At 42.5% G+C, this 72089-nt stretch overlaps 2 protein-coding genes across 2 annotated transcripts; both read right to left on the bottom strand.

Annotated features, from left to right (window-relative positions):
- Positions 1-15686: 15686 nt before the first annotated feature.
- On the bottom strand, positions 15687-19562 carry mafaa (MAF bZIP transcription factor Aa). Its single transcript, XM_079654449.1, has one exon. The coding sequence runs from the start codon at positions 18528-18530 to the stop codon at positions 17598-17600; it is 933 nt and encodes a 310-aa protein (XP_079510575.1). The 5' UTR covers positions 18531-19562; the 3' UTR covers positions 15687-17597.
- A 7337-nt stretch (positions 19563-26899) lies between these two features.
- zc3h3 (zinc finger CCCH-type containing 3) lies at positions 26900-57347 on the bottom strand. Its single transcript, XM_079666500.1, has 9 exons — positions 57158-57347; positions 47684-47847; positions 44628-44706; positions 44077-44232; positions 43019-43088; positions 39247-39378; positions 31245-31408; positions 30273-30430; positions 26900-27171 (listed from the first exon to the last, which is right to left on the bottom strand). Exons 1-9 carry the CDS (start codon positions 57247-57249, stop codon positions 27140-27142), a joined length of 1047 nt encoding a protein of 348 aa, XP_079522626.1. The 5' UTR covers positions 57250-57347; the 3' UTR covers positions 26900-27139.
- Between the last annotated feature and the right edge of the window lie 14742 nt (positions 57348-72089).

Here is a 72089-nt window from a genome sequence, read left to right as displayed (position 1 = left end):
GGCTGCAGATGGGACTTGTCCTTCTGCTCTTTGGACAAAGTCAACTGAATCCAGTAGAGGAAGTATTCAGATCTTTTACTTTGAAATACCAACACACCACAGTGAGGAAATACCACAAATGCTTGAAATAATTTGTATACTTGCCGCCTTCAAAGTATGTGTTGAAATTAAAAGGACTTCAAAGAAAAAATATCAAAAATATCATACAGTTTGTTGGAACCAGATTTGAAAGTCATAGTCATTTGTTATATTTCTATTGCTTTTTTTTGTATATTCATACACTTTTTGTATTTAAAACCTTTTTTTTTTTTTTTACAGTATTTCTTTAACATTACTGTTTTCTCGACAATTACCTCGTACTTTTCCATCAAATGTCTTTTACTGGGTTAATGTATACACCAATTCCGCAAAGCAATTTACTTGTATGTTCAAGTCTACTTTTTGACCAATTCTGATTCTATATTTCAAATTCTAACCATATCACGCCAGGCAAATCTCTGTGTGATGTGAACGTTTTCGTCAAACAGAAATCCGAAATGTTTATTTAAGTAGGTAAATAAAGTTGTTGGATGATCGCCAAAGTTCAAAACAACAAGGGTGGCTTAAATCGATGTTGGCAAGGATGTGAAACTTTGTCGGTGTCAATAACAACTAGATAGTTCACAGGGTCACTGCTTTAAGGGAACTAATGTTTTCTGTTTGAGTAAATGATGATTGATTACTTCCTCTTATGGCAGAATCCAAGAACTGAGAGTGTACAAGATAATGGACATTCAGATAAAACCCATACAAATCAGGGTTTTGAGTTTGGTTCAGAAGGTGAACATTTGTTTGGATGCTGTCCTTAAATCTTAATAAAGGCCATGCAATTTTAATCCATGTAAACAGGGGCAGGTGAGTGGACTGTGGAAGATGACTTATTCATGGTGGCCTATCTGACCGAGACCTGCTGGCGGACGGAGGGGTGGGGGGGGGGTGTGTGTGTGTGTGTGTGTGTGTGTGTGTGTGTGTGTGTGTGTGTGTGTGTGTGTGTGTGTGTGGTGGTGGTGGGGGGGATAATGTGTGTCCAATCGCTCATCAGGCTCATTGCGTGTGAATGTCACCATGCTCGGTTGCTGATTTACACCACAGAGAATTACAGGTGTTGCAGTCAATATAAAGACATACTGTATAGGAGGTACAGATGAGGGGAAGGATGTACAGTGAGTCTCACATACCACGAGAGACGATGATGCAGGTCAACCATCTGGACCGATCTGAAAAAAGTCACAAACAGCATCCTAAGGAGACAAAACCTCAATGTTACCACTGTTGGCCAATATCCAAATATTTCTGCCAGCAGACTTAAATGTTCTGAGCTAGTATAAGATTATTGATCAACACAATAGCAATCCATAATATCTTGCATCGTTATCAAATAAAATACATAGTTAAGCTAGGCCATTCAGGGCATGCAGATCTCTGCCAAGGCTGTTGCCATCAGAGAAAAATTAATTTGTGTATCTGCCCCGTGATTCGAATCCGCTGTAAACTTTTATGGGATCTTCCTTGGACCATGGTACACCCTTCCAAAGACTTTAATTATATCTGGGTTAAATCGTTTCTCCATTATCCTGCTGACATACAACGGTGGTCGGCAGGGGCAAATGCACTACAATGGACCAAAACACTTCCATTAGGAGAAACGGGCTGCACCTACAAAAACTATGCAAATATAAAAACACAAATGTGCCAAAACACATGCAAAAAGAAAGAAACATCTTAAACAACTTGGCAACGCCTGCACAGTGTTTAGGAAACTTTAAACGAAAAATGCGAAAGGTTTACTTTATAAATGTTGTAATCCCAGAACGTCAACAAGCACTCCAGTACAAGCTGTGTGCATCACTTTTCAGTGTCCCCGTTTTGGTTGTGTTTTGAATTTCTTGCAGCAATTTATGTTTGAAAGTGCAGCGTGTTTTTCCAATGTTTTGGCCCATTGAAGCACGTTTTACCCCTGTGAGCCACCGTAGACATCTGAAAACCTCCTTCAAGTTTTCAAAGGTTTAATGTCATATAAAATGAAATGAAACCTTGAACAACTATGGTCAGAGGTTTCCTCAACAATACAATATAAATATAAACAAGACCTCTTATGACCTGTGGGATAAAACTGTCCCTGAGTCTAGTGGTCTTTTTCCTGATGCTGCGTGCGGTATCACTTGCCAGACGGCAGCAGACAGAACAGTTGGTTGCTGGGGTGATGGGGATCTTTGATAACCCGGAGGGCTTTCTTCCTGAGCCGCTGGGAGTAAAGGTCTTCCATGGATGGCAGCTCTGTCCTGGTGATGTTCTCTGCAGTTTTCACCACCCTCTGTAAAGTGTCACGATTGAGGGCGGTGCAACTGCCATACCAGGCCGTGATGCAGCCAGTCAGGATACTCTCTATGGTGCACCTGTAGAAAGTCAGGATCCTCTCTATGGTGCACCTGTAGAAGGTCAGGATCCTCTCTATGGTGCACCTGTAGAAGGTCAGGATACTCTCTATGGTGCACCTGTAGAAGTTGCAGAGTATCCTGGAGTCCATGTTGAACCTCCTCAGCCTGCGGAGGAAGAAGATCCACTGTCGAGCTGTTTTGGTGATGGTGTTTGTGTGAAGAGTCCATGTCAGGTCCTCAGTGATGCTGAGGTTTAGATGAAGGTTGTAATCCTTGCACCAATATGTCAGGGCTCTGACCTCCTCTCTGTACACCATCTTGTCGCCGTTGGTGATCAGGCCGATGACGGTCGTGCCGTCAGCAAAATTGATGATGGTAGTGGAGCTGTGTTTGTCAACACAGTCGTGTGTGAAAAGCGAGGAGAGGAGAGGGCTGAGCACGCAGCCTTGAGTGGCTCCGGTGTTGAGGATCAGGGTAGAGGATGTGATGTTTCCCACCCACACAGCCTGGGGTCTGAAGATAATTAAGTGAGGTTCGATTCAGGTTTCCTAAACAACGGAATATATCTTCAAACTTAATATGAGGAGCAGGGGCGTATACATCTTATATCTTTTTAATTATCTTAAAATATTGATTTGCTGATACGAACCCAGCCTCGTAAATCTGTTCTAAATGTACCTTAGAGGAATATTTTTCAAGTTTTTAATACTCTTATCAACATATGAGTGGACAAATATGCTTTATGCAAATTTTAGTTTATTATCATTGGAACAATGACAAATATTCTCCTGAATATTTTCAATACAACAACCTGGAACCTCTTTATCTCTCTCTTATGGCTCATTTCCACCATAGTGCGGAGCGCGGTTTGAGCATGCCGTGTCGGGCCCGTTTTTGGTTGCATTTCCACTAGGCCTAGTTCTGGCCCGGGCTACTTTTTCACCTTTTTTCTGGTCCGACAAAATCATGGTTCTATCGGGGCCAACAAGCGGGCCAACAACCGGGCTGAATATGCTAAACTAGTGACGACTGCTGATTGGTCAGAGAGAATCGTCACAATTCTCGCGCGAGTTCATCCCTAGCGTCGCATATATTAAGGGCAGCATTTTTGAAAACAGAGAAGCTAAAAGAAGAAATGGCAAAGAAAAGCACACCGTGGTCGATTGACGAAGATACAACGTTCCTCCATCTGATTGCAGATGATAAAATCAGGAGGCAAACACATTCCAGAAATGTCCCTTTCCATCTACAACTCCTTGAAGGGTGATGGAGTGCCAGCCTTTACGGTTGAAATAGTCGCAGTGGTATTCCTCTGGTGCCAAGATGGGTATGTGTGATCCATCAATAGCACCTACACACTGTGGGAGCCCCCACCTGTTCTCAGTGTAGTCGGCAATTTCTGCAAACTTCTCCCGGGCTGGTGAACGAATTACTTCCGGTACTAACAACTTCTCTGCAGCAGCACAGAAGTCTTGCACACACCGGCACACAGTTGTGTTGCTCACTCCGAAAAGATGTCCAATGCTTCTGTACTCTGAGCCGGTCGCAAGCTTCCACAGTGCGATGGCCACTCTCTTCTTTAGAGGTGTACACTCGCGGAATGCTGTGTCCTGTTTCTCCATCGCTGGCCGCAGTTTGTTGCACAGGTAGACGTAGGTTTCCTCAGACATCCTGAAGTTCTCCACCCACTGAGTATCTGTGAAAGATGGAATAATCACATCCCACCAATCGGTAGCTTGGTCGAGCATCCGAACACATGGTCTGCGGCGGCGACTTAACTTCTGAAATACACAAACAAAAGCATACATATTTTAATACGTAAAAGTGGTAGCTACAATTAATTAAATACTTGAAACACTTTGGTCGTATAGTGAACGTGAAACACATTGCTAGTTAGCGAACGTTAGCTTACTGAGTATCGTTGTCGTTGAGTAGTGATTAGAGTCGTCCTGGAGTAATCTCTGCCGCGTTGTATGATTCCCATAAGTCTCTCGTCAGCTTCTTCTGTATTACGTCTTGCTATAAGCAGCCTTTTCTGAAACAAAGTTTGCCTTCTTGCTGTGATAAAAAACCACATACCAAGAAGCAAGGAAACGATGGCTTCCACATCCTCCATTGTTGTGTGTTTTGTGAGTTGTGTCGCATTGAAGATGACGTCACGGCAGTTTTATGCAGCGTTGCTCCGCCCGCCAAAAAGTCGATCGCCCCGCCTACACTGCGTTACTATAGTAACTACCCCAGTTCCTAAACTGTAATGGAAGCGCAGCATTAAAGTGAGCCGGGCCTAACAAGGCCTAACAAAACCGTACTAAGTCGAGCGAGGCCTGTGGTGGAATTGCGCCATTACACTCTCTCCCAACCCTGTCTACTTCTATACACTGAGCCAGTTGCTCAAACAGACAAGCCTGTTTACAGTTGTCGGCGAAATGCCGCTCCTCTGTCTTCATCTTCAGTCAAAGCATGAGACTGTCAAAATAATGCGCTGTGATGTGCAGTCGACACGTTGGATGCGATCCGAATTATCTAACGCAGCCCCTCTTCCTCCACAATGTTAAGCTGTAGCCACCCATTTAGCGCTGTTGTTGTCCAAGCGTCTCCCCGGCAAACTTTCAAGCGTGGTCTGCCGCAAGCGAGCGGCAGGAGCGGGGCTGTCAGCATCAGCTGTGTGCTTGGCTTGCTGTTTAAAAAAACTTTTTTTGTATCCATATCTCTCGCTAGAATCTCCCACCATCCAGCTAACAACAACAACGACGACGTCAAGCCTTTGGGCTCTGAAACTACGGGGCGGGCCGAGGACAAATACACATGCGTAATCGCATGTTAAAATAATTAGTGACTTTTAAAAAAATTGCGTTGACACGTTAACTTGACAGCCCTAATATATATATATATAAATATATATATATATATATATATATATATATATATATATATATATATATATATACACATATGCATATTTATATATATACAGTATAGATCACATATTTTGTATTCCAAAGCTTGTATACACCACCTGTGTTAGTTATTAGGCCTATGGAAACTTTGGAATAGAGGGAGAAATAGAAGGGAAAATATTAAGTGAAAATAGGAGTTTGACATTAAAGTCTGAAGTCTAAATTTGACCAAAGACTGACAAAGAGCCTGAACTAACTTCAACACCAGAGCGAATAAATTCAACAGAAAAACAGTGAACCAAAACAGAACAATAAAGCCGGATATAACAGCAAAGGCTACCACAACAGCAGCACTGTGAAAGAAGAGAACATTATCAGTTAGAGACCGAAAGAATAGAAGAGCTGGCCCCAAACTGCCAACATCTCTCACCACAAAAAATACCTCTAAATGAAAAGGCAACATGTCAGACAAGTAGCTCCTCTCTTTAGTTTCTCTCTGTTTCTACCTCCTCCTCGCACCTCTCTGTCACCGAGCGAGGGCTGCCATGACAGTTTCAGCACCACGTCTTCTCCGCATGCCAGCGGCGGCAGCGCTGAGTCTGCACTCCATCGCCACAAATACTTCTTCATGCTGTTTATTTCTCCTCGTCTTTCCCTTCCTGCAGAACAATTCCTCTGCTCGGTATTAAAAAGGCTAAATGAGGGCATGCTTTTATAAGGCATGAGCTTTGAGTGTACCGCAGTTTAAGTTACAACGCAGAAGAAAGAGGACATTGTAGCGACGCTTTCTGTTACTCCGACAGTCTGTCAGATACTTGCTTTCTCTGTGATACTTTTATACATTTAATTGATAAAAACTTTTAGGAGATACGCACGCCAAACTTCTACCAACCCAGGTAGAACTTTAATATTCTGAGCCTGTTTTTACTAGAGAACTGGTGGCATTAAATATTTGTTCAAAGGACATCCCATGTTTTCTTGACAAGGGAAATAGTCGATCATTCTTTTCCATATTGATGGAAACCGATAACAGTTTGTTGGAGCTATTAACAATGAAAGCATCATTCCCCTGTACAGAAGCCAGAACAATGGCGTCAGACACAAACATATCGACAAACAAGAATGAGGTTGATTTAGTGGTTTCAACCCAAAATACAGAAATGGTCATTTGTTTCTACATATGTACAGTATTTGATTCACATGACAAATGTTAACTCCCAATTAACTGTAGCACAGCTACGTCGATGAGACATATGTGTCATTTCCCTCTGAACAAGCTATAAGATCCTAGTAAAGGTATATATCATCTGAGGTTGCTATATACAGAAAAATTGGAGAGCTCCACTGTAACGACAGAGACCTTAGTCGGCTTTTCTACCTGGAAAAACTTAACCAAATGTTGAACTAACTTGGAGCCAAAGCTAAATTGGGACAAACTGAGAAAAAGATTATAAAATTAGGAAAAACTTAGCTGAAATGTAGCTAGCTAGTCAAATACCAATCCAACATCCAAACACCTTTCAGTATAGAAAGCTCTGAATGTACATTGTAATGTTGTCAGTGAAATTCAGAAAGAAATGTTGGTTTAGCATCAACATAAAAAAACATAAAACCACTTATATTATTATTATTGTATATTTAAACCCTTATTTAGGCCAGATTTCACATGAATGTCTGCTAGTTCCCAATCCACTGACTGGGTCAGTTAGCTGGGTGCTTACTGGAAATGTAATATTTTATTGAATGTAGAGGACATGAGTTGTGGAGGACAAGCATCATCAGACTTCATTCTAAAAGGATATCTTGTGGAAGGAGGAATGTTGTCTATTGCCCCTTTAGATTCTGCATAAAAAAATGTCGTCCTCCATGACAAATAAGACAAACAGTTATCCGACATAACACATACACGCAATCAATGTCACTCTATGTGTGTGTGTATGTGTGTGTGTGTGTGTGTGTGTGTGCGCGTGTGCGTGTGCGTGTGCGTGTGTGTGTGTGTATGTGTATGTGTGTGTGTGGGGGGGGGTGGGTACCTTTTAGATTTGCATCAGTCTGGACAGTGTGTGTCTGCCTCTGGGTCCAGGTCCTGAATGTGTGAGTCAGGCTCAGTGACACCTCAGTCACTTCAACTCTGCAGCTGCACCGTCGTCCCCACCATGAGTGCCTGCGCGGCATTTTGCGGGTGCAGAGGGTGACAGGGTGAATGACAGCGGGCTGCGTGGTACTGGCACTCCCATGTGAGCTGGGAGAGTCTGTTAAGCAAACATAGATCCACCCTCAGGACTGAAGAGGGGTCCCTCAGAGAGAAAAAACTGATCCTGTGGCAAATGTCAAAAAACTGTGTTTAAAACCTGTTCAGGTTCTCATGTACTATGACACTTATACAGCCACGGGGAAAGAAGAGGATGTAAGTGAACACAATAGACCAGTCCAGAGAGTGTTTTATGTTAAGGACCAATGCAGAGGAACAGCTAATCACAGCATCAGCTTTACAGTAGCAGATTTGGTCCCATTGCATTAGCCATGAAGACATATGTACAATGAAAAAGCGTTTTCATGAACAGTGTGATGTCTACAATTGTAGCTGTAATCTGCCAAAGAACCCCCTACGTTAGCAGATCCAACTAAATAAGGCCCTATATCGGAAAATTCTGCACCTTACATTTTATTTTGCTACCAGTCTTGCTCACTTTTACAACTACGATAAAAATAAAGGGTCAACTTTTATCTAACCTCCATGTCTTCAGACTGTGGGACCCGTTGGTTTGCCTAACTACCTACCATGGTTTAATAAAACAATATATTATTTAGACTGTAACTTATCAAGTAAGGAAAGGAAAGTAAGGCTAAGCTGCACATCACTTGTACTTACCCTAATGACTTTTTTAATATTAGCTAACGCTGGTTAGTTAATGTCTGTATCATCCAGCAAAGCACAACAACAGGTAAACAATGAAAAAAGCTTAATGTTAGGCTTTCAGTCGAAGTTAGCAAAAGATTAAGGATGAATCTTATTTTACCTTGGTTTAATATTCAAGATTTTACTTCAAATTAATAACAATATGCTTTAGTATGCCTCTGGTGAACACAATTTGACATGTGAAAAAGGAGTAGGGTCAAAGCCTTGAGCTCCGCAACTAGGCCCGTTCAACGAAGCTGGAGACCCCAAAGAAAACATGCAAACTCCAAGAATAAGGAGCTTTTTGCTTGGAGTTTGATCAGGCCCAATGGCTTTCCAGTGGGTTCAAACTAGGGACTCATATTCATATTTTATTTTAAAAAATGTTTCTTTCCAGGGAACTGTGTGGATTTTGGTTACTTTACATCAAATGAAACACTTCACATTGTAGGATTTAACGGGGTTAAGATGTGGGCTTTTAGGTATATGTGACGTGTACACTAGAGACTGAAGGAATGTAAGTGTACAGTGTCTTTCAACGTGTGTGTGTGTGTGTGTGTGTGTGTGTGTGTGTGTGTGTGTGTGTGTGTGTGTGTGTGTGTGTGTGTGTGTGTGTGTGTGTGTGTGTGTGTGTGGTGCAGGAAGTGAGTCTGTGGTATGGCTGCTGGCCAGGCTGAGTGGAATAATTGATTGCTGATTGACCCTCCACTGCCACTGAGGACAGTCCTCTCCTGCATTACTGCACACACTCATCTGGTCAACAGCGTGTGCACCTTCACAGCCGTGTGTGTGTATGCATGTGTGTGTTATCCCTCTGCCTACAAACCACAGCCACAAACTGTTATGAAAACGGAAAGACCTGAGGCCTGTACTACGAAGCCGGTTCAACATAACCTGGATATGTTTGAGTTACCCGGTTTACCTAATCCAAAACAAACGCGCTCTCGCTAAACGGTCCTACGACGCTGGTTATGAACTTGTTAACTCAAGCCAGCTTTGCCCTATCTAGTTATGTGCGCGTTCACATAAAAGGCTGTCACAGCTATCATACTGAATAAATATTTACTGTGAATACATGCAAAAATGTATGACATATGGCTGTCTAACAGAAGTAAAATCCATTTCTCACTTATTCTGACAATGTACTTGACCCCAAATAAAAGAACCCAATAAAAAGAGTTGTTAAATAAAAGTGAAGTCACGTTGTAATAACAATAACTCATCTCTCTCGAGTTTTCTTTTTCTGCTTTGCCAAAAGCCACTGTGTCAAGTGTCCTACTTGGGTTGCCGTACGGAGTTGTCCAATATGGCGGACCATCTCGCACATGCTCACTGCAGATAGGGCAGGGCGGCAGATCGGGTAGTGACATAGGTAAACCGGGTAACTCAAACATATTCAATTCATGTTTATTTATATAGCCCAAAATCACAAATCCTATTTGTCTCAGAGGGCTTTACAAGTCAACAAACACAATTGGCAATGTAAAAACAACAAAATTATCTTACAAGATCAATGTGAACATATCCAGATTTTGTTGAACCGGCTTCGTCGTACAGGCCTCTGGCTGTGACACAACAACAATAATCGTTGGAAAATGAATGACTGGTCGATTCAGACAAAATGCACCCCCCCCCCCCCCCCCCCCCACACACACACACACACACACACACACACACACACACACACACACACACACACACACACACACACACACACACACACACACACACACACACACACACACACACACACACACACACACACACACACACACACACACACACACACACACACACACACACACACACACACACACACACACACACACACACACACACACACACACACACACACACACACACACACACACACACACACACACAGAAGTGAAACATGAATGGAAGTGATAGTGGTGGTTTGAGGGATTCAGCAGGAACTCGACCCCTTGTTAAAAGGTTGACTCAGTAAATCGCCTTGTGACCACCGTCAACAGGAAATAAAATAAAACAGGAAAGGAAATTCTCTTTAAGTGAATCCCTGGCAGCTAATAATGACCTCAAACCACCACGGAGCAAGGAGGGAAAAGGCACAGAAACAATCTAAGCACACACAATATGGAATTATAGCGACACTTTACCATTGTTTGTGATATTGCAAATTACCTCGATAACAGTAATGTGTGCTTACTTTAATAGCATTTTTACAAAAAAAGCCCAGTCAAGCCTAACATGAAAACAGGGCTTAGAGCTCAGATAGTTAAAGGGAATATCTGGAGCTAATTTCCACATTATGGCACATTTTACCTTCTTTCAGGGGAAATGTAGCCCATTTTCTGTGATCCACCTCCCCCTCCTTGTTTAGAGATCAGCATATCATCCCGCCGCTCTCATTTATTTGTTTGTTGCCGGTTAGGTTTGTTTATAACTGTATTTTCAAAGCACGGGACAAGGTTAGATTTGCTGTTTGGGCATATTTTCTCCTGTGATAGCATGTTTGAATTTGTCTACTCAGCATGCGGCGTGTCAGATAATGTGTGTGTGTGTGTGTGTGTGTGTGTGTGTGTGTGTGTGTGTGTGTGTGTGTGTGTGTGTGTGTGTGTGTGTTAGTCTCAGTTGTGTGTGACAGTATGGAGCGGGTGGAGGCAGGACATGCGTTCAGGGGTCGCAGCAGCAGTACGGCGTCACCGGTGCCAAATTGCTTTCCTGGGTGCGTTGGGTAGGGCCGGCAGTGTGGAGCCCCCCCCCCCTCCCAGCTCTCTGCTCCAGGGGGGAGGGCTCCTGGCCCCCGGGTCACTAACTCAATCACCAGATCAGGAGTAATAATTATTAATACCCCGTGAGCGTTACCAGCACGTAGGTGATTTATCAAAAATGTCGATTACATTTTGCGCAGGTTGACAACTTTTTGAAGCTGAACTCCTCCCTGGGGAGCGGGCCTAAATGGAGCACCAAAAAAAACACATCCACTGTATGAAGCAGTTTCTGCTTAATACAAAGGCCTGGCAGGGAGATGTTGTTTATGACTAATTATTCAAAATAAGAGCATCTATCACTTTCATTTCCTGGTTCTTAATGGGACCGTTTTGATCATCGGAATTTTGGATCAAACATTTCTCGAGATGCAGACTGGGAGAGGAAAACAACAGATCAGGGCCCCTGATGATCACCTTTACCTATAGTTGGTATTCACTGAACGGGCAGGTCATAGGCAGAGCACCTTGTGACCTCCATTGGCTCATAGAATAAGCATATTTGAGCCATTGTAACACCTAGATTAAGATCTGACAGTCATGCAATATTGTACTTTACACTCTCATTTAATGTTTGTACTGGTAACATGTTTGCTGTACATTTGCCCCCACTTTGTAACATTGAAACTATTGCTGGGTCTTTACTAGGCCTACTACTACTACTACTACTACTACTACTACTACTACTTTCAATGTACTGAGTCTCTTAAAGGTCCCATGACATGCCCATCTCTACTGATCATAATTCTATTGTTGAGGTCTGCTAGAATACATGTACATTGTTCCAAACTCACATTGGTTTCTCATACAGCATCTCTGTATAGTATGTGTATTCGCTCTCTGTCCTAAACGGCTTGTTGGAGCTCCTGACCCCCCCCCCCCACCCTCCCTGTGAGCCCACTGTGCTCTGATTGGTCAGCTCGGCCACTCTGTTCTGATGAGTCCACCACCGTTACAGCGGAACATCAGTGATTATGTGTTACAATGGCGTTTGTTAGCAACCAGAAAATGACACCAGTAATGACAAACGCTGCTCCGCCCTTTGAGGCTCGAGGAGCGGACAGTGTGAGCTGTATTACTGGTGTCGTTTCCTGGTTGCTGCATGGGGTCTGCGAGACAGCGAGACACCGCGGAACTCAGCCTGAGCGCACGCACGCACACACACTCACAGCCAGGAGATCCACGGAGCCGCGGCTGAGAAAAGATAAGGCTGAGTGTGTGTGCCGGCGAAGCTCCGCGGAGTACCGCGGATGAGAAAAGACAAGGCTGAGTGAGTGAGTGTGTGTGTGAGGAGCTCCACGGATTGGTCCATTTGGACCTGGTATCGTTACGTCACTATGACCAGGAAGAAAAAAATGGAAAAAGAGAAATCTCCAACGAGGCGTTCTGGGGCAGCATAGACAGGTCTTTTCTGTGTTAGAACTTTACTCGCTACAGGCTGTACTTTGAGGGTTTGTGACTTTGCAGACCGTTTACATGCAGAAAAAGCTACATAACACACAAGGGGACGGGTAATAACCAGAAAAGGATGACATGGGACCTTTAACATTTCAGTTCCAAACAAATGAATATATGTTAAAGGTAGGTGGACATTAACCTGTTTTGCAATGTTCTTCTAAGTAGTGGACAAGTAAGATGCTACATCATAGATTTACAAGGCAACACCAAACAGATTTTCTTTTTTGGTCTGCAGAATTGTATTGCTGGATTTACTGTATATAAAGACAAATACCTTTTGTTTGAGTGAACCCTACAGACTGGAACTAGAGCCAATCAAGAAAACAACAAAGTGGCTCTAATTTACCAACTCATCCACGGGGGGAAGGCCCAGGGGCACTAGGGGTCAAAGGGCCTATATGACAACGAGTTGCTGAATTGAGAACACAAATTGATCACAAACAGACCACCATCCAACCAAAAGGTCAGTACAATTTACCACAACGAGAACCAAAGCTAAAGAGACACAAAATGACTTTAAAAAGATGCAAAACCAGCACGTAACGATCACAGACAATCACACTACGATCACACAAAACGACTAGAAACAGATGGAAAACAGTATCACAGTAATGAAAGAAAGAAAAAAAACTAAAATAAATGCAAAGCGACACATTTGACAAAAATGAAATTACTTCTTCAGTTTGGCTATTACCGAGGGTGGGGGCCTTCCTTCTAGTTTGTGCCCAAGAAACCAATTCTCTCATAATCTGTCTATGACCACAACTTCATATGGGACCTGAATGAATTGCACGTAGGTGGTACAAATTCCCTAATTTTCAAATAGTGAACCTAATGTGTTTGGGGATGTAACCTCAGAGGGAGTTGCCTGCTTTGCCCTGTCCGTTATAATAAAAACAACAACAACAACAACAACAACAACAGGTAGAGGAGGAGGCTGAGGTTATTATCACTCTTATTAAAAGGACGTGAGTCTATATCAGCAGTGAGCTGCTTCCACAGTGTTTGTCTGGACTGTGTGTGTGTCTCTATGTGTGTGTGTGCATGTATACTGTAAGCTGAGCCGAAGAGACGCTGACTGTGTTGAATCTCAGCAGCTGCAGCTCCAGACGCCAGAGACACACTGCACCGCTCTCTCTGAACGTTATCCCACCCCCACTCACTCTCTCCATCCTTTTCGCATCTTCACTTGTTTTGTCTCTCGGATGGACTCTGCCCTGATTTATGGATAGAAAAGCACACAGCGTAGTCACGGTGATCTCTTTCTCTCTGTCTCACACACAGCACATGCCTGGTCCTTCATTCCCCTACATGCTATCTCAATCCCTCTCTCTATGTGTGTGTTATATGCACACACACACCCTGACTCCCAGTGAGGTGATGGCTGTCACACTGCTCAATATTTCCTCTGAGTCGGCAAAAACAGGAGGAGGAGTGAGAGGCAGAAAGGAGGGAGAAAGAGGAGAGGTATTAAGAGAAAATTAAAATGTGAAAGTTGAAAGGAGAGTGTTTTGCACCTAATAAAGATTGCATCACTCAGCAATTTAATCATTTTCGGAAAGTAGGTGATATGAACGTTATGTAGTCTAACTTTAAGGAAATTGAACAGCTTGTATTGGTATGGCAAGGCGCTTTGCATAGAGTATAAATAAAGGTCCCTGACATACAACTTATATGTTGAAAATGAGTGCATTTGAATGGAAGTGACGCAGTGTTTGGATAAAGGATTAATATCTGTACAGACAAATTATTTTGTTATAGGACTGAAATCTTCAAAATTACATGTTGCAGGGACACATATTTAAAGATAGGACTTTTTAATATTTTTTTGGAAAGACAAAAATGCAACTGTCTATTAAAAGCATCATAATACAAATACTTTCAATACAACTAAATCTAATCAAATAAGATAGTTGTTGGGGTCTATTTTTGAGCAAATCTGACAGCCTGCAAGAAAATGTTTGGAATTTCTCTCATTTGACACATTTTTGTGACAGCCTTACATCAAGTATATTTAAGTTTTAAATATCAAGATATGCATAAACAGGCTTAAATTCACACAAGCTATGTCGCTGTGCAAATATCTCACTTCCTTATTGACATCTTACCGTATACTCTCCTTCACTTGCATGACCCTGCAGCACACACACACACACTGTCACACACTGAATCACGGTGAGTTATGGTGTTTGAAGTGAGCCGCCAGCCTCCGGGTCTGACGGCAGTGTCACATCAGCAGCAACGCGGGGTGGCATCTGTGTCAACCCGCCACCCGGAGAGGAGGAAGGAGAGAACACTTAAAGCAGTTTAGTGCGCGTCCACAAGCGCGCGAACACAAAGTGGACATCGAGGGTGTCATGCAGTGACTCGCTCAAACATGCAGTGTGAGAGTTTAGCTCATCTACCTTGTTGTTCCGTGCATGATGGCATAGAGGCCGGCTCCATCCATCCATCACCGGTTGATGGGAGTAGAGGGATCCGCTGACACGCGTCCGCAGCCCGGGCAGCGGAACGGAGGAGCCGGGTGGCTGGTGGAGCCTCTCACAGACAAATTACGGCCGAAAGACAGATGAAGAATAAAATATAGCAGATGGAACACCGAAAAATAAATTAAGGAAATCACTAATTAAGAGACAAACGAGCATCAATTATTGTGTATATGTTTTCGTCTTGAATAGTAATAATAATAGGCCTTGTAATAATAATAAAAACAACAAAATTGATATTCTTTCAAAATCTTTTCATCATTATTTTTGACACACTCGTCAACTGTCGTTTCAGATTATTTTATACTATCATAATGCAATCAATTTTATATGACATATTAATAATTATGCTAGCCTATAATAATTAGGCCTCAATAATAATATTATAGATTATTTTACAATTCTTCAATTAGCCTACATAAATATATTTTATACACCATCAACATGTCCGTTGATGCAGTTTAAACTCCAGTCACTGCGTTAAACTTGATTTTGTTTTTCTCTTTGTCCTATATGAACAAACTTATTTACGTACAATAATAGTAAACATTATACATTCATAAAATGCTATCTAACGGGCTTTTAGGGTGTTTTAAAAAAAATACATTCTTAGAGCTGCAACGAAACTCGGCTGGCCTTGAATAAGAAACGAATTCGTGACAATCTTACATAAAGCCAATGCTTTTAATAATTTAGTGCATGGCAGGAAGCCTTTTTGTTTGTTGTTTTCAAAATAAAAACCTTTTCTTCAACAATGAGGGCAGCAGCAGGCTGACAGATTTGGGACAGAACTTTTTATTAAACATTATGAAAACAAGATTCTCAACAACGTTCCACTTGGTAGGTTTTTCACTTGTTGACACGTTAGGACACGTTCATTGAATAAATATAGAAATTATATGTACAGATATACATAAACAGCACTGTGCAGAAGTTTGCTCATAGTTCTTTAAAATCTAATTTTTATGCTGTAAATAATTGCAAAACGTTGACGACATATAAAACCAATTAAAAAAATAAGTAACTGAATAAATAATTGTTGGTACCTAATTGTTTTCAAAAATTAATTTGTTACAAGATTCGTTGTGATAATTTTTGTTCTTTTACTGTACGTAAAAGATCGAATATTTGGAGAGCAATAAAACACATCTCATATGTATTTACCATTTTCAACTGTGGCCTTTTGATCTACAATTTCCAGCCTGTCTTCCTGTAAGTGCTCGCCACCCAACAGGTAGTCCAATCATCGGACACTTCTGCACAATATTGCACATATATCTAGGCCGCAGAACACACACGTCTTATTGACAGAATAATGCATCTCCAAGAACAGTAAGCTCTACCAACAGGCAAAGTCTCTCCTCTTCTCAAACCAGCAAGCATCCTCCTATCAGACACAAGCTCTTGTTAAGATACCGGGCTGCAGAATAAACCCGCAGGCCCTTAACAAATTCTACAAATATCCAAAGTAAAAAAAAAAAAAATCATTACACTAATATTTTTCATCATCAGGTTGGTGCATAGAGTTTTAGCAGCGAATGCAGTCCTTGTCCATCTAATAAATGAACCTTTATCAAATTTACATCCGGGTTTTTTAACAGATCAAAGGTCCTATGAGTAGAAAACAAAACGCTTGTCCAGTTTGATCTCTTCTTAGTGCAGTATAGGCTTGCCTTTGACATTACACATGTTCAGTAGGAGGAGGATACCATATACGATTTGCATGCTGTAACATACAAACATTTGTATTAAGACATTTCGAAGAATCCAAGCAACAAAAGCTTTAAAAAGGAGAAAAAGGTATAACACAGGTAACTGTTTTTTTTTTCCTCTACACATTATGTACAGGTGGAAATAAATACAGTCTAAAATCTGGCTCAGTTAATCTCTTTTTGTCGTTTTTCTTTTCATTTTAAAACAATAGAAAAATTGATTGAAAATAGCAGTTGAAGACGCATCCATGTTTTTTTCTCGCAGTTAGCAGATTGTTTATGCATTTTTGTCCGCAGTCCTTGCACCTTTCCAGGGGGGAAAAGGTGCCTTTTTTCCTACCCAGGCCTTATTGGTGGCAGAGGAGGAGGAGGGAGGAGGAGAAGCGTACCATGGGCCATGCTTTCCATACGTGTGGAAGGATTCTGGAAGATGACTGGAGGTTACCATACATGTCCTGCATGCAGGGTTGCAATAAGGGATGGGAAACTATAGACTTGCAATATTGAAATGTCTCTTCTCCGCCTCACTTTCACAAAAAACAGTCTGTTGAGCTTTCTGGAGCCAAAGATAGGCGGAGTATTGCTTTTTCTGCTTCTACTTCAGTTCAATCTCTCTTTAAAAAAAATGCACCGTTCCCCTCACTTTTAAGACAAAAGCATTCTCTCTGAATTAAGACAGTCATGTTAAACGTCACAATGGTTCAATAAGACCAAGTTTTGTTGCACCAGAGGAAAAAACAGTCTACAGGCTAAGTGATCCCATGTGCCCAGCTGACAGGTTGCAGCGAGTTTACAGAAGTTCAGCCAAAACATCTTTAAGACTAAAAAATGCGCACAAGGATTATTTTTGTGCACATCTAATGCATATTTGTTTACTTGTGTTTTTCTTCGAGGGAATAACTGTAAACAAAATACAAACGCAGAACAAATATATAAATAAAAGGTTCTTTTTTAAGTGGGGTGCTCAGTCTGCGTTTCTTACATGAAGAACTCTGTGTTGGCCTGTTTCCCGGACGGATCTCTCGTGTTCCCACCGGCCGTGTAGGTCCGACTGGCCAGCTTCTCGTACTTCTCCTTGTAAAGATCCCTCTCCTTGGCAAGGCGCACCACGTCCTGCTTCAGCTGCTCCACCTGGCTCAGCAGCGTACACTTCTCGGACTCTAGCATGTGCCTCTGCTGGACGCGCTTGAAGCGGCAGGACTGCGCGTAGCCCCGGTTCTTCAGGGTGCGCCTCTTCTGCTTCAGGCGGATCACCTCCTCCTTGCTGAAGCCCCGCAGCTGCCGGTTGAGCTCCCGCACCGTCATGCTGACCAGCTGCTCGTCAGAGAAGCGGTCCTCCAGGCGCGCGTGATGGCCGTGGTGGTGGTGATGGTGGTGGTGGCCCTGGTGATGGTGACCCACCGAGGCCGTGGACAGGTCCTCCCCTACGTACTGCTGCCCGCGGAAGCCCTCGTAGGCCGGGTGGTGATGGTGATGGTGGTGCGCGTTGCCGATGAGGGCCTCCACTGCGTCCTCCGGGGTCAGGTTGAGTGCCTCGGGGTTGATGTGGTGCTGGTAGCTGGGGATCCAGTACAGGTCGTCCAGCTGAGGCTTTCCTGCGTTGCTGTGATTGTTATTGCCGCTGCTGTTGTTGCTGCTGCTGCCGCTGCTGCTGTTGACCCCGCTGGTGAGGCTCTGGTTGGGCGGCGCGCCCGGGCTCGGAGCGCAGAAGCTCGGCGAGGAAGGCACAGAGGAGCACGGCGTGCTGATCGGGGTGGAGGACAGAGAGCCCGACGGGAGGCGGTGGCAGTAGCGGTCGGCCTCCGGCGGCTCCTTCTTCACCTCAAACTTCATAAGGTCAAAGTCATTGACATACTCGATAGCCAAAGGGCTGTTAGGCAGCTCTGCGCTCATGGCGAGGTCAGTAGCCATGTCTGTCCATGCGACGACTCCTCAAAGCCAAACCGACGGCGGGCAGCCCTCCCGGTTACAGATAGCAAGGAGGAATAACAGCCTGTATGGTATATATATATATATATATATATATATATATATATATATATATATATATATATAGACACGCGCACACACTCGGTGCACAGAGTTGCTGCAGGGCCGGCGGGGGGGTGGAGGAACTTATTAAAGCTGCTCGTCCCTAAGACAACTTCTATATATAGTGGCGTGAATATACGTATGCATGTAAATGAACTTGTACACCTGCCAGTTCGCCTCCGCTCGCTGCTCTTGTTGACAACTTATCCCAGGTCAAATGCGCGCTTTAATACCAGGAGCCCCCGGGGCGGCTGAAACTGGAGCCCGGTGAATTTGGAAACACCAACCTGTCTTGTCCTCGCTTCACCTCTGCAGCCCACTTGCTTCCCGATGATTTACTGTCCTCGCTGCTGCTCGATCAGGTGACACGAGAAGACTTCTTCGTCTTCTCCTGCTGTTGGGGTGTATTATAAATATTTTCAAAGCATCCTCTTTCGCCCACCGCTGATTACAATTTATATAATGAAGTCCCAGTGAGAAGTCACTGCAGCATGGCCAGGATTAAAAGTTTCTCACGCACTCAGATCTGTGCAAGACAGGCGCTGCAAACGTGCGTAAAAGTTGTGCCAAAAAAAGTCCCAAGGAATACAATATGCAATGCCACGTGCACTCAAAGTTAATATGCATGTACTATTAAGCAGTAGTTGCAGGCATGGGCTCCTTCTCTGAAGTAAAGGATAATCTGCTCCGGTTTGTTGTGGTCCGTCCAGAAATGTTTTATTCAACACAGCCTCGGTCCCCACGGTGCTGTCCCTCCTTACAGGGGTGCGCTGCTGACCTTACGTGTTGACTGTGTGTAATATTATGCAAGAGGTGATACATTCCAGTAGGTTTTCTCTCTCTCAACTTGTTTTCTAAGAGCGTCACGGTGCAGCCAGCAGTGTCACTGAGACGCTGGAAGGCACTCTCTGCTCTTATAGAGACAGCGTGGCCCGCGACCCTCCCACACTGAGGTGCGACGGGCCAATGGGAGGAGATCTCAGCAGCGCGTTTGCATTCTCCTATAGCAGAAGACTCCACCGGCAGCCGAGTAGAGCCGAGAGGAGCCGAAGTGTGCCGGGCGCGCAGGGAGAACAGGTGCAGGAGCAGATCCCCCCCTCTAGTGACCGAGCGCAGGCTACTGCACCGAGCGCGGAGTAAGATAAGAGAACCGGGAGTTTCTAAGAGAAAAATGTTTACTTGGAACTCAGTTTTAACAGTTCTAAATGTTGTGTCAGTTATGTAAGGAGTCTGTCAACATGCGTTTAGATTTCACAAGGAATGAAAAGGACGTAGATGTTGTTCATTCATAGTATTTGTGAATACATCAAGTAATTCATTATAGGGACTTGATTGCATCTATGTCAGCCTCTTAAGAGTTTGTATTACCATGCGACATGAAACAATTTCAACTTATAAAACTATATTTGAAACATTTTAATGACAGCAATCTTCATATGTGTGTTCACTTATGTGTCGGCTTATGAGATCTTTATTGTATGAAAGGAAACATAAATCAAATCAAATTGTTGACCCCTGAAAAGGATATCCTCGAGGTTAAATTAAATCATTAGCAAGTGAATTGACATCTATGCTGACACATTGAAACAATATGACTGATGGTTGTCAATGTGTTCTTACACGTTGAAAATAACTCGTGTTTTGTATAAAAAATGTGATTCCAAATAAATCCAAATATATGTTTTAAAACTTGTTCAAAAATTACACCACATAGGAAAGCGTTTAAGTAAGGCAAAAGGTAAACACACTCTGCCTTATAAGCTTTATTAAAAACAGCTTAATGTATCTGCTATCTGCTTTACTCATTTAGGTCTCTGAAAGGACGCTTCTGACACCACAAACTACCAGATCAATCCATATGGATCGATTTAAGGCCGCACGCTCGTCTGCCAAAAAAATCAATCCGCATTTCCGCGAGGCCTCGCGCTTGCTGCGCGCGGGTTAAGTATGATTGGATAGTCCTGGCGGTGGTCGACAGCGTTTTCATTCGCAATTAACCACAAATTGCATCCCGTCTCATCTCCACGGATCGACGGATAATTAAGCCCATCCACGTGCGTCTCCATTCTGGACACTTGCTTCCTTTATCCCGAAACGAGAGACAGAGAGGCTTCTGGGAGCAGGAAGTGTATGGTATCATGGGACTTAAACCCAGACACCGCTGCACCTGACCCGTTTAGCCTTTTCAGCAGCATTCGCCCTCAGGAGTCCCATCAAACCACTAACATGTGAGTGATATATCTGCGGAATAAAGTGCCTTATCTGCGAGAATAATAAAAAAAAAACAGGTGGCAGTAAGTTTAACTTGGTTTAACAGGAAAACCTTACACAACTGCTGAGCTTAACTTCCAGTCCGAAATGGCCATGAAATACAACCCCCTGCCCCCCATACTCAAATCTGCTGGCGAGGATGAAAGGAAGTGTATGAGGATGGAAATCATATCAAGGTATTTTAAGTTTAGGTGCGCTAAGTCATTAGAAGAGATTTCTTCTCAAATAAGCAGGAGCTGGCCATCAAACGCCAAGCTAAGCACTCTGCATTGAAATGGCACCTTTAAGAAGATCTGCTGTGGTCCATTCATTGTCAGGGGAAGGGGAGTGTCTGCGGCCGAGGGCTTGAGACATAAATTTGGAAGTCAGGGTTTTCATTGTTCCTTTGCATATTGGGACTTCGCTGCAAGTGCAGTTCTACCGATTTAAGCAAAATGGACATCAGCAAGGTGGGGGATCGTCGGTGGGCTTTCAGCCGGCCGGCAGCGAGCTTTGAGCCAAAGGTAGCCAGCATCCAGGACCAGAAAAAAGGGCCAGCTTCAGGAGGTGGCTCAGGGTTATCTGAGGCCCTGGGGGGTTTTGTCACTGGCATTAAGTCAGTAATGCCGCTGTGGAGGAATCAGCTTTAATTGTGCAGGGATGTGACACGCACGCATGCATGTGCACGGACAGGAAGATAACAGGCAGGCTTACTTTAGAAATCAGGAGTTTCACCACATGTACGAGGCCTCGCTTGTATAGAAATCATGTTTGTTCACCAGAGTGATGGAATGTTTTTGACCTCAAAGGAGTGAGAAAACAGAATCTGGTCTAAAAAAAAAGGGAAATTAGAAACTAAACTTCACTGCTTTGTAGTTTTAGTTTTGACCCTGTACTCACCAAGGTCCTGGAAACATGATGACATCCATAATCAGCTGTGGACAGGCCAAAGGCTTTATATTAGACCTACAAAGACTGGACAAACAAAAGACTGGGCGATCTGTAGGTTATGGTAGCTAAAACCTGGAGAACAATGACGCAGTTCCATTTCAAGTTATAAGGAAAAGTGACATTTGCAGGGAGCCTGAAAAGAAATGGAGATCAGGTAAAATGTTGCTCTAAACTCAAACGTGTGTTCCACACAGTTTGGGTATTACACATGATGTAAAAGGAATACTTTACCCACAAAATGACCATTTGTATCTATCGTGAATTCTTATAGCATGGCTCAATATTGGATGATGAATCAAGACAGAGAAAAGCCTTCGGGAATTTCAATAAATGCGGCAAATATTAGCAAAACTGTATCAAAATACCTTTTTGCTAACCCTCAACTTTTGCCATGTATTCCAAGTCTTACTTACCTTGTATTTTCAGTATTTTGCAGTGACATGGATTAACACTAAAACCTTACCATTTAATTTAGTTACACATCGAATGAGTAGTGCGCCTGCACAAGCCTGACATCTAATTGAAGAAAGCTAGAAGCAACTCAGAAAGAGTGACTGTGGGGTTATCGGGGGTTCCAGAAACATCCTGGCCGATTTGGGTTAACTTAGCTTTACATAAGAGTTTATAAGATTACTAACACTTTGCTGAAGATGAAGAGAAGAAATGGAACAGAAATACCAACAAAATCCTTCAACACATAATGTCATCTCCTGATGGTCAACACCAACTGAGCCAGACTGGAACAGGATCAGTCCAACTTCGTCACAACAGTTTTCACACCCAACTCAACTATTATCAGCCCATCAATTATGAAGTGGGTCACCATCTTAAAAAAAAGAAAGACAGGGAAGAAAATAATCTGACAGTAAGGTCTGATATGCTTTATTGAGGTAAAGTTTATACAGAATACAGATATGTGAATTATCCATGATTATTTTCAGATTCAATTAGGTACAATTGTTGTTTTCTGTCTAGGAAATCTTTGATGGTCAGTTAAAAAGCTGTGATCTTGTCTTATGCTTGAGTATACATTATTAACAAAAGGATGCACAAGGTTAAAGCTAGCACAATAAAGTTGTGACACGCAATTCATGGCAAAAGAGCCATGAGGAAAGGGGGTCTGAGATCTGTAGCTGCTTAGAAAGGCCAAAGACGTGTAAAAAAAACAATATTCGCAAATCTTAGGAACTTATCAATGATGTGATATTTCCATTTGATGTTGGTTTTTAAGGCATTTCTCCTTCTGGATGAGTACAATGTTATCATGACCAATAGGAAAGATGTCCTACATGCTGTAAATAAGATCTGCGTTGTAAGAAAATACACTTATCTCTCAAAGAAAGTGAATTTCAAAAGGCAAATCATCATGGAAAGAAAGGAGAACTTTTAACACATACACACCAGCTCTTATCAAGTAGCTCCAACACACACACACTCACACGGTGAAGAATCACAGTTGACCTTTCCCTTTGTCTCTCCGAGTCTACGCGGACAGATGATTTCTCTCCCTCCGTCTTCCCTCCGTCTTGTGCGCTTTTACAAAAAATTGAAATATTGATCTTAATTAGAGTTTGCCGAGCTCAGCAGCTCGCGTTGAGGGTTTTAGACAAGAGGCAGCAGACATCTGTCTAAGGCACTTACGTCTTCAGCACAGGAGAGGAGCATCGTGGGTGAGGAGGGGGAGGAAGGGGGGGGGGGGGACGTGTGGTGAGAGGAGAAGAGTGATGGCTCCCTGTCTCCTGCCTTTTCTGAGAAACATGTCGAGCTCTCCATCTCCGCTCGCTGCTGTCAATACATCTGAGAGAAAATCGAGTTGAAACACACACACACACACACACACACACACACACACACACACACACACAAAAACACCACATGTGGTGTACCGGGCAGTATGTGACAATCTGTATATGGACTCAAGTTTTCAGATCATCAACCCAATGATCTATCTTTTGTATGTGAGGTTATGTTGACCATAATGATGACACGTGTAAATGCTATCTCAAAATATTCTTTTTTGGAATTTGCTTTGGGTACAGCATGGTGTGATCGCTTTCTTTCCTGAAAAAAGATAAAAGGATTGATATTAATCTAATTTCTTTGCATTTAGTAGCTGGAGTCAGGGGAAAGCTAGCCTGGCAATGTTAAAAGTAAGAACATGCACGTACTAACTCCAAAATAAGTGTATCTCTGATGCCGTTTGCCCAGTTAGTGTCCCTGAGACGTCTGATGATTTAAGTTCACCATTCGGTTAGGACATATAGAGTAAAAGGGACTAGATTTAAAAGTATATCATAAAAATGTGGCACAAAAATAGATAGACAGCAACAACACTGTTGCATGAGCGAAGAGGATACGTCGTCATAAGAGGCAACCAAATCAAACGCACCATAACCTTGATTGAAATTGCGGATTTCTCTAGGTTGGAACATTTTGGAAATATTTTGGATAAGGTAAGAACACAACAAGACGAAACATTCCAGTATGGAACTCTTCCTATTTTACCAGATGGCTGCCATTATGGAAAGATTTCCTGTAGCTGACCCAAGTGGAAAAAAGTTAGTACAACTTTTTTTTTATCGTTAACATTTCACTCTAAATGTGCATAACTACAAACAAAAAAATAGAAGTCAACCTTTAATAATGTACCCAAGACCTACATGTAAATTGTGTGTTGCAATTTTTGTATATTCAACCATTGACTAAAAAACGTGAACACACTGTTTCTTTAAGCCTTGGCCCTAATCTCATTAGCATGGAGGCAGTACATATGCCTGTTTGTATTGTGTCCTCCTAGGTGTGTATTTGTGTTGCAGGCCTCCTGAGTGTCATACTCCTTGTTTGTCGCCGTGACAACTCAGTTAAATAGCGTGGTAATGCTGTAAAGATAAGGCTCCACGCTCACACACTCTCACTTACACACAAACAGCGTATTAATAGATGTATTAGCACAGGTCTGTACTAACTGTGCAGAGCAGGGGATGAGTTACTTATCCCAGCATCCTCTTTGTTCCACTCTACAGTCAATGATATCACATGCAAACAGAGATGAAGAAATACATGCTGTGAGGAATCAAGGTACACATCTTTTAAACTGTTATGCTAAACAGGATCCTGCTGACGTGTTTACTCTTAGAAAATCTCGTAAAATTATCTTCAGTTAAAGGTAGAGTAAGTAATTCACTTCAGAAACACTTTGTTATATTCCATGGAATGCTCTAAACATCCCAATAGCAATGAATACATTAAATGCTTTGACAATAAATATATACAAATATTTCATCTGTGGAAGCCATGGCGCTGTCCAACTATCTGCCTCGGCCCGCGGCAGATAACTTGATGGCTTACCTGCCTGTCAGCCTTCCATCTCGTGCACTAAGTCATCTCGTGCCCTCATTGGTCATGTGCACGTTCGTGTGTGTTGGAGGAGGGGCTCTGTAAGGAAGTCTGAAGGAAGGGGCAGATTTCTTTTGGTTGTGTACTTTCAAATTGTAGCGCACTCAAGCTGGTTTCTCCATTCTTACCTACCCTACCTTTAAGATTATTTTGCCAAACAATTTCTAACATCAATAGTGAATTTTTATTAAAATATGTAGTTCCTCATCCTTATGTTGGCAAAAATAAAATGTTGGATTACTGCTTTCATTTTGGTTGTAATGTAAATCAACATGTTTCATACTCGTTTTATAATTGATGGGACATAATTGGTGTTAGTTTAAAAAGACCCATCAGTTTCAGTAACTGATGTTCCAATGCGTCATAAGGTGATGTTTGATTGTAATATTACATGTGCTGGTTAGTGATTTTAATTCCATCTGGGGCTTAAAGTTGAGTATAGAGTGATGCAGGGATGACATTGTTCTATAGGCAAACCCAGCAGATATAGGGTTGCTTTTTTTGTTGTCAGATATTGTATCATTGCAGAAAATAAGGTAAATTGCAAAATAAAACATTCATGATATTTAAACATCTTGTACAGCAAGATAATCTTTGCAATCGAATACCAATTTAATAGTTTTAAATGCTATTGCCAGAAGTGAAAAACTATGGTTGGGCTATAAACTAACTACATGGCGGTTGCGTGACTTCCCATGCCCACCAACTTGTAAGTGGATTTTGCATCAATCGATCAATAAAAGGATTGGAATTCTATGTATATTGATAATTCTACAAGTTTGAGACAAAATAACTAGCGTGAACACAAAGCTAGGGATGTTACATTTCTTTTGCCACGTTTTTAGTGACTGCCTTTTTTAATAAAAGCTGTGGGGGTTATTTACTGCCACTTTCAAAAAGTTTTAATCTCCTTAAACATTTGTCAAATCGAGACCCTGATTCTGGTGTTTAAACAATACATTAATAAAACAATTATAATAATAACTTTGAGACAAGGGGACCGCAAGTATAACAATGCTACATTATATTTAAGTTTTAGGACTTTAAATCTTATCTGGTATTCTGATTATTTTTGCATGAATACCTGATTGTCCTACCTTTATATGTTGTCAGTTTAGTTTAAGTATCTTTACATTTTGTGCAAAATTGAAGAAGACTTGAATATTTCTGCTAATCACATAGCCAACACATGTTAAAGCCATCATGGAAGCCCATAAGGGAACAAATGGGGAACATTATAATATGTTGTTAAGGTGCTGTCCCGAACAATGATTTATAATATATCCCTTTATGATGTAACTACCATCAAATAAGGTTTTAAATATACTGTATGTGATTGATGGTATTGTTGATAGAACACAAAAAAAGAGACTTGTTTCAGTGTGTGCACGCATCCTCTTAAATCACACACACTCACGCAGACTCACAGCATGGTGCGGATGAAGTCACCGTCCGCTCATGTGTCTCGTCCTCCAGGCTTTAAAGTGAGGGGCACTGCTGCTTCTGTCACCACCTTCCAAAGGAAAACTCTCCCAAACACGCTCGGGTCATGTGACGACGCGGCCGCTCCCAAACAGAAAGACCCTCGCAGCCTATAAACACTCACAGCGCTGACTTCACATGTCAAAAAGAGTCTGGGAAACACCACACAGTTATGAGTTCACCTTTTATTTAGTCTTTTTTGAAATGTACAAAACTTGATCAATAAAATCTGCACTGTAAAACACCCAAATTGATATGTAAAACAGATAGATATATATTAAAAAAAAAACTTTCAGGCCCTGAGTGAATTCATAGGACAGAGACACAGATACACCCGTCAGGACAAACCTTGAGCACAGAAATCATTGCTGAGTCTTTATTTTACCTCTGGTGCGTCTTTTCTCTTTTTCTCACAGCCGAGGCTTGATCTGCAGCCTTTTCTCTGCGGAGGAAAAACAGGAAATGAGTAATGGCAGGAAGATACAAGATGTGTGTATCTGACTGTTATCTTCTGTGTGTTGAATCCTGCTGAAACCCTGAGTGATGACATCTCAGCTGATGAGTAAACGAGGAAGAGGTGTATGGAGATGTGTGTACAGGAAATGTGTGTCTGCGTGTGAGGTCGCAATCTGGCAGTGATACATTGCGCCTAAGCTAATTTATGCAAAGTGAAGAGGAGCTTGTTTGGCTCAGTTCCACCTTTAATGAGGCTCTGGGCGGCGCAGTGTGTAAGTGAAGCAGCAGAGTGTCATCAGTATTACTTAAGAGCTCAAACTATGCGGACAGACTGAGAGGAGGGACGACAAAATGATCATACCTGTGTGTGTCAGGGAGAGCATGTAAAGTAAACATGAAGACATGCGGCAGCCCGCCAGATGAGTTCATTTAGACCAGTTCGTATCGTTAAAGCCATGACTTAAAGGGGCCCTTTTATGCTTTTCGCTTACCTGTAGTGTTATATAGGTTTTTGTGCATGTAAATGGTCTGCAAAGGCTAAAATATAAAAGTTTTCTCCCAAATACTCCCGCCCCCCTGCCTGAAACGCCTTCATTGGACTCTTTTGTATACTTCTGTTACATAATGACATCACTATGTAACACTCGATTCTATTGGCTAGCACTCCAACAATAAGTGGCGGGACATCTCTAAGCGGTTGACCAATCAAAACAGAGCAGGCAAGCTAACCAATCAGAACAGACTGGGCTCTGGTTTCAGACAGAGGGTGAACAGAGGAGCTGCAGCACAGGCAGCATGAGAAAAATAAGGACCGTTTAGAACATCAAAGGATGTAAACTTGTCACAATAGAGGAATAAAATCCCCAAATTAAACCTGAAAATGTGCATAATACGGCCTATTTAAAATATATATTATTTTCCATGACTAAAACACGATGATGCTGGCAGTGTTCCTTTGGCAACATGCAATATTGTTGCGACTTTTTGAGCTAGAATAGATTAGCTAAACTGAGATGATCAGCGATGTTCCGAAAAAAACACTTCCCTTTTCTGACTCATAATAATTGCATTCTGCGGGAAGGTGTTAATGACAAAAACAGTTTAGAAAAGGAATAATGACGTACATATTCATTGCAGGAAAAATACGCCCCTGGTTTGTAAAGTCCTTAAAATATAAATAAAATATATTAATAAAAGATACAAGTCTAACACTATGTTTGACGCTGCCATCCGTTAGCTCTTTGCTGCTTCTTACATTTACACTAAGTAAATAACACAAGTATCACATTTAACTGGTATCTTATATAATAAATGCTTTCCATTCCTGAAAAGTTAGCTAGCAATTTCCAAGGATGTGTTAGAACCATGCCAAGAGACACGAGCAGCTGCAAAGAACTTAGATGTGAGCAGGACATCCTTCCAAACTCACTGGATTCCGACATGAAGCATACACACATAAATGCAAAAACATAAACTAAAACACTCAGAGGACACAAGAGAAAAACATTTACTGCACCGATATGATTATATTGGTGCGTGTGCACTGTGTGTGTGACTAGGGAAAGTCGGCGGTCAAGATGATCGGGCCAGGTCAAAGCTCCTGCTCGTTTCCAAGCAGAAGAGACTAAATATAAAATCATGAAAGAGAAGGAGGATTATCTAGAAATGGAAAAGTAAGAGTGACAAATCTTTAAAAAATGTTTTAAAGATGATTTCCCCTAAAGGTTTTTCTTCTTTAAATTATTAATGTCCTTATAAGCTGTTAAGGTTTGGAAATACCTGTCTATGCTAAGACAATAATGTCGTATAGAACAACTCATTTACTCATTCACTTATTAACTGTCCAAATCTCATAACTAACTGCAGTTAAGATGAGATTGATGATCCTCCTCCAGCTTTCCACAAAGCCATTTACAAATCTACCGTGTCTCTTGGGATATTTGAATTGTATTCTTCAAATAAAAACACATCTGTTGTCTGTTTTCCCCCGAGATAAAATATAATATTATTACTCCGATAGCTTGACCACATTCTGCAATAAACCTTATTTATTTGAGCAAATCCTACAAAATCGACTGAAGACAAACATTTTCTAAGGAGGTAATATTACAATATTGATAACTGAAGTGTTTGGTAAAGTAGTGCGTGGTATAAACGGTTCAATTCATGTGAAAGGGATACCATTTGTTCTTGCGAGTCAGCATGTATGTATCTATGTCAGTGTGTGCGTGTGTCCAGCAGTCAGGGGCAGGTGGATGGTCGTGCCTGGTGGGAAGATGAGGGGGGGGTTGGGGGATGGAAGAGGTTTGAAGAGGGGAGGGTTCCCTTTCTCCTAATCCTCTATCTGTCATGTCTGTCAACAGAGAGCTCAGCTGTGCCTCGGGCCAGCCTAAAACCTAAATATTATTACCTCTGTCCTCTGAGCATTATTACTCCTCCCCTGAGCATCATCAAACTCCACAGCGCGGCTCTGATCATCATTATCTGTCTGCAGCGCAGACGAATCACCACTCCCCATTCTCATGGAATCTGGGAATGATCCTGGGGCTTTCAGGACAAACATGATCCTTCCACAAAACGTCTCCGGACAATTACACTCCACACTCAGCACTTTTACACTGAGTGAAGCAGCTAGTCCTCTTAAGGAACATCCCATTTGTTGACAACCTACATGTTCTTTTTCCATAATTCCTATCAATTAACAAAAATGTATTTGCCAATTCTGTAAATGTAAAATCCAAACATGGTCAGAATTGGCAGTTTTTATTAATCTCAACTATTCTATTCCTTTTAATCGAGTTGAGAGTGATGTTTCTCAGAACTATCAGTCGCTGATGTCATAAACAAAACCTAAATATTTCTGATTAACAAAATCTGGCAAAGAAGATGGAATAGATCGCTTTTGTAATATCAGTAATAATCCCCACTGCACAGGAAATACATGTGTGAACAACAATTGTATGTAGGGTAGGATAAAGTTGAATTAATTTAACAAAGAAAATGTCAAAGTTGGCCGGATTGTTTTTGCGTACACCTTGGGACAATCTGAGGTGGTCTATGGTTGGTGGGGTCATGTGTTTCGGTCACCTTTAACCTGTGAGGTCTCAGACAGCAGCGTGACCGGGGCGTCTGCATCCTCTGGAGAGCTGGAGAGGGAGATGAAAGAGGGCAGTGCCAGAGGACCTTTGGTGGGCGTCCCTGGATCTGCCTGAGAGTCCTGAGGGATGACCACAGACAGGCGGGGCCTAGGGAAAAAACAAAAACAAAAGAAAACAACAAATTAAACAGGATGTTAAAAGATACTAAAGACATTTTTATTGATCTCTTTTTGTACTTGTTTTCTTCTCTTATGTTGGCTATGTAGATACAGCTAAATGAAAATGGAAAAACTCTTGACCAAAATGTGAACATGTATGTATAATGAAACTAAATATGAAATAAAAAAAATAAAAAAAAGGTACTAAAGAGAGACGCCACGTCCGCTGGCCAATTTCAATCGATAACTTGGACTAGGGAAAAGAAAACATCCGCAATACATACTTGAGTGTTTATTTTATGACACTTTGTTTAGTTGCCACTGTAGAATTTTCTTAAATGTACTTAGTAAGAATTAGATAATGCGTCATTTGTACATTTTAACCAAACATTTCAGAGAATGTGTAATACAAAAAATATTTCTCCAAATCTAAGTATGTTTTAGGCTGGTATATAATAGTTCTTTATTCCTATCCTTTTTTACCCGCTTCGACCTGCAAAATGTTATAACACTTATCTTTCAGGAACATTTGTTCAAAAACAGTATTCTTCTCGTACTCTGAGCTATCCAATGTTTGCATTTCTATTCTAACAATAAAAGCAATGCCTCATTTGCAAAGCTTGTAACAAAACAACATTATTGTCTTTAAGTAAGTAAACAACTGAATACGTTTAATGGTGGTATCTTGTAAATAAAGTGTTTACCCTATTCCCCTCCAACGCTTCACCTTATACGTATTCAATTCATTTCAATTATAATCCTCGCCAATTATGAGTGATATCTGTAAACTCTGCCTCCCTCACCTCTTAGCCGGCTCCTTGTTCCGGCCTCTCTTGGCCGCGGTGCTGGAGGTGCTGCTTGCACTTCTCTTGGCTCGTTGGCGGTGCTGGAGTTTGCAGCGGGCTCCTCGAGGGCAGGATCCCGACTTAGAGAAGTCCGGACACACCAGAGTGTGTTTCTTCTTACACTGGGGGTTAGAGACGGGCACATTTAGACACAAAGCCACAGGTTTGTCTTGTTTCAGCTAATACTTAAACATATGGCAGGAAGCTGCTTGTGCTAAGTTAATAACCTTTTTTTCCAAGACCATTTGCAACCAACAGAACAAGTGTGCACTAATAATCATAAAACGTAAATAGATTGCATTTATATAATGGCCTTCCAGTTTGTGTCACCTCTAGACACTTTCTCTAAAATTCACACAAGTTGGCCATGCCATTGGAAGCAACTTGGGGTGAAGCATCTTGCCTAAGGAGACTTGGGCTAGGGATAGAACCACCAACTTCTGTTTGGTTGACAACTGCTCTACTTCCTGAGCAACAGCCACCCTTCATGCCCCTTTGTGAGATAATAACATCATTGGTTTCATCATAACAAGGATGGAGTGCAGCACTTTTAAGATCTAAACACTGAATAAAAGATACAGGCGTTGGGCGATTGGACAATTATATGTTATTGTTGTCTTGGGGTGATTTTGAGCACTTTCCCTTGCTAATTTAATGGTGTAACTCTAAAGAATGAGTTAACTGCTTTACGTCAGCTGGCCCAGAAATCAAACAGAGTGTGGCGAAAGGTCTGGCTACGTGAAACTATGCCTGTTCTACAAAGAGGAAGGCAACAGAAGACAGAGAAACCAGGGAAAAACAGGGAGTAGAGCCGTCACATCTTTAAATAAAAAAATAGTTGAATTAAGGGTTAAGGGTTTCGCCCGGAGAAAACGTTGGGAATTCTTGGGAAACAGGGAAGGACTAATCCAAATAATTTAACAGTTTATGGCGTATTCTAAGACGCATTAACATGTAAGCTAGTCATTGGTGTACAGTTGTATTTTTTTTGTTAAAGATGAAAAATGGTACGAATATTTCACACACACCCACGTGAAACTCGGGGGAATGGTTGGTTAAAAAGTTTTAACAACGCCCGACCCAACGTTTTAGAACAATGTTCTTGACCATAAAAAACATTCCCTCAAATAGATTTTCTACCAATGATCTCATCCCACTAAGTTTCCCACTTGTGTGACTGTTTTTGGAAACGAAGGACATAACCTGATTAGGTATTTGAGATTTGGTTTCCTCGTATTCCATCCATTCTTTTGTAAGTTTCTACTTTCAAAAGATACTCCTTCAGTCACCCTCTCCTTTAACATGCACATTGAGCAAAGCGGGTCACTGTTAGCGTCATTCTGGCGAGTATTGTGCATGAGAGATTGAGCTTTCACATGCATGTTTGCAACTTGAGTGTAATACGGGTGTAAATTGGTAGCTTCATTCTCCACGAGATCCGATCCCTCCCACCTGTCAGAAAAGCTAAATATATTCACTCTGGGGTGCAGGCTGCGAGGAGTGTGTGTGTGTGTGTGTGTGTGTGTGTGTGTGTGTGTGTGTGTGTGTGTGTGTGTGTGTGTGTGTGTGTGTGTGTGTGTGTGTGTGTGTGTGTGTGTGTGTGCAGGGGAGTGTGGTACTGGGGAGCAGATTGGTCCTGTGTATCGGGGGATGTGTGCGTGTGTAAAGGATCTGGAGATCGATTTTCTGGGACACCTTGGACTCTTAATAAACTCTCTCTGGGGTCCAGCAGCCCTGACTCGCTGCCACCAGAGCCCCTCTCAGTGCCCTCACGACCGTGTTTCTGCACCCCTGGGTGCCAGGAAGGCCGAGGGTCAGCTCGTGGCCAAATGTTTCTCTGGATCATCTTATAGGGCTGCGGTTTTGACACTACATTTCTCTCCCTAAATCAGACCTCATGCCGGTGTCAATTTAATATCTGATGTCTGACATCGCTGCTGAGCCTGTCAGGCCAAAACAGGGCAAAGAAATACGCTAATGTTTATTATTTTCTAGTATTAATCGTCATATTTTTCTTAATATATAAAAAGATAGTTTTCAAAGAAGCAAAAATTCTGATCCGATTCCGTGATCCGTCTTTGGATATCTGCCAACACCAATATAATTCTGAAACCAAATAAATCGTAAATAGGATTAATCTTAACAGTAACATTTAGTAGAGTAATAATAACATAACATTAGATTTAACTTATGCTTCAAAAGTCATAAAGATACAAAATCAGAACAGCAAGAAACCTGCATTTACATACGCTTCAAATAAGCCAAACTATTTTAAGTCCTGGTGCATGTTCCAAAAAAATCATCTAAGAATATAACACAACTTATTTAGCTTATATCTAAATATTCTAACTGATTCTGTGATCAAAAACTCTATATTTATTCATTTAATTTAATGTATTAATTGCAAGCTGTGCAAGATGTGTCCTTCACATTATTATAAAAACATCTTTAAGTCATGTATGTCTTTAAGAAGATAAATCAATGAATATTAACATGTGTTGCTGTTTTTATAAAATTGCACACTTTCAAAGATGGATGTCTTGTAGTGAATACAAACTGGGATCTCAGTATTGCACTTCTCATTATTCTGATAACCATGCAGTCCAATGTGTCGCGGTACAACCTCACAATTCTGAAAGCAACTTTGCAAATCTTAAAACTGGCTGTTATGATTAGCAACAACAGGAGTGCGTATCATACTTATTCATCAAACAATCGTCCAGAGAATACTTGGAAAGCTGCTGCTATGCGGAAACCTAAAATATTCACTTTAATGTTGATGTGCACCTTTACATTTTTTACTTTAAAAGATGTATGCGTTCTATTCAACAGATAGGGGTGACGGGAACAGGAGTTCAGAAAGCTGAAGCACTTTGAGTGTGAGAAACAAATTGTAAGAGAAATTGACTGTAAAAGCTCAGTCCTCTCCCTACATCTCCATTCATCCTCATTTTCATAAAAAGAGAGAGAGCTGGGAAATGGGAGGAAAAAGCTAAAGTGGACAGAACATCTTTATCCGACACCAAGTTAACAATTTTCCACTTGATTTAAAGAATGCTGGGATGTCTCTGGGGCCTATTAGAGAGCTCTCTGCTGTGCCAAAACCAGGAGGAGTCAGCACATTTACGACGAGACTGAGAGAATGAGCAAAAGAAGCAAGAAAGGAAGAGGGAGGGAGGGAGGGAGGGAGATAGAAAAGACAGTAACATAAAAAATTGACATCACATGCATTTACATCTTGGGCATTAAGCCGACACTCTAGTCCGAAGCAACTTACAGTGTGTTCAATAGAAAAATAAATGAGTTCAGGTTGCTAGAGCAGCAACAAAGAGATGGTAATGTTAAGAAAATGAAAGTTCACACTGTCAGTAGATCTTAGGTCGTGTTCACACTGATATTAGCATTGCATCAAAAAAGGCAGCCTCCTCATTCATTTCAATGAGACAGCTATTGATGCATGGGAATTGGACACAGATGCCGCTGGTGAATTATTAGCACCAGAGTTGTATAAAATCTTCCCGAACCCAACAAACTCCAGTTTTACTTCAGGTAGCCAGAATTGGGGACGAGGGTGGATTATAAATCAGAGACCTGTAAACAATTCCAATCTTTAGCAGTCTGTTTTTTGTTCTTAGTTTCAGAGGTTGTAAATACTTGCTAACGCAACGCTGCTTAGGATAACATGACCGTGGCTAAGGAGGATCAAGGGAATTCTTGCAGTCATATCATTCCGCAAAAATAAGTTGTCGATTTAACATCATTTTCATATTTTAGCACCAAATTTTGGATTCATGATGGCTAAACTGTACCCAAAACAGAAAAGAAAAATCAGTGCAAGAGAATGAAAGAGGTCAAAAGACAGAGCGTTGGATGTCAGAGAAATCGACAGAACAAGACAGACAGGAAAAAAACACTAAAGGAACACAGTATGGGCTCTGGTGTTGTCTAAAGACTGGTTAATGGAAACAGACTTTGCAGACTTGGAACCAAATGTGAGCAGACTTGGACTGCAACAGAAAACTTTAATCAGTGATGCCGTCATTTTAAATGACATTGCTGTTGCCGCAGTTCACGCAGCGGAATGGACTATTTTTTTTAATACAATAATTTCTAAGTCAATAAAATCCTTTTTAATCAATATTGTGAGTCAAGTCATTGGAGTATTTAGTATGTGGCCGCGTATTAGGCTTCACGTTGGGCTCAATGATCAGTGTTCTTTTTTCATTGATGACCGTAAAATAGCTTTTGAGGCAATTATCTATAAACATCTATTGTAATGTGCTTAATATTCATTGAACATGTAACTGAAATTGTAATACAGCCTACTCATATCATTGTTGGACAAAGTCGACTCGCCTACATAGTAAATCTAAATAATTGTACACATAGTGTAAGAAAATAAAAAGAAGGGTAATGATGATATGAGGTTAGTTGGTTTAAATGTAAGGGGAATAGGAAGCGGGTCTATATTGTTTCCTGTTTGTGAATGTGAAAAGGGGTGTTTAAGTACAGCCCTGGAAAGGAAGAGACCACTCCAAATGTTTCTTAAATCTTAATCTCTACATGTATGGCATCCATAACAATCCAGTGTTTGTGGAATTTCAAAACAGAGAAATTATGTTCGTAGTTCATAGAATAAAATAGAAAAATGTACATTTTACTCAAGGACATACCTATAAATCAGTGGTTCCCAACCTTTTTTCCCAAGAGCCCCCCCAAATGACTCGTGTTGGAAGTTATGGGTGGGGGGCGCAACAGCGGTAATTCAAGTTTAAAAGTCTCAAAAATGCTACAACTACTGTCACAAACTGGATGAATGTGGTTTTGTTAAAGGAGGATGAAAGCTTAAGGAGCACTATTGGAGTGACTTTGATGGTTTTTGGACTCAGGATTCATTCATTTGGATTCCCGCTGTATGAAGAAATTAAAGGACGGCGCAAGTGGAAACAATTCACCAAGGGATTAAACTGTTTAAAACATGCTCAAAGTAAGCCGGATTTTGCCGATGTGTTTATGTGGATTCAAAAGTCGTAAATAATAAGCAAAATGGAGGAGACTGATCTGATCGGAGCAACTGTGACAAATAATCCAACTGAAACCGGCATGGACAATAACTATGTTTTAAAAATGCGCTTATCCAGAAAAGCCCGGTTTGGACGTTTTACAGGCAGAAGAAAGATTTCTATTAAAGAAATAATTATACATTTCTGTCTTTTTATGCCTTTAATAGCTACTAACTTGAATTTTTATTCAAATTAATTAATCAATTATTTTTTATATTTTATTGTAATGTAGAGACAAGGCTTTTAGCGACAATCATGTATTTCTTTTAAAAAATAAAATAAAAAGTCTAAATATGATATTTGGCCTCAGTAATCTGAGGCCTGGCGCCTCCCCTGCGATCTTTGGCCCTAGGTTGGTCAAACCTCATCATTTTTGCAGTGGTCTCTTAATTATCCAAAGCTGTGTATCAAAGAAATTAGCTGGCTTTCAAATAACAGGGACAATATGAATGGCTGGAGTAACTCTCAGTCATGCATGTGCACTTACAGAACAATATTTTGTTTAAACTGCCTACAATTGAAAATATGTATTTAAAAAAATGAAGAAGGCCCTGTGACATTTCTATTTGAGGGGTCCAATTAAGATAAACTGCTTTAAGAATGGTGCAAACTACAGGTTCATTTGGCTAAACAGCCAATCTGACAGCTCTCTATTCCTGTTCAACATGCTGAATCAGTCGAATGGCCATTGATAAAATCCATTAAGAGATGACTATGGCCAAAACTATGGATGGCAGTTGGCCACAGACGCTCTGATGGCTGACTGTCGGCTTATCGTGTCAAAAACTATAAGAGAAAATGGACCTGATACCGGAGCCCCATTTGAGTAAATTGGAAAATTGGAAATAATTAAAAAAACAGCATGAAAATGTATGCTGTGAAGAAAAAAGGGACAATTAGGATACCAGAGATGGATCCCGGGAGGTGGAGGGTGAGCGTGAGACAAAGCCAGGATGAGGCAGGAGGAGGATGGAGGCGAGGAGCAGACTTAACCCCTGAGCTGCCGGAGTGTCTGCCTGGCCCATAGTGCCATCCTCAGCAGTTTTCCCATCTATAATTACTGCCTGCTATCCATCATAGAGCCACCAGAGCCTCACAGCACAGCTCTCCATAAACACACACGCAAACATACACACACACAGGGGGGAAAATCACAGACCTAAGCACTTCAGCTAATAGAATAAATATTAATATCCCTTTTGTTTTCTATACCCTCATTTCCCCATGCACTATTTAAATGAGGTCTGACAGTGTGAAAAAGCATCTGTTTCACACTCCACGCTCCAAAAACAAGCGGGGAAAGGGGGGAGACAAAGGGAGGTGAAAACCCAAGAGGGGGGGAGTGGAGTGTGTCTTTGAGGTGGCCACAGGGACAGTGTGTTTGTGTGTGTCGGGGGGGGGGGGGGGGGGGGGGGGGGCAGGTCATGTGTAGGTGATTCTCTGTTACCCATCAGGCCCACAATGTGTCACTCAGACACTACAGTTATGCCATTATGGACCACCACCCTCTGCAGCTGTTGCTGCCTGTGTGCCTGTGTACATTTGTGTGTGTGTGTGTGTGTGTGTGTGTGTGTGTGTGTGTGTGTGTGTGTGTGTGTGTGTGTGTGTGTGTGTGTGTGTGTGTGTGTGTGTGTGTGTGTGTGTGTGCGTGCGCGCGCTTGTGGGGAGGATTGGTTACCAAACCACTTGTTTACCTAAGCCTCAGTTAAACTTCAGTGGAACTGTATACGTGTTGTACAATATAATTATACGTTCAAATGAAGACAGCTTAGACGAATAATTGTACTTTAAGTGTTGGCATCTACGCAGCGCTAAATACAGGTTGGAAACACTTTCTATGAAACCCATGTCTATAATGCATCAGAGACATACCCATAATGTTTTATAATCTGGGTTTAGAACTGTTTAATACTAGTTTTGAGAACTAATATATGCTTTATGACCACAATTTAAACGACTCATAAAGTCAAGTATCATTATACTCCACAATTTATGGTCACACGGATATGTTTTTGCAAGCAACATAGTGAATTATACAAAAATAAATACAATATAATCCCTTTATAATGTATTTTAATAATTACAATGATGCATTGAAGTGTGTTTATAAGTCACTTTTTAAGTGATCATCAAATAATTTCACTTGTGTGTGTTCTGCACACTGCAGAAAAAGTGCTGCAAAATATCATAAAACATCACCGTCACCTCACTTAACCTTTATAGAGTCAATATGAATATTTATGATTATAATGAGTTTATCACCAGTGTTTTTAACTGTAATTATATAGTTCTATAAATTGAACAAAATGCATTGTGAACATGGGCGTAACAGAAAGTGTTAACTAAAATCCTAGTGAGGTCAAACCAATAAACATTGTATAACGAGAGCGGAAGCCGTCACGTGTATTTCATTATACCGCAGTGATACAGGTGACGACAGTCTAACTGGTTCAACACGTGTCAGCTGACCAGTGTCCAAGACCCCGCTGTGACCTGGACTGAGCGCCGGTCAGATGGTGAACAGGTGTGTGTACTTGGAATAGAAGGAGATACGAAAGTGAAAGCCTTCTTTATGTGGTGCTTTGAACTTTATTGCTTTTTTGTTAGCAGAGCATCTTCTACATTGACACATGTGACAACAGGAGGGTACCCTGTGACATCTTTCTCATATGAATGGGTTATACTACATAATGGAACTAGATTGTTATTGAGCAGTTTAGAAGAGGGACTTTTCTCTTTGTAACAAACTTCACCCACAAACTCACAACAAAACAATTGATAGAATTGGTTGATTGTAAGTTTTTTGCCCTGGTCATGCCTGGATAAAGAAATGCTCATAAAGTAATGTCACATTGAGCGGGCCTCAGATGGAATGTTTGTGGTGTGTTGTGTGCTACCTTCTCTCCTTCAGGACAGTAGCCTTTTACAAAGTCCTCACACACTTCGGCTTTTCGGGACACGTAGACGTGGCTGTAGGGACAGTCGCTGTTGTTACAGATTCCCTTCAGGAAGTAGGAACACACCGGCATCTGGAGAGTCAAACACATTTATGTAAGCAATTTAAGGCTGTAAAATGTTTCATATTACTTGACCAAGAGAGTGTGAAAAGAGGTATTATATCAACAATTACAAACATTCTACTATATGAATCTTTAAATAATAACAAAGACCAACACAGAGAAGAACATGGGGGAATATGAGTAGATTCTTCTTTAGATATGTCAACATAAAATGACTGATCTGTTATATGGAGGGGCTGAAGTGTCTTCTAGATTATTGGCAAAATGTTGAATAAATTAAAATGTGGATCAGACAGAATCAAGTACTATTGATCCTGAGCATTCTTCCTCAAAAACATCAGACATTACATTGAGAGTAAGAAAGTTTCCTGGTAAAAAGTCTGACACCCAAAGTTGGTCCAATAAAGAAAAAGGTTAAAATGGTTTTGTATCATAGAGAAGCTTACACAAATAGATCAGTAAAAAACAATGTTGCTATTTTTTTCTTCTTTTTAATCTTCAATTTTACATTTGAATTTTATCCTCCATGATCATCTCCCTGTTAATTCGTCCAATTAGAAAGTAGCCGATGTAAATACAAATAACCCACAGAGAGCTGTTGGAGTGTTACATGTGACATGAGATTATACGAGTTTGTTAACAGACATGCTGTTCTAACAAACCCCGTCATGTAGAGTTCAGACATGTCCCGTGTGCCAAGCAATATATCACGCTGAGCAGTTAAATGACCTTAATTGCAGTTGACAGCAGCAGAGTCAGAGTGAATGTGTGTCTTGACAGCATGTGTGCAGTGTGTGTGTGTGTGTGTGTGTGTGTGTGTGTGTGTGTGTGTGTGTGTGTGTGTGTGTGTGTGTGTGTGTGTGTGTGTGTGTGTGTGTGTGTGTGGGCAGAGAGATCTACTTGTTGGTGTGCAAGGGCGAGCCTAGTGGATGCCGGTCTAAATATAACTCTGAGGGGGATTCGGTGAATAAGGAAGGGGGGGTTGGGGACTTAGGGAGGCGGAGTGTGAGAGGGACTCCACCTTGGTGGGACGGGATCAGTTCGACCTAATTAACTGCAACAGAAATATGTATCCAGGCTGCATCTCGTCCAACTCTCATGATGTGTTTATGTGCTCTCGATGTGTGCACAGACTGGGCAAGTGGTCCCAGAGAGCGGAGGAGTGGGGGGGTCGGGGCTAATGCCAGGGGAGTATGCTCAAGAGGGTCTGGTTTCGTGGTATTTCTGGTAGTGGGGGGGGGGGGGAAAGGAGGGATGGTGGGGTGTAGGATTCAAGATTCGGGCTCACCTATCCACACTAGTGCCCAGATTGGGTTCGGAGGGCTGCCGGGTGAATAACCTCGCACTCCCCCTCCCCCCCCCCCCCTTTCAGTTCACCTCACTTCTCCCTAGGAACCCCATACAGTCCTGTTTAAGGGGTTCACATGTAATAAGAGCGGGAGTATCCTGTGGAGGGATGGTCCAAAGGTTTAAGGGTGAGGGGTAAGGGGGCGCTGTAGGAGAGGTGGCATTACAAACAGGCAGCTGGGCCCTCAGCACTTAAAGGCCGCAGTGTGTGACAACCAACACAGGTGCAGGGCATTGTGTGTGTGTGTGTGTGTGTGTGTGTGTGTGTGTGTGTGTGTGTGTGTGTGTGTGTGTGTGTGTGTGTGTGTGTGTGTGTGTGTGTGTGTGTGTGTGTGTGTGTGTGTGTGTGTGTGTGTGTGTGTGTGTGTGTGGAGGGTGAGGCAGAGCACCTGTTGTAGGGTTGTTTGTCTTAAGGGGGTAAAGAAGTTAAAGAGAGCTTTCCCTTTTTGAGTAGCTACACTTTCATCTACCCTTGGGTGACCAGTTGTCCAATATTTCCGGTAGGGTCCCCCCTTTTTTTAAACAGTGTGTGTGCATTTATATATTATAATAAGAACAATTCAAACATGTGTCTCTTCTGCTACATAACAAATATAACGGTTGTTGAGTGTGGGAAGTGTCCAGGATTCCACAAAAAGCTCTTTTTAAATGTTATGTGTGCACCTTCTGGGTATCATTTGCCATGCTTCCCATTGGGATGCATTTATGAATTATTATGAATATCAAATTAGCACATGTTATTACAGAAGTATGCACATTGAGAGAGAATTAGAGAACATTGCTGTGGAAGGTAGAAAGTGTCACGTAAACCCTTAAGCCCCTGTCACACTGCCCCGAAATTGACACCCGATGGACACACGAACATGGAATTGAGAATTTTGCACGAAGATGGCCCCGAACCACACACGAAGGCAACATTTACATTACATTTAAGACATACAACTGCAACGAAAGTAACAAAAACAATTATGTTAAAGTATTATGATACTGTACTAATATTTTCAGACTTTGTTCTTTACTTTATCCGTCTTTATATGTAGAAGATATTAAGTTTTCTCCTTCATGTTGTTTCCATAGCAACAACAACTTCCTCGCCTTCAAAATAATATATTATATCCTTTTTAGTTTCACAGAACACAAATTGGGTTATTTACATATATGTTTACATGATTTTGTTGTGCAATAAAACAACCAGATGGACACACGATAAAGGAAATGTTCAAATTCGGCTCTGATTGTAGCAACATCGGGCCATTCGTGAGGGCATCTTAAGCCATGCCAAATATTTTGCCACCGCTCCCGAAGTTGCTGCCGGAGCCTGATAAATTCCACCGGCGGTCATACGATGGCTTAAGATGCTCTCACGAATGCCTTCAAGGGCAAAATGGACACACAAAGTCAACACGAAAATGAACCTTCACAAGGTCCTTCGGCAATGCTTTGTGCCACAGATGTTGCCACCGCTCACGAAGTTGCTGCCGGAGCCTGAGAAACTCCACCGGCGGTCATACGATGGCTTAAGATGCCCTCACGAATGGCCCGATGTTGTTACGATCAGAGCCGAATTTGAACATTTCCTTAATCGTGTGTAATTTAAGTATTCCAACTTACAAATATTATCATTCTTTATTATTATGGCAATTTAATTAATAATCGTATAGTAGCTTGTCCAAAATGTGAATCATTATTTCCAGAGCCCAAGTAGACATTTCCAAAATCAACAAATCTTGTGGAAGTTTGAATTTGCAATCAAAATTAATCTTTTTATCTACTGAATAAATGTTGTCATATTTATATGTATCCATGTCACCTAAGGTTGACTGAGTTGCTGATTCTACCCAGGAGGATAAGGTGTGTAACCACAGGTCTGTGCTGAAGATAATGTTCCATGTTGATTTATGTGCAAACCAGAGCGAGACCGATCTGTGGTAACTTACACTTTTGCCACTTTGTTTTTGTTTTCAGCAATTTTCACTGATAGTTATACACTGTTTGATAAAAAGGAGTTGACGAGGTAGAAAACAAGCAATTAAGCAAACTGCTGGGGTGTAGATCCCAAAAAAGTGACAAGCTCTAACCTTTAGGATGTTCCCATACCCAAAAGACCCCCCCCCCCCCTCATTGGGTTAAGTCTTCCTTGCTCCTTCCCATGTCATGGAAAATGGACATGTTCCAAGAGCACAAATACGATCCTTGATGACTGTACCCAATGGTGTCATCTTATACCAACACATGTGGCCTTTGCAATAAGAACCAATACAACTGCTATTAACCGCTTAGGTTATGTGTGGAAGCACGTTACCTTCTCCTTTGCCACCTTATGGGAGAATGGGCAGGAGCCGTCAGCCAGTTTGCACGTCCCCCGGAGAAACCTGTACACAAACCACAGAAACAGGTGGGAAAACGTACAGGCTAATAGAGATGCAAAGTAAGAACAGCTGCTGTTTCTGGAAGTTGTTACAAGCTTCTTTTTAAGATATCCTTAATTGAAATAAACGTGGAAACACAGCATCTCAGGGAAAATGTAACAGGAGACATATGTTATAGCCATCAGATTGAACTATTCAGATTTTTTTTTTTTTTTTTTAAAAAAAAAAAAAAAAATACAACTTCTGCCTCAGTTTGCTATTATGAATGAGTCTAAAAGCAGCAAGCCCACCATAGTTTAGTTGAAGATGTTATTTGTTATGCTTTTATTAGAAAGTGACAGCTGAGGATGTGACGGGACGTTAATAGGTAGATATATGGGGAATGATTGACAACAAATATTCCCAGCCAACCATGGGACATTGCAGTTGGATGAGAGTGTGGTGCATTCATAATGGGCAAACATTTGAGTTGCACTTCCCAACCCTCACTTAACGAATGCCCATATGCGTCTCGCAAATAAAATGTGTTTTTCTTTCACTTTTTCATTGAAGTTCAACTAGTCTGGTGATTAAAAAAAGCACACATTTTATTGGGTTGATTCAGCTGTGTATAATGATTTGCTGCCGCGAAACATAATGTAGTTTGATAGCTAGCAAGGAATGTTAGTTCGCTAGTTAGTTGCTAGCCAACAGTGGCAATTGTCACTTCATGTGAGGGTACAGCAGTTTGCCATTTGAGACAACATTACCTGGTTGAAATTCACACACTGCGCTAGTGTTCACAGTGTACAACGTGAAGTGTCCGAATCCAGACACAGAATGACACTGAGCAATGAAACCACTTTTACTTCCTTAAACCTTGAAGCCGAAAAACAACAACTCTTACTTTGCAACTCTATTGGGTTGACAGATGACCAAAAATCCCAAGACTCATCCCCTGAGCCTTATGTATTAAACAAGTTCATGATCTTGTGTGTCAACTGTTATTTACCTGGTGCAGACGGCAACCTTGTCCGGGTCGTGGATGTAGGGACAGCTTTCGCCACGGTTACACTTGCCGAAGCGGTTGTAGTACATGCAGTACTGCTTCGGCTGCTTCTTCTGACGAGCATTTCTGATTATGGCAATGCTGCGCTGGACAGCACGGCTTGTTTCAGAAAACACAGACAGACCATTAGGATCCACAAATCAATAACAAACCGCTTGTGGTAACTAAAGAAGACAATAGTGTGCCAGGAATAAAGTTTCAACTCTCAACCATGTGAGGAGCTTCGGGTTAAGGTATCCACCGTATGCTAATTTTAATTTTATGAGATTACTTCTGGCTTTACAGCACTCAGTGTCACTAATGAAAGGCAGTTAATGTTAGAGGAGGATCAAATATAAAAGTCTTGGCTGGATTTGATTTCAAAAATAGTGCTGTCCTATGAAGAGAGCCAGAAGGATAACCCACACACAACTGTTAAAGAAAAAAATGGATATGTATGCAAAAATGCTTCTCATGAGAACAGATGAAACACGTTGGCAGTGTTTTAACCTTACCTGGCTAAATTACGAGAACTGTAGGTTCTGTTGAAAGCTGGACTCGTTAATGGGACCTGGGCAGGGCTGAAGGACCTTCCTACATGTGGACAGAGGGACATATTTCAAAAGGTGTTAACAGCAGTAGTGGAGAGATGAAGTCCATGCCATTTCATGTTATTGTCCAGATTAAAATCACGTAAAAACACCCCAAACAATGAGGGCAAAATTTTGGTACAATCCAACGTAAACTTAAACCCATGATATTGATATTCTGTACAAACTGTAAAGTCCACTGAGACAAATGTAACATTTGTGATATTGGGCTATATGAATAAACGTTGGTTGAGAAACTCCTACAAAATTTTGTTTGTTCTGTAAAGTATATCAATATTATGTTTTTCTTCTTTTATATGAATGTTCCCGTCTTTGTTGAACAATTTGACCATTCAAAATTATTAGATATTATATATATTTTTTTAAAGTAATTATTTCTGTCCTATATACACATAAATTTTTCTGGTTACATTTATATTTAAGTTTTGAAATTACAGATGGATTGAAAAACTCTTTACTATATTTTTTAAAGGTTCAAGTTGGTTTTCTTTGCAGATCCAATGTTCTTGTATAGAGAAATCAAACTTAGATTTTAAAGTTACATTACATTACATGTTAGACGCTTTTATTCAAAGCGAATTACATACTCAATACTGTGGCCAATCCCCACAGGAGCCATTTGGGGTGAAGTGTCTTGCCCAGGAACACAACGACATGCTGACTGCAGTGGGGTTTGAACCTGTGCTCCCCTGATCCGAACATCAACGCCACAGCCTCCCTCCTTATGTTGAATACGTTATTGTCACTTGTTGTTGGGCAACGTTACTAAAGTGTTGACAGTATGTGTAGCCTATTTGAATAATTACATTTTTATAGTAACACTACCATATACAAATCTTTCAAATACTTGAATGCTCCTTGAGCTGATGAGCGTGGAAGTTTTTTTTTTTACATTTTGAGTATTTTTGCCATTACCCAATTTGCGCAAGTACTTACAATGCATTAACTCTTCCTACCTGACATGCTTTGAAATGTTACAACAATATTAAAAGGAATTAATTTGTGACAAAGAGATAGGTAGATATTTAAAATTGCTTTTAAAAAAAGTTTTTTATCTTGAATGCCATTGCTTTATCCTAATTGAAAGATTTTAAAAACACTATTAGAATTATTAAGGTATGACAAAGTGGAGCTGTCCGAGTGTGTTTTTTAGCCAGATGCAATAACAGTCTGATATGTGCCTGGTTCTTTATACTGTGGTGGTTTGACACATTGGTGCCAAAGCCAAACGTGACATCCAGCTCGGTCTGACAACATCATAAACTATATGTACCCAATGCACTCAACAACACCGGTGGGAAAGGTGTTTGTGTACGGAGGGGTGACGAAGAAGTGCAGGACCTTAAACCTTATTTTTTCTTGGCTGTTAATACTCTCAAGAGTATTAAGAGTGCACCCTGTTGGGATTCAAGAAGAGCAGAATTACAGGCTGGTGGATCCAGACCAAAAAGCTCCCCTGGGGAAGGATGTGAAATAAAAATTGCTGCTGGGAAGGCTCCTGAGGTATGTTTCTGGAGGAGGCAGGATCAGTGTGTTGGGATGCCGGTCACGAATTGAACAGAATGGAGCTCTTCAATTTGGCCTGCAGGTGTAGTTGCTACAGAATGTGTACTGTATAGGAGAGAAGTGCGTAGGAGGTGGAGGCAGATCCGGGCTTTAATCTGCACCGTCCAGTTCTCCAGACCCTCCCCCTTTCTGCTCTGACAGATGACAACTTTATTATTTCAGATGGCAAATCCAGCCAGCTCCCGTAAGTCTATTAGAGAGCATGTGGGCAGAGCTGCAGCCACAAACATGAATAAACACTCCTTTATCACCTCGGGTGCACACACACACACAAATACACACACACACACTTGCTCTACTTAAACCCATGTCCAGAATAGGGCTGGGTATCAAACCTCGGGACATTTTTGGTAACGACTTAAATGTGTCTGTAGCACTCTTTAACGCTGGTATTAATTACAGGACCAGTTCATACTTGTGTTGGCTTGATTTAGATATAGAGTTTTGCCAAAGTGATGTTGCGTTTTGTCCAGGCAATGTTCTTGTCTAGCTGCTTGTGTGTAGAGGATATTCAAGATGTTTTGTTAAATTAAAGAAGGAATTAATGTAGAGGGTTAAGGTAAGGGTTAGGAATGAAGGAATTTGTAAAAGATTTGTAACATACCGGGTAGTATAAAGTATTGGCAAAAAAGAAAATTAAACAAACTTCAAATTGATGTGTTTGAAACACCTAATATTAATAAGCTCAGAACCCATTGATTTGGTGTGATTTTTAAGACACATTTTACATACTGTATATTACCAGATGAAAATGTTCCTAGAATTCAGTACACTCACTGCGAGAATAAATAATACATCGAAAATGCCTTTTCACACATTGTGTTAGTTATATTAAACTGAAATTAAATGGTGTAGCCAATAAATGACAACACTGTCTTTAAATGACAAAAAAACAAACATTCAGAAAACATCATACTTAAGCCAAGCACAGCTGATGGTACCCTCACACACACACTGTGGTTATAACCAGTTGATGTATACATACAGCGAAGCTTCGCGTCGGGCCGAACCACGCCCCTTAGCTGTGATATAATGAGCATATACCACGGCTTGTCGTGAGCTATTGCCTACATAATATATAACAATATAATATATGCATCTCATCCCAATATATACATGTATCAAAGAGGATACAATGGGTTTTGCAGGACACAAAAGGATTTCAGAGAAAATCGACCCGGTTTGTTTGGGGCTCTATACAAACTTGATTTGCAGATTAAATATGTTTCTTTCAAGGAGTATCTAAATGTATATGTGAGCTATAAATGATCAGGGTCGTGTAATTATCACCGTGGAATGAGGAGAGATGTCAGTGGCACATGAAGTAAATGGTGGGACTGCATGAAATTTGTCATCACTTTTGTCAATGACCATTATAGTGACAGTGATAGTACCTGTTCGGTTGATGGACATGTTGGATCCCACGGTGCGGGACAGCTTATTGGCTGACACCCGGTACAGGGAACCACGAATCCAGCACATGCTGCTTCCTCTCCAGTGCTGGTTGGGTGACGGTTGTCTGTCGTGGGGGGCTCGCATTCTATTCTGTAGGAAGCTCCTGAAAGGACAAGGGACCGAGGAAGAAAAACAGAAAGAAAGATGAAATTAGAGGTAAGAAAAACATTTGGAAAATACCCTGAAAGTTATGTATTAATTTAAAGGATTATTCTGTTTTATTGCAATGGTTAATATAATTATCCGTTACGATCAGTTTAAAAACAGTCATTCTCTGAGGTGGGAGGATACCATCCACTCCCTCAGTTCCAGCCCTCTTTTGCCTGTCTTCTCTTAGCTCTTCTCCTATATCTCCCCTCCTCACTTTATGTTTCCCATCCTCCAGTCTCCCCTCCCTCCCTCCCTCCCTCCCTTTCTCTCTCTCTCCCATGTCACAGCACTCTGTTAAATTGCTCCTCTAATGGAAAGGACGGCAGTGTGGAAATGGAGAGAATTGAAAAGAGGAGAGGAGGAAATCAATGAGATAATAGGCAGGGCAGGGGGCCAGAGCAGCGAGGTTGGCCCCTACACTGGAGCGAAGAGACCACACACGCACACACATGGCATCACAACACACTCCTGCTACAGTATGTACAGTACACACAATCACAGGCCTCCACACTCGCATGCTCCCGCATTCAGAAGTCACTCAGTAGACTTGTGTACGTGCGAGCAAGCAGTGTGTGTGGGGATTCTGGGTGGTGTGGTGGTGGGCGGTGCAGGGGTTATGGCGATAAATTGCGCTGTCCTGTCACTTCTATTTGGGGCGGATTGGGGCTGGTGTGCAGGGTGCCGCTGGAGGTAATTTGCTGCCGTATTTCAGATGGGCTGGAAATGGGTTTAGAGCGAGAGTTCATGCCTCCCATTAAAGAGAAAAGAGAGGGTTACCCCGAATGTACGCCGTGCACAAAACAACTGACACGGAAGCTTAACACGCTGCAGCCGGCAGAGAGCTGCTGCACTGCTGCAAATAAGAAAAAAACTGAGCCAATATCAACTATAAGATGCATTCATGTAACACGCTCTACCTGACCGCGCGCCATAACTCAGCGGCACAGACACTCAGTTTCACTGATACAAGATCAGTGGCTGCCCTACACAGGGCAACTGCAGCCAGGGGAGCTGTAATGGAGGCTAATGTTGGAGCGCTGACTGCCACCAAGGGAGGCTTAAACAAGGACCGGGTGGCCTCGAGAGCCACAATGGAGGTTAATGGGGATATGACATGAACGGTTAACACAGACGTCGCTTAACCCTGACACAGGTCTAAAGTGATGTTGGGGGGGGGTGTAACAACCAGTCTGTTAGGATGCTTTCTCTGTGAGACTCCAAACATCATAGAGATTGTTTGATGAAAGGCTCACACATTAAATGTTACCTGAATTACCAGACAAAATTAAACTCAAAGTGCTGTTCTCGGACTAAGTGCAGTTTATTTAATTTTTTAGTGAGGAAAAACACGACTTTTCCAAGCAGCATCAGATAGGGTTAGGGTTCTGGGCCAAAAAACAATGCTCAAACAATGAGGCAAGTAGTTCTCCCAAATGCCGCTGACAGAAACAAGAGGACAGACTGACAAGAGAACATAACTTCATTGCAGAACCACGAACATATCAGTGTTTTTCTTTATTTGTCTGAAGCTCATTTCTTCACAAATTAAGTTCTCAGACTTTTGCGAAACTGTACATACAGCCATGTGAATGAGTTAACCCCGCAGGCCGAGCAATATTAGTGCAAACAGCCTCTGTGGGAGCACATTACCTTTACAATAGGGTAATCTGTCTCTAATTAAAAAGCGAGAGAAGGTAGAAGAAAATAAACGGACAGCAGAATACCCTTTAAAATAGAGCAGGTGTTTTTATCTGTCTCCTGACTCTCCTTGGCCTGTTCCCAGTGATGCCCTCGACCTCTGGAGGAATATCTGTTATCAGATAACCGCCAGGCCCATCTGATGCACAAATCCTCCTCAGCCGACAACCAAGGACCACTTCAATGCTGATGTCTATTTTTCTGCTACAAGGCCTGAGTATCACATCTATACAGTCATCATACAACTTGCTTGACTATTTAAAGCTGCACTCATCAGTATTTATAAAGATACAATCACAAAATGTAGGCGTAAGTAAAATGTTCCACTAGTGATGAACCCATGTGAAACTAGCAACCGTTTTTAGCCTCTTATAGCTCTTGGTTTTATTTTTAAGGTCAATTTACTGTAAGGTTCAGTCTTCCGCCAAAACATGGTGTTTGGCTTTTTCCCTATTGGCCCGATTTCCATCCAATTTGGTAAATAGGTGTTGCCTTAGCCAAGGAAGAATTGATTCAAAGTTGGAGTGGATCCCATTCAAAGGACAGATACTCAATGCATTTTGACACTTTCGATAACATTGCAAAATTGGACATCTGGCCTTGGCGAAATCAAGTTAATTATCAATTGATCTAAAAGACTATTTCTTCCTTTGTAGCCCCAAGCTGCATCTTTAAATGCCTTATGCTCTAACCACAAGTCATTGACCCTCAAATTACGATGAAACAAAACAGAGTAGTTAGTTGAAGGTGAAACTACAGTATGAAAAGTTCCAAATAAAGACATTTTTACTTGGCGAATGATGATGAATCAAATGTCTTGCCATTCAAATTGCTTTCAACCACATCTGTATTTGACATTCACTTAGCTGTGTTGTGAGACAAAGACAATGACTTGAGGTAAATTATGGCGCATTTCCATTACAGGGCCTTGCTCGGCCTCGCTCGGTATGGCTAGGCCTTGTTAGGCCTTGTTAGGAGTGGCTCACTTTATGCTGCGTTTCCATTACAGTTTAGTAGCTGGGGCAGTAACTATAGTAACGCAGTATAGGCGGAGCCGTGACGTCATCTTCAATGAGAACCACAGAAAAACAACATCAGCCATTAGCTGTTAGCACTCAAGCTCACAGCTCCTCATATCTGTTCAGAAACTAGACAAAAGTTAAACAAGTACAAACCACAGACTGTCTGTGTCATGGCGAATACAGTCGCTGGTTTATTTATGTCTGTATAGGCCGTTGTTGTGAGTGCGGACGGTCGGAGCATATACGGCGTTAGCTTAGCCGATCTCCATTTAGAAAACACGCATTTTAATTTTAAAAGCTTAACTGTCAAAGCTGCAAAGTCAGACCTCCACTGTATGATTCTATCCCGCATTGAATGCTGTTTCACAAACTGGTCGTTTGCTTGTGCCACAAACCTTAAACCCATAGAACAGCTGTACAAGAGAGCTATCAAGGTGTTTGACAGAAAGCCATATTCATACCACCACTGTGCCATCCTTGAAAAACAAAATGTATTGAGCTTTGACAATTGTAAGTCTTTTAAAAGCATGTGCTTTATTTATAAATGTTTACATGGACTGGCCCCTCCTCCCTTAGGCGAATTCATCCACAAAAAGACACTGGACGCTGCACTAGGTCAGAAACCAGAGGAGAATGTGAAGTCCACCGTAGACGGACCACTTTTGGACAAAATGTCCTCTCCATTAAAGGCAGCTCATTCTGGAATAGCCTCCCAACTGAGATACGGGATTGTCCCACTCTCAATAGTTTTAAAGGTCAACTCAAAGAATGGATGAGAAACAAACAGACGTGCAATCACCGCTAAATGCACTTTAATACAGGGGTATATTCTCTTGCACTTTAGTCAGCTCTTGTGTCTTCTCTTGCACTTTATGTCGTTGCTGCTATATTGTATTACCATGTCATAAATACTTGTGTATGCTGCTCTTGCACTTTTGCATCATGTATTTTTTTTGTTGCTATGTTTGTAAAATGTAATTTTCTTAAATGTTTTATGTGAGGGACTGCGGATGGAAATGAGCTCAAAGCTAAATCTGGCACTGTTACGCTTGACACATTTGAATGTTTTAAGTGTTCATTACTGTGCATTGTCCCTGCCAAATAAACGATTAAATAAATAAATAAAAGGACAAAAGAACATTGACTCTCCAAAAAGAAAAAGAAAGGTAAAAATGTTGAGAAAAGGAAGAAATGAAGGAGGGTGCAAGGGCATGCAGAAAGTCCCCTGTGACTAGTCTGCGTGCGTATACTAAAGGTGGTTGTGTGCGTGTTTGCGCACTGCTCTGACCATGCGATGCACGGATAAAGGAGAGCGCAATTCAGCACTACCGCCGCTGTTGATGAATGATCCGACTTTTGTTTTAGTGACAGAGAAGAATTTGGAGGGTCGCGCGACTGCTCCGAATAATGCTGCCCTTGTCTATTTGTCTGCAACCCAAGCATTAGTAAGCTCATATTGGGAAACAGTTACCCTTGAAACAGAGCACAGCAAAAACAGTCATCTGGCTAATTCCAACAGTAAGGACTGCTGCTATTCTCCGGGCACTTAAGGGAAACCAAAGCGATGTCGTTACGCAATCACGATCCTATCAAATCCAACTTAAAGAGAGCCGATGTAATGAGCAGAATCCTCTCTTATGGTGGGCAACACATTAAAAAGCAGCCTGAAGAGTGTTGGTGTGGATTACAGTGTGAACAGCAGCCGAGGAAGATCACAACATTCGGCTGCAGGTGACGGATAGATAACTAATGTGATAAGTAATGAGTAAATGAATGAATTGGGGTATAAAAGGGGATGAATGAGGGAATGCGGGGAAAAGGAGGAGAGAAGTGAAGAAGAGGGAGCGCTGCTTCACTTTATTGCCCAGTCTCCTACATCCTGTACTGATCGATACTGAAGCACTAAAGGAGATGAGCGCCTGGACCGTGTGTGTATGTGTGTGTGAAGATATATACAGTCAAAAGTTGTCTACTTATTTGGGGGTCCTGCCATGTTAGGGGCTTAAACAAGTTAGAAAAAGACGCAAGTAGAAGCCAAGACATTTGGATTAAAAAAAGTATGAATTGATTTGTATTTGACAATAAAATAAGGAATAAAAACACAGAAAACTAAAAGAAAGCAACATAGCAAACGCACGGGTATAGAAAATAAGAGAATAGACTACGAGGGATAAACATATGGAGGGTTCGAGAGGGATAAGGGGGAGGGTTGGGCTGTAATTTATCCGTCAGTGTGCATGCTTTACGGCTTTCTTAATTCAACTCCTGTTACTATTAATGGAGTTAATGTTGAGATTATATCTATTTTCTGGTGGCTTGGGTTGAAATACTGCAAACCATTCCCTCGCCCCTTTAAACGACCGTCCGGCACTAAATCACCGGCTACGCTTGTTATGGATAGAAACAGGTAAGAGCATGGCATGCTGGGTAGGGAAACCTCTCTTCCTTTGGAATGTTAAGTAATGAATTGTGGTGTTAGTGAAGGTATTTTTTATCTCAATGTTTGATTTAATTTGTAAATATTCAGCACGTCTTTAAATGTGTGCTTTTAAATGTGGTTTAAGGACTTTTTTTTTTTGTAGCAGTTTGTATAGCTTCTGTAATTGGAAAGTGTTGTACAAATAAACTTGCCCAATCAGAGAGTTAGAGCACTAGCCAATAGAAGCGTGAGTGTGTACTGATGTCACTATGTCCCAGAAGTAGACAAAGGAGTCCAATGGAGGCAGGCAGGGAGTAGAGGCAGGCAGGGAGTGTAGGGGAGAAAAAGAAAAAGAAAGAAGAAGCATAATCGGGCCCGCTAAATGAAGAAACTGAAGCACAAAAAGGCCCCCAGTGCTTTCTCAGTTGGATGTTAATAATCCTAAAATATCTGCTTATTATCTGCCAGAATTTGGGAACCCTTGGACCACCATGCAAGGCCGTTTTTTGTCCTAAAGCGTGGCCCCGAGTGTGGATTTCAGCTACGAACAGGCACAGATATAAGAGCAGAGAACGTATGAGGACAGGGATCAGTGGGTCTGATAGGCCAAAGATGAAGAGCAGCACTCAGTAGTTAAGAGCAGAGAATATGAGCTCATGCTCCGCTCAATAGCTTCAAACTGATAAAAGTGGAGGGTCTTTGGAGTTAAACAGATAGATAAGCATGAGAAAGGAGCGCATGGGTGGGGGTGAGGGGGGTAATCCACCATCCCTGGGGACCCGACCTGTCCCCCTCCTCTCCCTATCTCTTTCCTCACTTCTACACACTTGGTGATATTTCACAAGATGTCACGGGGCTCAAATTGAAAATCCCTTGATGAATCAATATTTACTGCAGCAGCTAAATGAATAGTAATAATTCACCAGAGGCTGAGTCCGGCCACAGTCCGGGCCCCTCTGTCTAACCAAATCTGGATATCACAAATGAAGCAACACACACACAAAACTAGCACAAAACTCCTTCACTCATAAACAGGCTTCCACAACAGACACAACCAAAAGACTAAAGTAACTTCAGCCCAACTAAAAAGAAAACACAGCAGATACATATGCTGAGGTTTTGTAGTTTTAGGAGCTGTCTCCTGGCGGCCAGGAGGACAAAACTAAAATGAGGTGTTTCTAGTCTCTAAAAACGTAGTATCAAAACACACTCAGTACTGTGAATTTACCTTTGATTGCTCTCCCTCAACGACCACAATCATGTCTCTGTGAACTGAACTTAAATTGCAAGAACTCAATTTGTTTTGTGTTGATTCCTAGACCGGACACAATAACGTTTAGAGCAGCTCCAATTCCTTTATATTACAATCAGTTTCATGTTTATCAGAACTCAGTTTTTATGTGTGTGTGTGTGTGTGTGTGTGTGTTTCAGAGTGTCAGTTACAGTGTAGTCATACCACATACAGTTTCCAGGAAGAGTATCCTGTTATTTTTATAACAGGATGCTTATTATTACTCTACAGATTAACAGATCATCTAATACCAACCAGGACAACCTGTTCTGAGCTATCGCAAACTTCAAACAGCATGCAACTGAAGGAGAAAACAAGCTCAACACCACGTCTTTTCTTAGTGACAGAGCTATGACTAAGGCCTTTACTTAAAAGGGGACCTATCATGCTAAATGCACTTTTGATGTCTTTTATACAAAGATATGTGTCCCCGGTGTGTCAGGGAACTCAGAGTGTCAAATACAACCCTCTCTTTTCCTCCGTGCGCAAATCTCTAAAAACGGGGGAACAACGGAGCTGATCCAGATTTGCTGCCGATATGACCTAATATCTGAAACGTGGACTGGCTTTGCACCAACGCCCCTATCACTTCAAGACACTGGTACTTGCGTACCATGCTATGAATGGTTCTGGCCCTTCCTACATCCAGGAAATGGTTAAACCATACAACTAGAGATGTCCCAATCTGATCACGCGATCAGAACCTATTAAGTGATTTTCAAAAGATTGGAATCGGGAGGAAAAAAAATATCGGGGATTGGGAATTTTTATTTTTCTTAATTTTTTATAAAAAATTGTATTATTTTATTTAATGTTACAAAACTAAAATGACCATGTTCACGTCTTAAAGTCATCCTGAGGCCTTAGTTTGGTTTAAAATTACACAACATAATGTATGTGTTGCTTCTTTTGGGCTTGTTTTCATAGACCTGGTTGCTTATTTCTCTCAAATCTGGCAACAGAGTGGGCTGGGCATGCGTGAGTGGCAATAACTCTCCTTACCAGCAGGCGGCTGTAGTGTCTATTCGTCATTCAAAAGAGGCAACAACCGGAAGACAGACCGCGTGATAACCGAGAGAAGAAGAACAGACTGCGTGATATAAACAAACAACAAATAGCGTGTGCGTTCCATTTTCACTTTACAACGAGAAGCTCATGGGGCTTTCCCGAACCTGTGTCGAGAGCTGGAGTTAAATTAAATCTCAGATTTGCCTTCTTAATAGTTTGTTTGGGTCCCTCACTTCCGTTTCGCTTCTCATGCACTGATTCGCTAGCTGAACAGCCAATCAGAGTGATTTCTTTGGCCGACTGCACTGAAACAACCAACACTTTCAGAGAATTTTAAAAGGAAAGAGCAACTGCCCCAGAACAGTTAAAAGATAACAGCCAAGATAGCTGAATTCATCGCGTTGGATGACCAGCCGTTATCTGTTACCTTTTTTTTCTCTTAATGCATTGCATAAAGATCAGATCGGGAAAAATCGGTATCGGCAGATTGTCAAAATCAAACGATCAGAATCGGAAGCAACAAAAGGTGATCGGGACATCCCTACATACACCCCAGCACGTGCACTCTGCTCTGCATCAGCCAAACAGCTCGCTGCACCCTCGCCGCGAGGGGGACCCAAGTTCCCATCAGCAAAAACACGTGGGTTTGCTATCCTGGCTCCAAAACGGTGGAATGAGCTCCCCATTGACATCAGGACAGCAGAAAGCATACACATGTTCCGGCGCAGACTGAAAACTCATCTCTTTCCACTCTACTTCGAGCAATAAAATGAAAAAAAACCAACAAAAAAACAACACAAAATAAAAAGCACTTATATACTAACTAAGGACTATCAAAGGACTGGCTTATCTGAGTAGCACTTAAAATGGTTTGGCTCTATGAAACCTAATGTACTTATATGATTCTGTTTTCTTCAAGTTTGTATCTTCTTGGTTGAATGCACTTATTGTAAGTTGCTTTGGATAAAAGAATCAGCTAAATTAAATGTAATGTAATGTAACTTACGCTTCTGTCTAGAACTCCAACACATTTAAAGTGAAAGGTTACTCGGAAAGGACATCATCACCACAACCTGGCAGAACTAAACATGCAAGTAAATATGAGATTTTAGATTCCTTTACAGGCTAGTGTTGTAATAATTTATTGTGCACAATTATGTTTTACACATTTTCTTCCAGTGTCTCAAATTTGTGATTTTTGTATTTTGTTTTATTTAATCTTAAAATGCATGAATTTGTATTGTTGATTTAGAAACTACAAGCAATTTGAAAACTCAACGTTGAGCTTTAGATGACAAATTATTATCTTATTTATGGACTACATCTGTGAAAAAAATGAATAATAAAGACTAACCTTAAATTAAGTTAGTCACTACTTGCATGCCCATTTGACATGTTTTATTCACTGTGTATTCGAGACTCATTGGTAGATTGAACCTTGTTTGAGAATGCTAGAATAATAGAGGGGCTGTGGGAGATGGAAGTTAGATGAATGAAGGGGGGTTGGGAGAGGGAGGAGATAGGAGTTGTAATGACATAAGAAACAGATCCACCCACCCACCCTCCCTCTATATCCTTCCAGTGTAAGGCGATTCTGGTTTAAATTAATGTGAGGAGCACGCTGGTGCAAATGGTTTATTCTCTGGGTTATCTACTGTGTAAAAATGAGCGCCATAAATTCCCGACCTCTTCCGCTCATGCCGCACGTGACACTGACATTAAAGACAGGGCGCTGCTCTGCACTGAGGGATATTAGCCACTGAGACACATTAAACCCGGACCTGCGGGAGGTGTGTGTGTGTTTGTCTTTGTGAATGTGGATTACCTGGCAGACTGGATCCTCTTAGCTCTCCAAGACAGGGCAGGGTTGTAGTGGAGGGTGTGTGCCGTGCTGGCGGAGCCCGGGCGGGTCACCATCTTGTAGCGTGTCCTGAACACCCGAGTAGAGGCGGGGCTACGGTGAGAGGAGGAGGCGGGACCTGGGAATAGCAAAATTGGCAGATCAGTATGAAAGTCTGCAAATTAAAATCTGATCGCATACAGAAACGAAAGAAATTGCTTAAATCCAGTCAGTGCAGGAACAAATATACATCTTATGAATGCGTTAAGCTCGCACAAGTCTTTCTGAGGACTCTGGCAGGTGTGCTCTTTAATAAGCTTCACAGATAAAAATGAGAGGGAATAACAAAGGCAGAATTTTTATGAGCCTAATAAATCATATGCTCTGTCTCTTCCCTCGCTGCCTTCATCCCTCCTGCCTGGCCTCCCTCCCTCCTTCTCACTTTAAGTCTCATTCGTTATATCATTTTACAGATCCATCAGAGAAGAGGCGAAAGTGTAGAGAGATCGGAATAAAAAAAAAAAAAGAGGACAAAGTGTTTTTATTTATTTATTTCTTTGGCTGTGTATCCATCATGTTGTTTTATGATGTCCTATGCCGGCTGACTTACTCGCACAAAGAACATAATTTGCATTGTGAGCCGCCTAAGTCCCTGTTCACATCAGTTCGTAAGCCCAATGTTGGTAATTGTAGAGGTTTGTATCTATTACAAATTAAGTTGAGAACAATATCAAAATAACTCAATTGAGGTGAGCTTGTTTTTCTTCAACCAATCAGAATTTGCCACAACGCCTGTAAGCAATGTTCCTATGACTCATTGCATAATAACAACCTTTGTAAAATTGAAATCCTGATTTGGTTAAAGACAATGACAAATTCCACAAATCAACTTTTCCTATACCTATGACCTGTCTGAAGCATCTGACTTTGTTGAAGGGATGTCACAATGGTCCCACTTCTTAAAAATGATATTTTTTTTTAACAATAGGCGCATTCACCCTGCAGTACTTTTCCCACTTTAGTTTCTTACGATATAGTTCCGAAATGTTGCGTTCACACCAAAAAAATCCGGAACCAAAATTTGTTCATGAGAACCTTTTTACTGCCTTTTTCTTGGGAGAAAAAGGTCCCTATTTTTGATTGGCTGTGCAGATTGCAAATCACTCCCCGTAAAACTTTTTTTTTTGTGAAGCCGCCATTTTATTATCCTAGCATTAGCATTATTAGCATTAGCCCAGCGCACAAACGCAGAGAGAATAACTTATGGCAACACAAAATAAAACATGGGAGCGGTGGAGATGAGGAGGTGTCGGCGTTTTGGCGATTTACTCGGAAGGCCCCAACTCCGGGGGCTTCCGGCCGGGGACTTCGGGTGGCAGTATACGCCGTGAAGTTGTTTGCGGCTTGGCAGTAAACCCAAAGCAGAAGAAGAAGAAGTGACGACAGCGGCTTAATTTGCCTAATCCTCCCCCAGGGATTTATTCCGGTGTGAACGCGGTCTGTACTTAGTTCATGAGAACTAAAGAGTTCTCATGAACTAAGTTCTCATGAACCTTTGTGGGAAAAGTACTGCGGTGTGAAAGCGCCTAATAGTATTACCAACTGACATAGTGGCCAAACTGACACAAATCAGAGTCCGATTATATAGAACTGTTAGCTATCCAGTTGTGCCAAGAGAAACCCAAAGGAGAAGTTTGCTTTCAATATTAGCATTCCAAATAATATTACGATTGGATGCACCTCGCTTACCAAGTAAGCTATCTATCGTTAACTAAAATGTGCATTGCAACCTGGCCTTGTCATTTGTGGGTCTGAAACACAAAGATCAAGATGGCCAAAAAACTCATGGATTTAAAACAGTTGCCCATAAACCAATGTGTTACATCACCATGGCTACGCCCACTTCTTCTATAAAGACTACAGGCGCTTTCACACCGCAGTACTTTTCCCACAAAGGTTCATGAGAACTTAATTCACGAGAACTAAAGAGTTCTCATGAACTAAGTACTGCTCGCGTTCACACCGGAATAAGTACCTGGGGAAGGATTAGGCAAATGAAGCCGCTGACGTCACTTCTTCTGCTTTGGGTTTACTGGCAGGCCGCAAACAACTTCACGGCGTATACTGCCACCCTAAGTCCCCAACCGGAAGTCCCCGGAGTTGGGGACTGGCTTCCAAGTAAATCGCCAGAACGCCGACACCTCCTCATCACTCCACCGCTCCCATGTTTTCTTTTGTGTTGCCATAAGTTAGTCTCTCTGCGTTTCGGCGCTGGGCTAATGCTAATAATGCTAATGCGAGGATAATAAAATGGCGGCTTCACAACACTTTTTGGGAGTTTTACAGGGCGTGGTTTGCAATCCGCCCAGCCAATCAGACAAAGGAACCCTTTTCTCCCATGAAAGTACCTGCTCTCTAGCAGGGTTCTCATGAAGGTTCTGATGAACACATTTTAGTTCAGGCTCTTTTTGGTGTGAACGCGACATTTCGGCACTAAAGTCGGAAAAGTACTGCGGTGCGAACGCGCCTTATGGTACCAAGATGTAGTATACTAGAAATATACTCCTCACCAAGCTTTACAAACCTGGGTAAAAAGCTTTGTGAAAAAGCCTTTAGAAATGATATTTGCCACAAGCCTCATGCCGCTGCGTGAAAATGTAAAAAGCCTTCCACTACCACAGCCTGAAAAAACGTAATGCAACATGAATCAGTTGCTCCCCGCATTCATTTAAATTATTCCAACCCCCCCCCAAAAAAAACACTTGCATGTAATTATCTGTACTACCTCTTTCCTTTCTCCCAATCATTCACTATGGTGGTCAGTGACAGCACTCTGTCTTCCTAATGAGTAGAGAAAAGACAGAGGGAAGAGAGGTGTGAAAGAGGGATAAAGAATGAGTTTATGCACCCGATGAGGAGCTCATTTCCTATCACCTCTTTCACAAGTCTTTAATTGCCAATTGTCAGGATTGTTGCCGTTTTAATTAGCGTCCAATAACAGACCGTGACCACGAGGGTCGCGGTGACAAATAAAATGATTCGATTTCCACTTCTACACATTCCAGCTTCTCTCCCCACTCCTGCCCCCTCACTCTTCCTCCTCCCCCCCTCACTCGTTTCATTTGTCAGCCAGGATGCAGCCCTGGATCCGTTGGCGAATTCATCTCAGACAAACATTTACTGTTGAACAAATCACTGTTTAGAACACACACATAGATTTAAACACACACAATGGGCTTTGCTCCCGCACACAAATGTGTATGTATGAAGGGTTTACATCGAGTTAGAATTATAGGTTATACCATTCTGATCGGGTAGAAGGGTCATTCAACAAAACACACCTCATTTTATTTTGAAAATAAAATCCTGTGTTATGATCTTGTATTATCCCATTCTTTATTTGTGTATTACTTAGTTATTTATTGTATTGCGCTTTCCAAATGAATGTATTATTACATTATTATTTACTTTGGCTCTGCAGGATTGATCATTATTTCATTGGGTACAATAATATATTACCCGCAAATCAACAATCTGGGACCTGAGAACACAATATCATTCTTAAAAGAAAAACAGAGCAAGGAACAAGGGCTATCAGATGATCAGTTGTGTTTTAAACAAACCAAGGGATTACTAAACTTATAAGAAACAGAACACAAAGGCAATCTCTAAAATAACTTCAAAAAAGTGTTTCTACGATGCCATTCTTAGGGCATCATCCTTGATCAATCTGCTTTATTGTGCACTGAAAAGTTGTCTATGCAAAAGGGGGCTAGGGGCTATTATTATCAATGTTTTATGCATATTCACTTTGCATTTGAAGTCAACGGCTTAACTTGTTGTTTTGCTTTGTTCTGATTGTTCCTTTTAGCAATGTTACCGCACTCCAACAATGTTTTCAAAGCTGATAGAAATGAAGGCCAAAAACAAGAGACAGGCTATGATTAACTATAGGTTACTTACGTAACCCCAGTTCTCAGAGTAACATGAAGTGAGATGTCTCACTATGGGATGCGCCTCAACGCGTATGCAAACAGAAGCATCAATCTCATTACGCCAATCCTGATTGGCTGGTGATCTTGACCTCTACGTCAGGGAATCCACCCACCCTATAAGTAGCTTGCGCTACAACGCAGCGTCATTCAAAATAAGCACCTCTTCTCGCTTCGCCTTAGCAAGAAGGGCCGTCTGGTGAGACATCTCACTTCATGTTACTCTGAGAACCTGGGTTACGTAAGTAACCTATAGTTCTCATTCATAACACTCCGTTCGATGTCTCACTATGGGATACTGAAACTCCCGTATTGCTCGACATGCTTATCTCGAAAATCACCAAAACAACCAGAATTTAACAGGTAGAACCCTGTCTCAACACGGGGCCCAGCACTGCGCGGGCCACACTTGGAGCAGAGAAATCTAGCCTGTAAAAGCGGACAAAAGTGAGCGGTGAGGACCAGCTCGCTGCTGCAAAAATGTCTTGGATGGAAACACCCTTGAACAAAGCCCAGGATATACCCAGTCCACGAGTAGAATGAACACGCAGGCCTGTTGGTTCCAGCAAACCCTGACTCGTAGAAGTCAGAGCAATCGCTTCCACAATCCAGTGGGAGAGCCGTTGCCTGGTAACGGGCTTGCCCTTCTGAGGGTTAGCCCAGGATATAAAGAGTTGGTCATTGCAACGAAACTCTTTTGACCTGTCCATATAGGTGCGTAAAGCACGAACTGGACACAGCAAATTCGGCCGCTGTTCCTCAGAGGAACACAGCGGAGGAGGAAATGCCATGCATGTCACTGACTCGCTTGGCAGATGCCAGAGCCAGTAACAGCACTGTCTTCAGTGACAGGTGTTTCATGTCAGCTTCTTCCAGGGTTTCAAATGGAGGTCGAGTGAGCCCATCTAAAACCACTGCCAAGTCCCATAAGGGCACCAGTGACCTGGAAACAGAGAGGAGCCTGCGAGCCCCTTTCATAAAACAGCAGACCAAAGGATGCTGGCTAGCCGTCTTTCCCTCAAAGCCCACATGGCATGCAGCAATAGCAGCCAGGTACACTTTGATCGTAGAGAAAGCTCTGTGTTTATCAATTAGGTCCTGTAGAAATGATAGAATCACCCCGACAGGACATTGAAAAGAGATGTGTCCCTTTTGAAGGCACCACTCCTCAAACACCCTCAATTTACATTCATAGAGAGACCTGGTGGAGGAAGCTCTTGCACTCTGAATAGTGTTTATCACCTTCTGAGGGAGCCCCACTGTATTCAGATTGTACCACTCACGGGCCAGGCCCATAGTGCCAAGCGCTCTGGGTGTGGGTGAAAGATCGTCCCCCCCGCCTGAGACAGTATGTCCCTGCGTAGTGGGAGCTGCCACGGCTGCCCGCACAGCAGCTGATATATCTCCGCCAGCCAGTACATTGCAGGCCAGTGTGGAGCTATCAGGATCAGTGTGTGGCGTTGTTCTCTCACTCTGGCCAGAGTTGGGGGTATCAGAGCCAGGGGTGGGAACGCATACAGAAGGATCGGAGGCCAAACGTGCGTGAGCTCGTAAATCGCGCATTGAAAAGAACAGCTGACATTGAACATTTACCTTTGATGCGAAGAGATCTACTGCGGCTCGGCCGTAACGCACCCACAGCTGGCTCACAACCATTGGGTGTAGAGTCCAGTCTGCATATAGTGGTGCACCTCTGGACAGCAGATCTGCCCCGAGGTTCATCACGCCTGGTAAGTGTGTCGCTCTCAGAGAGAGGAGACGTCCGCAGCTCCGTAAGATCAGTTTGCGTGCCAGCATGGGTAACTGGAGAGAACGCAAACCCCCTTGGCGGTTTATATACGATATTGTGGTCGTGTTGTCTATCCTCACGAGGACATGATGTCCTCTGAGAAAAGGCAGAAAGCGTTTTAGGGTGAGGAACACCGCTAAAAGCTCCAGATAATTTATGTGTGACCGTTGGAGGTCTCTGCTCCAGAGACCCCTCACAGATCGACCTTCGTATATACCCCCCCAGCCCGTCAGACATGCGTCTGTGGTGACCACCTTCCGCGATAGGACAGCACCCATAGGCACGCCCCATACTAGAAAAGTCGGGTGCAGCCAGTGGTGCAGTGCCATTACGCATTTCATACTGACCATCACTCTCCGTGCGCCATGACGCACGGGGTCCAGTCTGAGGGCAGCTACCCAGCGCTGAAACTCCCTCATGTGTAAGCGTCCCAGTCGTACCACCAGGATGGCTGACGCCATGAGCCCCAGTAACCGCAGACATGATCTGAAGAGAACATATGCGTAGCCGGAAATGAGCGAGGCAAGCTCTGAAGGCTTTCACTCTTTCGGCTGACAGGCGGGCTGTGTAGGCCCAGGAAGAGTACAGTCTGGGCTGGGGACAACATGCTCTTTTCTGTGTTTATTACGAAACCCAGATCGAGCAGGTGTTTTACGAGGACATTCGTCTGCGTAATGGCCTCTTGCTCCGACTGTGCGAGGAGCAGCCAGTCATCCAGATAAGTTGCCAAGCGAATACACTGTTGTCTTAACGGGGCTATCGCGGCTTCCGTACACCGTACAAACAGTCGCGGGCTGAGACAGACCGAAGGGAAGGACTCTGTACTTGGAACAGACACCCTGAAAGGCGAACCTCAGATATTTCCTGTGTGGGTAATATACTGAGATGTGGAAATACGCATCTTTCAGGTCGACTGATGTGAACCAGTCGTTTTGGCGCACAAGACGCAGCAGAGATGTGTGAGTGAGCATTCTGAATTTGTATCTTTTGAGATATTTGTTCAGAGCTCTCAAATCTAGTATAGGACGAATTCCGTTCCCTCCCCGTTTGGGAACGAGGAAATACTTGGAATAAAAGCCGCTCTGACTCTGTTCGGCGGGTATTATCGATATAGACTTCTTTTCTAGTAGCGAGAAAATCTCTTGCTCCAGAATATGGGCCGACTCTCCCGGGGCTTGTGAATACAGAATGCCCGAGAAGCGAGGGGGGGTGACAGCGAATTGGAGCCTGTAGCCCAGTGTTACTGTCTTGAAAACCCAAGCAGAATCTGTGAGCATCTTCCACTTTTCGCTCCTTAAAGCGAGTGGAGATGTCACATCTCTGTCGTCTGCCCTCTGTGTCTTTATTTGTTGTGTTATGGGGCCCTTTAGTGTCTGAACACGGTGGTACCCCAGGTTGACAACCCTGGCCGACACTGCGCATGCGGGTGGCGGTGGTGCCTTCACAATCCCGTCTAATGTCCGCCTTTTGAGAGAGGCCGTAGCCGCTCTCAAAAGAGGGGTAGACGACAGACTGTTTATTGTTTTTATTGTTTTTCTTTTCATTTTTATTGACTGCGCCCTTGGCTTCAAGCCTGGAAACGACAGTGGAAAATGATTTATTAGGAAACAATAATGATGATATGTGTTTGTGTGACTTAAACAGGCAGCGGAACTTGCTGTCTTTGATGTTAAGTCCATTTCCCTTATGGCGCGAACTTGAGGATGACGTTCTGGCATCACTCGAGGCGGCGGGAAGATGGGGGCATGATGGCACCCCGAAAACACATGAGCATCTAACACTGAAACGTGCTCTGGAGCTGGGGAACAGGGAACTTCCAGCCAGCTCTCTCATCGAGGAGAGGAGAGGAGGCTGTCAGGCCGCCCGCTTCTTCTTCCTCGCTTGGTGGCTGAAAACCTGGGTCGGCTGCTCCTGAGCGGCAGCAGGCGGAACCGGAGATCTTCTTGGCCAGCTCATCCTCGCCTCGTGCCTGGGCTGGGGATCCTGGACAGGCTGTGGTCCCTGCTGCTTCGGTATCTTGAACCGGGCAGGACGTGAGGCAGCTTGAGTGAAGGCCTGCCGCGGGACCGTTGAAGGTGGCGGCTGGACCCTTCGGGGGAGACAGAGCTGGAGAGCCTTGTCTTCCTTCTTTTTTGATTCGCATCTCAGCTGCATCGAAGCTAGAGCGGAGCCAAATATGCCCTCGGGAACAATAGGCATGTCCAGAACATCCTCTTTTTCCCGGTCTGGAAGGTTCGTCAGGTTGAGCCACCTGGCTCTCTCCTGTACCACCATAATTCCCAGTGCTTTGCCCGTGGCTTGGACTGCACAGCGCTGCACACGGAGGCAAATGTCCGTGATCGCTGCGATTTCGTCCCACACAGCAGGCTCAGGTTTGCTCGAAAAGTCTTCGCAGAGCTCCGCCTGGTAGGCGGTCAGCAGCGAGGAGACGTTGAGTGCCCTGAAGGACAAAGCTGCGGCTTTATAGGCCCGTTCGGTCATCGCTGACTGAAAACGGTCTGCCTTTGCCGGTAGCGTGGGGTTCCTGCTTGGTGTCGAAGCCAGCCTCGGTTGGAGGTGGGCTGCCACCAGCGGTTCCATGGGCGGAATGCGGAGCAGGCCGAGCCTCTCCATACCGTCACAGTCCAGGGAGGAGGCACCCTGGATTGGGGCCTTGTTGCTGAAAGGGCGGTCTCTCCACGAGACCGACACCTCGTCCAGCATCTCCGGAAAGACTGGAAGGAGCTGCCTCTTCGTCCTCGCTGCTTGGGGCAATTGCTTCCCCTCGTAGCGAGATCTGGAGGTCTCCTTGGCCACTTCAGGCCATGGGATGTCCAGCCTGGACGCAGCGCGTTGACACACGGCCCGCAAGTCCATACTTAGGCAGGGCGAAGCTGGTGTGCTTTCGCCCGGGAGAGCGGACATCGCTCCCGGCTTTGCAGCCTGAGCCGATGAAACGAAGATGTCATCCTCGTGCTCATCCGAGTCGGACAGGAGGAACTCAGAGGCATCCTCTTCTTCCTCCATATAGTCCAACTCCAGGACATCCTCCGCGGGTGGAACCATGGTGAGGTCCAGTTGGGAGCCCCAGCTTGACAAAACGCGGGGCTCCGCTCTCGCAGCTCTTGCCGCCACCGGACCCAAGCCTTACACGGCGCGGGGCTCCGGTTCAGCGGCTGCCGCTGTTATTGAGCCCCAGCCTGACACAGCGCGGGGCTCAATCTCTGCGGCGGACGCCACCATGTCTTGATTGCCGGCCGGCAAATCAGTGGACATGAGGGGGTCCTGTCCCGACAAGCTAGCTTGGCGTGCTAGCCGTCGGCGCAGGCTCTTAATGGTGAAGCGGGCACAATGCCCGCACGAGCCGGGGTTATTGATAGCCTCCTGGGCGTGTTCCAGCCCGAGGCAGGACGAGCAGACCTGGTGTGAGTCTGTGTCTGAGATCTTAAACCCGCAGCCTCATAGCCGAGCCTCCGAGTCCCTGACTCCTCTGGTGTGAGGGAGAGAAGGGTCCATCTTTGTTCGCCGGGGTGTCGGCGTGGAGTGGACACGCTAGTAACAGGTACGTTACCGAGAAAAAAAATCCAACCTTGTCGTTAATCCGAAAGGAAAAAGCGACGGCGTAGATTTCTTTAAAGAATATTAACTGGTGTGTTAATACCTTTTGTTTTTATCGCCGTCTCCTCTGGTGTGAGAGAGAAAAGAGAACGTCCTCGCTACCTTGGTGTCTGTGTGGAGGGAAGAAAAGCTAGCAACAGGTATTTTACTACATTGAAGAAAAAAATCAAACCTTACCGTAATTTGAAAAAAAGGAAACGGCGAGGCAGATTACAATATTAACTGGTGTGTTAATATTGTTCAGTCTTCTTTCAAAGCAAAAAAGTAACCGGCAAGCGCCGTCGACCGAATGTTAGCTTTGGGTTCAGTCTGTGGACCGTTAAGCTAGCCCGGCTACTGATAATTCGAGATGTGCTCTGAAGCGAGAAGAGGTGTTTGAATGACGCTGCGTCGTAGCGCAAGCTACTTATAGGGTGGGTGGATTCCCTGACATAGACGTCAAGATCACCAGCCAATCAGGATTGGCGTAATGAGATTGATGCTTCTGTTTGCATACGCGTTGAGGCGCATCCCATAGTGAGACATCGAACGGAGTGTTATGAATGAGAACTGGGATGATCATAAAGCCCAAGGCCAATGGTTATATAAAACGGTATTTTTGTTCCGTTACTGATATCATCCATATTACTAGTTATGTGGGTGAAAAGGGGTGCATGTTGTGTTATGAAAGAAAGAGAGACAGCACAAGAGCAACAGAGAATATATGGGTAAAGGTGGTGGTGGTGGTGGGGGGGGGGGGGGGGGGGGGGGGGGGGGGGTACAGGATTAGTTGCCTGGCTTGTAGTCACTTTTTCTCCCACAATCCATCCGTATTGCCGTCAGAGTTATTTGGGCGTCATGGCATTTGAAAAATAGGGCTTGTCAAAGGTGTTGCCTCGATTCCCACCCTGCAAGCTCAAACACCCCCCTCACAAATCTGCCCCCACCCCAACATCCACCTAACCTGCACCTCAATCTGCCTCTAAAAACACCTCGGTCCAACATCATGACACCCGCAATGTCCATGACGATGTCACACAGCTGTTCCACCTTGTGTTTAATGACATCTATAGTGAGCTGTACTGTTGGTGTGTTTCCCTCAGAGTGTGTGTGTGTGTGTGTGTGTGTGTGTGTGTGTGTGTGTGTGTGTGTGTGTGTGTGTGTGTGTGTGTGTGTGTGTGTGTGTGTGTGTGTGTGTGTGTGTCAGCAGGGATGGATGGACGGTGTTGCTCTGATTGTAAACCACTGCAGGTTGTGTTGCTTGAGTGGCTCTGGGAGCAATGGGGTCTCAATCTTCCACTACAGGACCATGACCAATGAGCATGTAAGCACACACACTCACACACATATACACCTGGGGTCTCAATCTTCCCTTAATAGACCTTTGACAGTGGCCTGCCTTGCAATGTGGGGGGAGCGAGCCAAGTGGCACCTTGTGAGGCGAAGACACCGTTTGTAGACGCATGCAGCTCGCACGCCGTCCATCCATCTTTCTGACTCGCCGCTGTGAATCCACAGATAATCTACTCTAGTCCCCACGCGCAGAACACTACGCTCCTTCTGCAAGTAGAGTGCTTGTTAGCCTCAGAGTCTCATCCATAGAGAGTTTTGGCCATTTTTGGATCAAGTAGTGAGACATCCATTTCTAAGATATGGGCAACCAATACAACACAATACAAGAGGGGTGAGTTTGTTTGTGATAATCATGCCTATGGATTCACTAATCGGAACATATTAACTATAATTTAAAAGATCAACAAACCACCTTAAAAAAGCGGCCTTAACTACTTTTTATGAATTAATAGTTTTCTGTTGATTGAGCTTTAATTTACTTATTGTTTCAGCTTAAATTACTATATTCCTTAGTGTTTGTATCAAATTTTTAGTATCGCAGCATTCCCTTTCTTCATGAACCCTTTGATTTCGCACAAGGAGGTACACATTTTTATTCAAAAAGAGAGCATTGGTATAATATATCTGATTGGTATATAATATCAGAAGAGAAAAGGTTGGACTGGACTGGTTCATCCACATTGACACCCTTTAAAAATGACATTACAAAATTCTACCAACAGATGTCAGAAGGAATAAACATCTTATTTATGATAATCTTTGTTGGTATAATCTTTAAGGATCTGAGAACGCAGAAACTTTACAAGATAAGAACCCCATTCAGTCAGATCTTTAAATGTAATTTTAGGGCTCAAACAAAGGCGAAGTTTTAAATTATTTTCTAAATGATAAACTGTAATCATCACAGATCACGGTTTTCCTGTGAATATAGGGACCTTTACTCACATTTTAGATATAAACCATGTTTATTTGCTTTAATATAATTGGTTAACATTTTCTGAATTAATAGATTTTTTGTTTACGACCTGTGTAAGTTTACATTCATCTCAGTTGTAATAAAGGTGGAAGCAGATCTATACAAATAAAACCACCACGATCTGCATTGCCAAAGATTACTAATTGTCAGAAGGGTAAACCAAATCCGTTTTTTCCCTCCCTTATCCTCTCCGTATCACAGATCAGGTCTGATCCTCTTCTGTTAGTCCAACTGAGGAATCCGCTCAAAACTTTTGACAGACCACTAATGTAGATGCTGCTTATTCAACTAAAAGTGGTAGATGTACCATCACATAAGTGGATCTGGAAGTGTTTAACTAGATTCCCATCCCTAAGATGACTGAGCTTCATTTAAAGTGGCATGGACTAGACTTTGAGTAAAGTTGGCTGCTACTTCAGAGCTTTCATACTTCCATGTTCTATATACATCTCTAGCCTTAGCCCTCTGACTGGGGCTACTGACAGGCCACTGCACCTCCTCCATCCTCTTAGGGATCCCCCAGTGATCCCCCTCCATACCTGACGGCTAATTCCAGGGAACAGCAGTCCCCCATCTGCCCCCTCCCTGTGACGACCCGATGGATAATAAATCTTATTATTGACAGGGCCTGTTCCCCCTGCCAGCCCATGTTCCCGTCCCCTGGGGCTCATCTTCTGACTCCCACTGCTCCTTCGCTCTTAAGGAAGACAGCGGCGCCATGCTAACATCAGATTTAACAAGGAAGTTACCACAATTTAATAACCCGCTGTAAGCCAGTGTTGGTTATGATAATACGATCTCTGTGAGTTTGACACCCAGTGATACTTTCTGACGCTACCCAGAGATGTCAACAGTTTGATGGCCCACCCTGCCTTCAGAGAAGTGCATTGAAAGGCCTTAAAAATTCAGCATCTTGTGAATGCATTGGAGTATGTCATGTACTCTTAGATAATGATTATAGTGTGTGCTTTGTAAGAAGTACATTTTGCATGTAGAACAGTAAAACAACTTGTTTTGGGGAGATTGATGACGGATATCATTAAATGTTTAAAACACTTAAATAATACAAATATCAATCCCAAATGCTAGCGATGTCACTAAAGTCACAGATTTGCATTGCTAGGAAATAGTTTGTTGAGTTAATTTGATGTCTTTTAGAACTACAGTATTAAATCAAATGTGTTTCAAAATTTGTCAACACATATCAGTTGAGTTTAACTTATCCAGTTTTCCAAGTATTAAAAAGAAAGTTGGATTTAGAAGAGTTTTTAAAGCCACTCGGAATTCAATTGAGGAGACATTTTCCTCAAACATTGATAATTACGTCATTTTCCACCAAAGGATGCTGATAAGGTCGTTATTCAATTTAAAATGTCGTGCTCAGCATATATCTTAGTCAAAGAGGCTAAAAAGTGCACTGCACATGACGTTTATATATGACTAAAACAGAACTTCTTTCAGAGAACTGGTATAACTGTTAGTGTGACAGACATATGGCTTAACATTAATACATCACTCTTCAGTTCTGTTCTGTGTCGTGACCAAATTAACACTTAGCTTCAAGTAACATGCAAGAGAATAAACATTATTATATTTAAAAAAGTATTTCTCTCAGACACGACTGCTTAACTCCTAAAAAGGGAGTAACCGTGGACTCCAATATGTGGATGAATAGTTGAAGACTGACAGGCTGATGGCTGTGTGGGGCCACATACTGATACCGGGGGCCCCTGGTGCATGCCACCAGCTGTCAGCCTGTGTGGTGGTGATGTCACTACAGAGAGGTGTGTTCAAGAGGAAGAGTGGGCTTTAGGAAGGAGAGTGTTGTGGTGGTAGTGATGGGGGGGGGGCGACAAGCCCTGTGGCCTCATCTATCATCGCAGTAGAGCCATCAGCTGTGACATACACCAGCTGACCTAGCGTACCTCAGGTTTAGAAAGGTCACTCGTTTATTTTAGGGGCCACACATTACCATTCTTTTACAATGACCAGATGTAATTATATTCAAGTTTATACACAAATATCAATCTATATGTTTTTAAAGACTGCAGAATCTGGATAAAATAATTCCACGTATCAAGAGCACAATCTGGACAGGAAAGTATTTTTCCTAATGTTGAATAATATGCAAGGAGACATGACAACATCCTTGATGAATAATTGAATGTTCATAGCGCCTATGTGTGTTTTTCCAGAGTAGCCATATGCGCTTGAGCCGTATACATACATCAATAACGTAAATAAGACATGAAGAAAACATGCATTTCCTGTGAACTCCACCTTGACCATGACCCTAACCCCAGAGAGCTGACAAAATATGTAGCTGTGATCAGGAATCCATCAGGTTGTGATTCGCCACAAACATTTCATGTGTGTCCCATGACATGTGTGTCAAACAAACAGTGTCGTGTTTGGTCAAATGGATGACTGTGGCAGTCAATCAGAAGATCCCATTAGACGCATCAAGAGAAAGAGCCTGGGGCTTTGTCCACTTAAGAACTGCCATTATTACATATATGTGCATTTGTTTGGAAGTGTAGAAAGTGCAGGTGTGTGTGTCCTTGTAAGAGAGGGGAAAGGCTTGGTGGGTAAGCGTGGGTCATAAAAACCTTTTCCAAGTGTGACTGGGGCACTTGAAGGTTAAGTGAGTGCATCCCTTAAGGGCAACACAAGATTCCACAAGGGATGTGAACCTCTGCCCTGACTGATACACGTCAAGACCACCAAGCAAGTAAGCTGCCCTGGGAGCAGGGGGTGGGGGGTAGCAGAGAGAAGGCAGACTGAGTGAGGAAGAGAAAAGAAAGAAGGGAAAGACATTTGGACGAAAAAATTGCTTGTCAATGGGTCTGAAGACATTCATTTACATTAAAATGTTCTGATTTAGAGATTTGTAACCTTATCTAAATACAAATATCTTATATCTTATATAAATCTTGACAGAAGGGTGAAGCATGGGCTAAAGAAGAACCAATTGAATTTTGGATATGAATTACCGGGAGGACACTAATGGGGCAAAAAACCATTGATCTGGATCAATATATCAATTCAATGATCAATGATTCAAAGCGAAATCATTAAGAAATATTGCTGGTTTGCAATCGTTAATAGCACACTCAGATAGCCTTACTTTTGGTGTAACGTTGGTGGGTGTGTGGTGTGTACAAAGCGTATTTGTCTGTGAATAAAGAATACAACTTCTCAACTCCTGTGTCTTGCCAACTACCTGCTGAT

This window comes from Notothenia rossii (genome assembly GCF_949606895.1).
Source record: "Notothenia rossii genome assembly, chromosome: 1".
In the NCBI taxonomy this organism is placed as follows: Eukaryota; Metazoa; Chordata; class Actinopteri; order Perciformes; family Nototheniidae; genus Notothenia; species Notothenia rossii.
The sequence above is the reverse complement of the archived record's forward strand: the minus strand, read 5'-3'. Positions and strand labels throughout refer to the sequence as shown.

Excerpts from the sequence above, each read along its gene's own strand:
- zc3h3 (XM_079666500.1), bottom strand. The coding sequence starts at position 57,249 with ATGGTGACCCGCCCGGGCTCCGCCAGCACGGCACACACCCTCCACTAC. Across the intron at positions 43,089-44,076 it reads AAGGTTGCCGTCTGCACCAG|GTTTCTCCGGGGGACGTGCA; the intron begins GTAAATAACAGT and ends GTTTGTGTACAG. Across the intron at positions 27,172-30,272 it reads TGAGACCTCACAGGTTAAAG|AGAAAAGGCTGCAGATCAAG; the intron begins GTGACCGAAACA and ends TTTCCTCCGCAG.
- mafaa (XM_079654449.1), bottom strand. The coding sequence starts at position 18,530 with ATGGCTACTGACCTCGCCATGAGCGCAGAGCTGCCTAACAGCCCTTTG.